Source organism: Oncorhynchus kisutch, linkage group LG7 (genome assembly GCF_002021735.2).
Source record: "Oncorhynchus kisutch isolate 150728-3 linkage group LG7, Okis_V2, whole genome shotgun sequence".
Lineage (NCBI taxonomy): Eukaryota > Metazoa > Chordata > Actinopteri > Salmoniformes > Salmonidae > Oncorhynchus > Oncorhynchus kisutch.
In genome coordinates, this window is record NC_034180.2 from 28,961,065 (window position 1) to 29,028,419 (window position 67,355).

Genomic DNA, 67,355 nt, shown 5'->3' on the forward strand with positions numbered 1-67,355 from the left:
GTATTCACACTACGTAGGAGGATCAAGTCAGCAACCTGCAGCATCTCCAACTGGCGGCGCCCTTTTCACAACACATGTATTATTGATTATAAAGCAATTTTTTCTCCTAAAAATATGAAGCATAAACTTCAATCTCCCCGCCAAAAAAATACATTTCCAAAAGTGCTTCCACCCTGAAAGGCCCAGCAGGATCATCTGAAATGCCAATAGACAACGTGATCAACAGTGCAACAGTGAGGGAAGTGGGTGCGATAGAGAAAGAGGTAAAGAAAAATTCATACGTGTAACTGCAAGGTTGACTGCAAGGTTGAAGGATTCTTAAAAGGTCACCTTACAATAGGAGGCTGGCATGATAGACTGCAACAACTGGCTCTTTGTTATTTGACCCAACACATTTCCACCTGCTGATTTATTCAGACATTCCTCAGAGGACAGAGCAATAGCTTTCTGGTCCAAATATATCCCTCAATGTTCTTGACAATATGGCAGTGTTTTTTAATTAATTTGATATATTGACCAACAGTTTCATTACATAAATTACACACAAGTACATTCAGGATTAGGAATCTAAAACATATTTTGTCTAGTGCTTTTTTCATTATACAGCATTGTGGTAAACAAATTTATGTATAGAAAAATGTCGTAACTTTCAGTAGCCTATGTGCGTAATCACTCCTAGATTTGGACTCAATGCCAAAAATACCCTTAAAGATGGTTGAGTTTCCTCAGTGGTAATCCATCATTAGTGACTGGGTTCTCCTGTGAGGCCTTGGAAACGCTTCTGACTCACCTCTCCCCAGTGACTACTGAAAAGTGAGAGGATGTGTTTTCTGTCACCAGTTTAAAGGGAATGAATTCCCACTAGGTAATTAGCTAGATTAGCATAGTCTGTAACCCTCAGAAAATGTGCAACAGGTTTATGCATATAATATTAGTGGGTTATAATTAGTCTTTGTGTATGTAATATATACAGTACCAGTCAAAGGTTAGGACACACCTACTCATTCAAGGGTTTTTCTTTATTTTTACTATTTTCTACATTGTAGCATAATAGTGAAGACATCACAACTATGAAATAACACACATGGAATCATGTAGTAACCAAAAAAGTGTTAAACAAATCCAAATATATTTTAGATTTTAGATTCTTCAAAGTAGCCAACCTTTGCCTTGATGACAGCTATACACACTCTTGGCATTCTCTCAACCAGCTTCATGAGGAATGCTTTTCCAAAAGTCTTGAAGGTGTTCCCACATATGCTGAGCACTTGTTGGCTACTTTTCCTACACTCTGCAGCCCAACTCATACCAAACCATATTAATTGGGTTGAGGTCGGGTGATAATGGAGGCCAAGTCATCTAATGTAGCCCTCCATCACTCTTCTTCTTGGTCAAATAGACCTTACACAGCCTGGAGGTGTGTTGGGTCATTGTCCTATTGAAAAATAAATGAAAGCCCACTAAGCACAAACCAGATGGGATGGCATATAGCTGCAGGATGCTGTGGTAACCATGCTGCAAAGCACCCCTACACCATCACACCTCTTCCTCCATGCTTCACGGTGGTAACCACACATGCAGAGATTATCCGTTCACCTACTCTGTGTCTCACAAAGACACGGCAGTTGGCACAAAAAAAATGCAATTTTGTACTCATCAGACCAAATGACAGATTTCCATCGCTCTAATGTCCATTGCTCGTGATTCTTGGCCCAAGCAAGTCTCTTCTTATTATTGCTGTCCTTTAGTAGTGGTTTATTTGCAGCAATTCAACCATGAAGGCCTGATTCACACATTCTCCTCTGAACAGTTGGTGTTGAGATGTGTTTGTTACTTGAACTCTGTGAAGCATTTATTTGGGCTGCATTCTGAGGTATGGTTAACTCTAATGAACTTATCCTCCGCAGCAGAGGTAACTCTGGGTCTTCCTTTCCTGTGGCGGTCCTCATGAGAGCCAGTTTCGTCATTGCGCTTGATGGTTTTTATGACTGCACTTGAAGAAACTTTAAAAGTTCTTGAGATTTTCCGGATTGACTGACCTTCATGTTTAATGATGGACTGTAGTTTTTACTTATTTAAGCTGTTCTTGCCATACTATGGACTTGGTCTTTTACCAAATAGGGCTATCTTCTGTATTCTACCCCTACCTTGTCACAGCACAACTGATTGGCTAAAAAAAATTAAGAAGGAAAGAAATTCTACAAATGAACTTTTAAAATGCCACACCTGTTAATTGAAATGCATTCCAGGTGACTACCTAATGAAGCTGGTTGAGAGAATGCCAAGAGTGTGCAAAGCTGTCATCAACACAAACTTTGAAGAATCGCAAATATAAAATATGTTTTGATTTGTTAAACACTATCTTGGTTACTACATGATTCCATATGTGTTATTTCATAGTTTTGATGTCTTCATTATTATTCTACAATGTAGAAAATAGCAAAAAACAAGTTCAAATTAAGTGTCAAGTTCAATGTTTAAAAATCTCAACGTTGGCTTGGGTTTCAAAGTATTTGCGATCAGAGCTGTGCTTAAGAATATTTTAGAAATGAAACCCCTGGGTTTATGTAATTGACTTATAAGGTCATCATGATTGTATTTTATTGATTTTCAATGTAACCAAAAGGCTGTGTTCCTTGCAGAGACAGAATACATTCTCCACGGAAACAGAAATAACCTCATTCCACCTATGGTGTTGAGAAAGATGTGCACTTGCATAGAGTGAATAGAGTGGTAAATGTTGCAGGTAATAAAAATGTCTGTAAATGTCTGGTCTTTCCTTCTAATAAGTTATTTTGTGGTCAAATCCATTCATTTGGACATAACATGATTTAATATTTGTCCCTAAAATAAAGCTATTAGATAAAGATCTGCTCCCTGAAATGTGTCATTGGTGACCAACAAATGAACACTATGGGAGCCAGAATATTTATGTGTTTGTCAGCAATAGTAATTTTTGTGAGCATTCGATAATGTGGATGTGTGCTTTTGGTTGAAGGAAGCCAGAAAATATATGCTCTGAGAGTCAAACCTTAACAGATCAACTTTTTTTGTTAGCCTGATCAGTCAAATAATTGTGTAGCGGAGTGTGTGCAAAAATGATAGTATGGATGTAAATAGTATGTGACTGGATGATACAGGGCTCAATTCAAGTCAACCTGCGATATCTTCCATTTTCTTCTTTATTTCATGGTCAAATAAATTCACAGTAAAAGACTACTAGGGCTGCGTTTACACAGGCAGCCCAATTCAGATCTTTTGCAAATTGTTTGGCATATCTGATACCTATCTGATATTTTACTTAATGCTAAACAGAAAACAAAACACATGGAATCTGACATTTTGACTTCAGATTTATACCACATCCATCTGTGGACCTCATCCCTGCATGTAGGCGAGTGTAGGCACTCTCTGAACTGTTCTCCCCATTGAGACAGCATTTTCTCACAATGGAGTGATCAAGCGGGGCGCGGCTGGACCGGGCTGGACTGGAAAAATATATATCCACTAGGCTGTCTGCGCAAAAAAGTTCTGTGCACCGGTATAATAATAACAGGCATGCCCTTAACCCCTATACAAACATCAAAGACATAGGAACAATATGACTGGGGCTGCAGGTGTGAGCACTGCATTTCAAAACTACTTTCCTCAGAATGCACCTTTCCCTAAGGGATGGGAACGGGGTGGTTCAGCTCCACATTAGTATGCCTGTCTCCAGATTTGGATACTCATGAGGCCAACTTCAATGTTTTTCATGCAAACACTTTATTCGATGCTAATTATTGAAAAAATACTACTACTACAATTCTCTCCGAAAAACTCAATTCAGAGGAAAACGTCCTCCATTGGGTTACTGTTAAAGATAGTCGTTTAGCTGTAGACCCACATAAAGACGAAGTAACCACAGGAGGAAATAGCTCACTAATCAAGTTTCCATCCCACATTTTTATGCCAGTAAAGTGCATGTTGGATAAAACATTTAATGAGCCCCGATGGAAACATAAAATGTTTCGGTAAACATTACAAATATGGGCAACAACAAAAAATACGCTAGACAAGGTGCGATATTTTAGTCGGTCAAATTAATTATACGAGAAATGTCGGTGGAAACGCCTTTATGCGCAAATATTGATATAATAACCCTTATATCGAAGTAAACTTGGAGTCACACAATGACATGTTGTGTGGTCCTCCCACTATAACTGGTTGGGAAAGCATGCAGTTTATTAGGCTATAGATTAAGAAAAGTCATCATGAACTTCACAGGGTGGTGAAAATGCAAGGTGATGAGCTTGATACTCCTTCCAATAAATATCGAGGGTTTTATTCTGGTGACATGATCCTCGATGCTTGTTCGCTGTTTGACAAATAAAAAGAATCTCGCTCTTTTGTCCATAATAATCTCATCATGTAGGATATACATGCGCCAAAACGCTCGAGCGCACGTGCCAATACCAGAGTGGGCACACTCGCCAAATAACTCAACATTTTGTACGAGAAAACCATATGTAGAGTTGAAGATGCTATGGAAACCCATTTACCTTGTATTTTTATGTGCACTACGTCATCAGGCACAGCATTTTATCTAAAACAACTCAATTTGATGGAAACATGTCTCTGATGGGAACATGCCATATTGTTTGGGAACATGCCATATTGTTTTTATGCGGATTTTAGACTATTCGCATGAAAATCTGTCGTCAATTGGATGGAAACCTAGCTATTGAAACACATCACTATAGAATGTTTCTTTACCAAGTTAAAATGATTCGGTTTCCGAGCAATAATCTTTCGACTTCAAAGTCCTTGTCGATTCCTCGAGAAGTGGTATACAATTATCACTACGCGAGGTACGCATCGAGCTCTCCAACGCACCCGCTGCGCCACACTTGCGCGTTGCCTTCATCAGTGAATCATCGCTAGACTGCAACTCCATGAGCTCCAGCTCGTGCTTGGCCGCGGTCTCGAGCACTTTCTGCTTGTTGTAAAAATTGACGAAGTTGTTGATAATGGGGTGAATTGGCAACGCAATGGCTATCACCCCACACAGGAAGCTGATGGCTGCGTTGCACTTGCCTAGAGTGGTTTTGGGGTAAATGTCTCCATAGCCCACGGTGGTCATGGTGATAATAGCCCACCAGAAGGACTGTGGGATGCTACTGAAGAGGGTCTCCGGGTGGCTTTGCTCTATGGTGTAGCCCATTGCTGAGAACACGAATATCCCTATGCCCATGTACATAAGGAGCAACCCCAGCTCTTTGAAACTCCTCTTTAGCGCATAGGTGAAAGTCTGTAGCCCAGAGGAGTGGCGCACCAGTTTGAAGACGCGGGCGATACGCATGATGCGAAGCGCCTGGACCGCTTGCTGGACCTTGGCCAGATCCATCATGGCCGTACCCAGGTAAGTAAGGGTCAACACCACGTAGAAGGGAATGATAGCCATGAAGTCTATTATGTTCATAAAGGATAGGAAAAAGTGCAGTTTGTTTGGGCAGGACACAAAACGCAGCAGGTATTCCACGGTGAACCAGCCTATGCAGGCTGTCTCGATGGCCTCCAGCATCGGGTGCTCCACAAGGTCCCCCTCTTCATCTTCTACTTGGACTTCTGGAATGGTCCCCACGCACATCACCACGGAGGACACAAGGACGAAGAGGAAAGATGCAACGGCGATGCCACGCGCAGGCAAAGAGGACTCCGGTTTCTCCATGAGTTTCCAAAGGAACTTTAGACACCGCGCTGAGCAGTTGACAGAAGGGTCCCCATCTAGATCATCCAAGATAAACTTAACTTTGTTGGCAATCTCTGCCAGCTCTTCCTCTTTTTCAGTCAGGTAACTTTTACAGCACTCGTCCAAATAGCTTTGGTGAATTTTCCAGAACTCCATCTCTTTAATGAAACAAATTGGACATATACCTCGTTTGATGTGAATCTCACCGAAGTAATACACGTCAATGATACATCTGAAAGCGTCAGGATCCCGGTCAAAATAAAACTCTTTTTTACCCGGGTCATAATCATCACAAAGTGAGTAGATAACGTCGTAATTCAGAGTTGAGCAGTTGATCAGTTCTGCAAGTCTACTCTCCGGGTAGCGGTTAAGCACATCGCCGTCTAAAACTAGCCTCACGCCGCCAATGTTCACGGCCATCTCGGCTTCATCCCTTGTATCCAATTTGTTGCAGTTCTTATATCGGGGTTTGGGTATTGTCCACATCTTTCCTGCTGTCGTAGGCTATTTTTGACGCAGTATAATAACTGGAGGAAATGTCGAAAAGCAATAAACAGACCTGTGTTTCATGTAGGTCACATGAAATGTTTAAAGTGCCGGTAGCCTATAGAAAGTAATTTAAAAAAGAAGGAAAGGCATTGTGCAAAACCCCGCTCAGCGCTCTTCCATGACCAAGTGGCAATTAAGTAATCTCTCTCTGTTTTACTCTCACACAAACACACGCACACACTGCTACTGCAGCGCCTGTGAGCTATGTTAGCAAATATCACTTAGTTGCCAACTTTCTGCTTGAAGTTGAATTTACAAAGTTGTCTTGGGCAATTAAAACACAAATATTGCGTATGGTTGAAGTTGAAGTGAGGTGATATGATGTGAGTGAGGTGATTGGATATTGATGTAGAACTTGTTGGTGAGCGCATTGCACAACCATTACATAGGCCTATGTGTCTTGACCACACATGGTGAAATTAAAAACCGACGTCTGGGAAATCAAATCAAATTAAATGTATTTATATAGCCCTTCTTACATCAGCTGATATCTCAAAGTGCTGAACAGAAACCCAGCCTAAAACCCCAAACAGCAAGCAAAATTAATACAAAGTTATAGTCAGGGGGGGCTAGGCTAATGTCAAAGCGTTATCATTGAACGAAATTACACCAGTATCTCAACTCAACTCAACCTTTTGAGGATGTGAGGACCCATGCCAAATATTTTCAGTTTCCAGAGGGGGAATAGTTTTTGTTGTGCCCTCTTCACGACTGTCTTGGTGTGCTTGGACCATGTTAGTTTGTTGGTGATGTGGACACCAAGGAACTTGAAGCTCTCAACCTGCTGTCATGACTGTCCTGATCAGGGCAGGTTACAGGAGACCACAACCCTACAGATTATCTCTCAACCCCAACAGAGGAGGAGAGATCTAGGGGTCTGAAGATGTGTTTTTTTTTATGGCCCCTCACGCCCCTGGTAAATCTCAGGCCACAGACAAATTCCTTTGTCCTGTTACTATGGAGAACCAGCCTCAGAACATTAAACATGAACTAAAGGGACTTTGGAACAATGGTTTTCGTCAGCCACAATGGTGGTCATGACGATAGATGGAATATGAAAATGTATGTCATTTTTGTTCTGTTATTAAAGGTTAATAGATGACGTTATTACGAAAACATTGTAACCTGAAGAGTTTTCCTAGTATATGTTTGATGTTTATACATTGTACGTTGTATGGAAAATATCCAAATCAAAGAGAATGTTTTGGGAAAGATGAAATGTGAAGTTAGTTGTCTAAAATTGGATTTGAGAAAAACTTAGACCTTGCCTCATTAACTTGGTACGCCCAGAGAATTGCCCTAAAAGCGGTTACGCCCACTTCTGACCCAAGGCTATAAAACCTGTGAATATAGAATTTACGACAGGACTATGTGACCCCAGCTGCAGCAAGGTCTAAAAAAAGTAAACGAACCCAGAACGCAACTCAAGTTTGAAGACAAAGAAATCCCTTTCTATCCAAGCTATGGATGAGTAGCTGTGTCTAAGCAGGTGAATTCAAGTCGAACCAGCTAGCCTCCATCTCCCATCGAATCGTGGTATCTAAAGGGTTTCATTCCTATGCTGTGAGCTCTGAGCTACAGAGCTATCTGTCCTCAGAAGACCCCTTCCAGAGAAAAGGGTGAGGGAACAGACTCCTAAGCCAAAAAGGACACTGACATCGGGAGGACGAGCAGGGAGGTGCGCAGGAGAATCAAATCAAATTTATTTATATAGCCCTTCGTACATCAGCTGATATCTCAAAGTGCTGTACAGAAACCCAGCCTAAAACCCAAACAGCAAGCAATGCAGGTGTAGAAGCACGGTGGCTAGGAAAAACTCCCTAGAAAGGCCAAAACCTAGGAAGAAACCTAGAGAGGAACCAGGCTATGTGGGGTGGCCAGTCCTCTTCTGGCTGTGCCGGGTGGAGATTATAACAGAACATGGCCAAGATGTTCAAATGTTCATAAATGACCAGCATGGTCGAATAATAATAAGGCAGAACAGTTGAAACTGGAGCAGCAGCACAGTCAGGTGGAAGTTGAAACTGGAGCAGCAGCATGGCCAGGTGGACTGGGGACAGCAAGGAGTCATCATGTCAGGTAGTCCTGGGGCATGGTCCTAGGGCTCAGGTCAGTTGAAACTGGAACAGCAGCATGGCCAGGTGGACTGGGGACAGCAAGGAGTCATCATGTCAGGTAGTCCTGGGGCATGGTCCTAGGGCTCAGGTCCTCCGAGAGAGAGAAAGAAAGAGAGAAGGAGAGAATTAGAGAACGCACACTTAGATTCACACAGGACACCGAATAGGACAGGAGAAGTACTCCAGATATAACAAACTGACCCCAGCCCCCCGACACATAAACTACTGCAGCATAAATACTGGAGGCTGAGACAGGAAGAAAAGAAGTGCGTCATCGAACAGCGGAACGGTCCACGCAGAGAATCCTCGGAGATCATCCCCACGTAATTACATCATTATATTCTGACCCATAAGAGCGGCAGTTTGGGGCAAGGCTAGGGTTAGAATAGCATAGCTGACAAATTCACCCAAATGTACATTTCTCTTGTGTACTTTCTTTTTTCTCTCTCTTTTGAAATCCTCATTGTGGGTAACACGCACCATAGTGTGTTGGCCCGTTATACTAAGTTCTAATCAATAGCCTATAATGTGTTTTGTCTATGTGTATCTTTTATCATCATTTTAGCTTTTTAGTAAAAAAATATTCAACTAAGATTGGTGTGGTACGAATTCATTAGTGAGACCCGGGTCCGTGCAGATTCACGGGCTATACGACGTTCAGAACGAGATTGGTAGAGGCAACTGGTTAATTAGCGGCTGTTGTAAAATCGATATTCTGATATTCTTTGAGTTCATTTGGGAAATAGAAACTCAATAAAAACTAGTTAGCACCCATGGTGCCCTAGGTTAATGAGTTAATAATTGCTTGATTCAGTTAATCATGCAATTAGAAACATTAATAATTTGATGAACAACAGTCGTCACATTAACTAATACAACGTCACGACACTGCTCCACTGCAGCGCCATCGATGAGAATGGGGGCGTGCCCGGTCCTCTTTTTCCTGTAGTCCACAATCATCTCCTTTGTCTTTTTTGTTGTTGTTTGTTTTTTGTTTTTTAATTTTACCCCTTTTTCTCCCCAATTTTGTGGTATCCAATTGTTTTAGTAGCTACTATCTTGTCTCATCGCTACAACTCCCGTACGGGGCTCGGGAGAGACGAAGGTTGAAAGTTATGCGTCCTCCGATACACAACCCAACCAAGCCGCACTGCTTCTTAACACAGCGCGCATCCAACCCGGAAGCCAGCCGCATCAATGTGTCGGAGGAAACACTGTGCACCTGGCAACCTTGGTTAGCGCACACTGTGCCCGGCCCGCCACAGCAGTCGCTTGTGCGCGATGAGACAAGGACATCCCTACCGGCCAAGCCCTCCCTAACCCGGATGATGCTAGGCCAATTGTGCGTCGCCCCACGGACGTGGCCGGTTACAACAGAGCCTGGGTCTGGGCCAGGTCTCTGACCTGCTCCCTATAGGCTGTTTCATCATTGTCGGTGATGAGGCCTACCACTGCTGTGTCATCGCCAAACTTAATGATGGTGTTTGAGTCATGCCTGGTCGTGTAGTCATGAGTGAACAGGCAGTACAGGATGGGACTGAGCACGTGCCCTGAGTGGCCCCTGTGTTTAGGATCAGCGTGACGGATGTGTTGTTACCTACCATTAACACCTGGGGGCGGCCCATCAGGAAGTCCAGGATCCAGTTGTAGAGGGAGGTGTTTAGTCCCAGGGTCCTTAACTTATTGATGAGCTTTGAAGTCACTATGGTGTTGAACGCTGAGCTCTAGTCAATGAATAGCATTCTCACATAGATGTTCCTTTTGTCCAGGTGGGAAAGGGCAGTGTGGAGTGCAATAGAGATTGCATCATCTGTGGATCTGTTGGGGCGGTATAAAATTGGAGTGGGCCTAGGGTTTCTGGGATAATGGTGTTGATGTGAGCCATGACCAGCCTTTCAAAGCACTTCATAGCTATAGACGTGAGTGCTACGGGTCGGTAGTCGTTAAGGCAGGTTACCTTAGTGTTCTTGGGCACAGGCATATGGTGGTTTGCTTAATACATGTGGGTATCACAGACTCAGACAGGGAGAGGTTGAAAATGTCAGTGAAGACACTTGCCAGTTGGTCAGCGCATGCTCGCAGTACACGTCCTGGTAATCTGTCTGGCCCTGTGGCCTTGTGAATGTTGACCTGTCTAAATGTCTTACTCACATCGGCTGCGGAGAGCGTGATCGCACAGTCTTCCAGAACAGCTAGTGCTCTCATGCATGTTCAAGTGTTATTTGCCTCGCATCAAGCACAGAAGTAGTTTAGCTTGTCTTGTAGGCTTGTGTCACTGGACTGCTCTCGGCTGTGCTTCCCAAATTTCTGACCAATTTGTTTGTCAAAAGCAATTTGCGGGCCAGAAAAAGGAACGCTGTTTTAAAATATACAGGTAAAATATATGTTTAAAATGCGGCCCATCAATCCAAGTCATTTTTTAACTGCAATAAACAAGCTATTTTCTCTGTAGTAATGGTGGAAACATAACGGTCACGAATTTGTGCTGTGTATTCTCTATTGCACTCAGAAGATGTGATACAGCCTATAATCTCAATATTCTCTCTGTGATGTTTTTCTAGGTCGCACAGCTAGATATCTATGAGCAATTTAGAGCAGACTGTAATGGCTTTTGTCAACTTGAGCTAGCTAGCAAATGTTAGCCAGCTATCTAGCTAGGTTAGCTAAGGAAACATGCAGTAATTCAACTTTGGTACCAAGGTACTTTCCCATCAGCTGCTGAAAATATTCTTCCACTTCACAGCCGCTTCAAGAAGATATTTACTAAAATAGTCTGAGCTTCATGTGTCTCACCCGACAGCATGAATCTACAGTAGGCATAAGCTATTACTGTAAAGAAATACAGTATGTTAGAGTCATTTTTACAGGAGGCTTCTGAATTGCAGTTAATAACAGTATTTTAAAAATAGTTTTACCCATAATGTAGTGTAATGTACTGTGCATCCTACAGTGTTTTACTGTTAAAATGACAGAAAAGTCTTACAGTAAACAGGGGAGCGTGATTAGTCCTCTGTTGTTCTCAATCATGATCAGTGATTTTTACTCTCAGGTACAGCCAGATATTGGGAGGTCATTATTTGCAGATGATGGGGCCTTATGGAAGAGGGGAAGAAATGTGCCATACATAGTCAGGAAGGTACAGGAAGCAATTGATGAGGTAGAGTCGTGGGCATTTATGTGGGGATTCAGGTTCTCTGTACAGAAAACTCCGACAGTGTGCTTTACCAGGAGGAAGGTGGGAGATGAGGTATGCATGAGGTTATATGGGAGAAACTTGGAGAAGGTGGGGGCCTTCAGGTTCCTTGGGGTATACTTTGACACTAGACTGACCTGTGCGAACACATTGAGAGAAGGGTGGGAAAGTGTAAGAAGGTGCTAAATGTGATGCGCTGTCTGGCAGGGAAGGAGTGGAGGGCTGGGCGTTCCTCATGGAGGACCATGTATGTTGCATTGATCCGATCTATAATAGACTATGGCAGTATAGCGTATGGTTCGACAGCCCGGACCTCATTGGAAAGGCTAGATGTCATACAGGGGCAAGGACTCAGAATATGTAGTGGGATGTTTCGGACGTCCCCAGTGGCTGAGCTACAGGTGGAGATGGGGGATATGGCATTGAGATTAGGAGACAGCAGCTGGTAATTAATTATTAGGACAACCTACAGGGACATGGGGTGTCTCATCCTGCGAAAGGGATTTTACAAGCATACTGGGAACATTTAGGGAGACAGCACACAAGCTTTGGGTGAGTAATACCCAGGTGAAGGAGGTGGGACTGTATGGAAGGGTTCTTTAGTCCAACGGTAGCTATTCCTGTAAATCCACCATGGCTACTCACACTTCCAGTAGTTGATCTAGAAGTGTTGGAGAGACTACAGAAAGATAAGGAGAGTGTTGATCCATCTGATTTGTTTAAGAGACGTCTGCATACTGTGTATCAGGATTTTGTGGAAGGACAGGATGTACTGGGAGGACAGGATGTACTGGGTCAGCATTTGTAGTGCAGGAATTTGGGGTTGATGTCAGGAAACGTATTACAGATCATCTGGCTGTATATATACAGTGGAGCTGATGGCCATACTGTTGGCCTTGCAGTGGGTGGAGGAAGACAAGCCAGACAGAGTAGTTATTTGCTCTGATTAATGTGCAGTGTTAATGAGTCTCCAGTCCTTTAGCTCATGTAGCAGACAAGACCTGCTTTATGAGGTGCTACAAACCCATGGCAGGATTAGACAGATGGTTATACAGATGAAATTTACTTGGGTCCCGGCCCATGTGGGGGTTAGGGGGAACGAGGCAGTTGATGTACTGGTTAAACAATCACTTAGTAGTGGGGATGTTGATGTTGTAGTTTCAATGAGCAAGGCAGAGACAAAAAGCCTGATATGGACAGTAATGGTGCAGAAAAGGCAGGAGCAGTGGAATAGAGATACTAAGGGCAGGCATTTATTTCAAGTACAGAGGAAAGTTAGGGACAGAAGAGAGGAGGCTATTTTTACAAGATCAATGGTGGGACACAGCCAGTTGATTAAGACCTTAAATGTGACAGGAAAGCATTCAACATGAAAGTGTGATTATTGTCAGGAAACAGAGACTGTGGAGCATGTATTGCTACAGTGTGGGCAGTATCAGAGGGAAAGAGAGAGACTGAGATCTAGTATGAGGGAGAAGGGGATACAGGAAATTAGTTTAAAGAGTATATTGAGAAGAAAGTCATTAGATATAGTCTAGAATATGTTGTTATCTTTTTTTAAGAGCAACAGGGCTGGCAGGATTTAGTTTCTCCCTGTCTCTGGCCCACACTCCAGTACAGTAGATAGCGGTAATGCACCATGACGTTGGATGCCACAAAGCGCCGCTAAACCCCACCGAAGAAAAAGAAGAAGGAACTCCATCTATTGTTTTTGGCTTCCACACGGACCTAAATAGTAAAGACCAACACTTCCTGTTGTTAGTGGCAACGTGGGGCATGCGTTTTTAATATTTAGAACTTACAATTATTGTACATTAGTGTTATGAGTGGAAAGTATATTTGACAGCCTCGACAATGCAGATATCCAGTGTGAATGATGTGAAGATTTATAATTTAAGCCACGGAAAGTCTCTACCAGAGGTAAGACACGTTTTCAAAAGTAGCTAGCTAGCTAACTTTAGCAAGCTAATTTACAATACAATAAGCTAGTTAGCTACTGTTAATATATACTACTTTGATAACCGATTGAATCTCCTAAGTCAAGTCGTTTTTATTATTAGCTACTATAACGTTATTGCTCTCGGTCTTGTCTTGAAGCACAGGCATGCCAAGCAACTAAGTTAACGTTAGCTAGCCAGCTAGCTGCATCCATGGCCAGTAAGCATGGAGGTTTATATTGCTGTGAAATTGGGTATGAGCTCACAAAGTAAACAGTAGCTTGTCATAATAACCAGAGTATGTGATAACACACGTCTCAATATTTGTTTCCCAGTGGCTTTCAGATCGAAAGAAAAGGGCATTGCAAAATAAAGATGTTGGTGAGTATTCATTTTACTAATGTCAATGTCTTATAGGTGTTTGTGTGCTGGCCAAGTTGTCAGACTGTATATTTTCCTGTGCTCACGCGTCACCTCCCTAATGTATTTTTCTCAGACATCCAACGCAGGATCGAGCTCATCCAGGACTTTGAGATGCCCACAGTGTGCACCTCAATCAAAGTGTCAAGGGATGGGCAGTTTATTCTAGCAGCAGGTGAGGATTTGGCTTGCTGTCACTGTCAGATAAATTTGGCATATTAGTAGAGTAGAACAGTAAAGGATTGTAAGTAATTGCAGTGCTTTCCACTAGCGCTGGCTGTCGGCTATGCAGCCAGTTGCACACTCATTTTCAGCGGGAAATTATGCCACCTAAATTAGGATGTGTTTTTACATTTCGCAAGTCAGAAAAAAAGTCTGCCCGGCATGATGTTCCTTCATCGTCTATATGAGCCATTTTGCACGTCCCATATAATGTGGTAATTATGAGTCGAAATCCACTTAGCCTATTTTCTGGCACATTGATTTATTTTCTTTTGCGTGTTTTATGTACAGCCACGCAGTGCTAGTGCATGGGCTTACTGTGATGTGATTGCCGAACAGCAAGCTTGACTAGTTTATAAATGGTGTTGAACTGACTGAGTAAAGTTGATCATATATCCATGGTATCACATATGGACAAGTAAACTAAAGATATCGTTTGTATTTTCGATATGAAGTCCAGCAGGACTTGCCAGACAGTGACGTTATGTGGGTGACTCATCAGTAGGCTACTGAATCGCGTCGGTAAGAGAGCCGTTCATTTGGCTCCTGGTTATCGGCAGATAAATTATGAAAACATTCCATGAAGATGGTGAATCCTCCTCATTGCAGAAACAATATGTAGGCTAGTGGAGTGATAGTCTCACTCTGTTCCAAAATATCATAAAAGATAACAGATTTAATTGTTTTAAAAGCTAATGATACTTACATTGCATTCGGAAAGTATTCAGACCACTTTACTTTTTCTATGTTTTGTTACATTACAGCCATATTCTAAAATGTATAAAATAATTCCCCCCCCTCATCAATCGACACACAATACCCCATAATGACAATGCGAAAACAGGTTTTTGCAATGAGACTCGAAATTGAGCTTATGTGCATCCTGTTTCCAATGATCATCCTTGAGAAGTTTCTACAACTAGATTAGAGTCCACCTGTGGTAAATTCAATTGATTGGACATGATTTGAAAAGGCACACATCTGTTTATATAAGGTCCCACAGTTGCCTGTGCATGTCAGAGCAAAAACCAAGCTGTGAGGTCAAGGGAATTGTCCTTCGATCTCAGAGACAGGATTGTGTTGAGGCACAGATCTGGGCATGGGTAGCAAAACATGTCTCCCATCATTGAAGTTCCCCAAAAACACAGGAACATCCATCATTCTTAAATGGAAGAAGTTTGGAACCACCTAGACTTCCTAGAGCTGGCCACCGGGCCAAACTGACAGACCTGCTCCAGAGCACTAAGGACCTCAGACTGGGAGGAAGGTTCACCTTCCAACAGGACAACGACTCTAAGCACACAGCCAAGTTAATGCAGGAGTGGCTTCGGGACAAGTCTCTGAATATCCTTGAGTGGCCCAGACAGATATCGGACTTGAACCCGATCGAACATCTCTGGAGACCTGAAAATAGCTGTACTGCGACGCTCCCCATCCAACTTGACAGAGCTTGAGGGGATCTGGAGAGAAGAGTGGGAGAAACTCCCCAAATACAGGTGTGCCAAGCTTTTAGTGTCATACCCAAGAAGACTCAAGGCTGTAATCGCTTCAACAAAGTACTCAGTAAAGGGTACTTATGTAAATGTGATTTTTTTTTAAATAAAAACATTTATTGACCGTTTTTCTTAGTCATTATGGGGTATAGTGTGTAGACTGGTGGGGGGGAAACAATTGAAATAATTTTAGAATAAGGCTGTAACATAACAAAATGGGAAAAGTCAAGGGGTCTGAATACTTTCCGAATGCACTGTATATGTTATTTTCAAAGATATTGATATAGGTCTACTGATTTCATCAAAGTGTCTCAGAGACCATGGTTAACACCTGCTTCCTCCTTCGATCATACCTTTATTGCAGATATTTGTGGGTCAGTTGTTAAACAAGTCTTTTTTTTAACTGAATTACATACTGCAATCAAAAAAGAGTTGCAAACAATTTAGCTGATGTCGATCTTCTCTTAACACGTATGGACCCAGAACATAATTAAGCACCTGTTCTGTTATTTTAGAGACCCATTTTTCCATTTGAAATGACCTTTTCTAGGTAATTTGGGCTATTTACTTAATTTTTCTTTTTTAATAAAATACATAATTTGAAGAACAAACAATTGTGGCAATTCATAATTTGCAGTAAAATACTTTAATCTTGAAGACAGGTTAAATGTAAACAAATAAAAATAAATTGGTTTAATGTTCTCATACTTAAATGGTCCTGACCATATAGGCCTAGACGATATCCAAAAAAACGAACATTTCACTGAATCCATGCATTTTCAGTCATTTTAAATTGTAAACACAATACCACAACAACAAATGTTTCCAGTCTGGGAGGTTATCTCAATAAAGTATTCAATAATTTAGCTGTTTATTTCGGATGGAATCCGAATGTACCAGACGCCACCAAAATGGAGATACAAAGAGTTCTTAACTCCAGCCCGGGGGATCTTAGCTGGATCATTGTTCTATTTGGCTGGCTTCTGCATGTGCTTGTGGAAAACACTAATTGCTGTTATATATGAATTTGTCACTTTCTTTTAACATCCTTTCAGGCACATACAAACCCAGGATCCGATGCTATGACACGTATCAGTTGTCCTTGAAATTTGAACGGTGTCTGGATTCGGATGGTAAGTGATAGACCCAGTAGTTATATTGTTACATAATCGTAGGGTGATCGTTCTGCTTCTATGGTCGGCTGGAATTCTGACTTGCTATGGGAATCCCTGCAAGTATCCCTCCCTCCTTTTGTTGTGAAGTGAGTGGCTGGTCCATAGGAAGAGGATCCAGCTGTCTCAGTGATGGTGTCAGCTAGTCCTGACTCCACTAATGAAAGCTCGCAGGCCTGAATCAGTTAATCTGTCCTTAATATTTAACTACGGTGCAGCCAGACGTACACATTTTCAAGCAAACACACACCTGCCTGGGGACCAGTCACTGAATGTCTAAGTACATCGTCTGGAATATGACAGTGTTTGATTCTGGAAAGGTACCTCTCAGGTCCTCTACAAGCCGGAATGTTGAATACAATTATATTTGAACTTAGTCTGTCGGAAAGTAAAATATCCAGAGGAAAGTATTGTTTACCCAACTTTTTAGAGCACTTGTACTGAAGTAGACATTTCTATCACCTGCAAAACCATGTGGACCATGTGTTGGTCCCTTAACCAACCTGCAAGACTTCGGTTAGTATGCGTGGTTTGCGTATTAATTATTTCGACCAACACAATGGACAATTTGCAGATTAATTTGAAATGTGTATATATATATTTTTACATTTGTGACAGACAAGGGACGTTTAGAATTTTTCTATGTATGGCGTTGTCTACATAATTTTAAGACATTGCCATGTTTTGTGACTAACACACCCGACATACACAATTACCATAATGGTCACCAATAAAGAAACCTTTTGCATTGTACAAAATCCTTAACCAGTAGATATGATTTTTTCTTGTAGCTAGTTCTGAAAGTGTGTTTTTTCCCCCTCACAGTTGTGGCCTTTGACATTCTGTCTGATGACTACTCGAAGGTAAGACAGACTTACTGTTACTTGGTTGTTTCCTGCAGTGGGGGTTATCTAAACTTGATCTTCTACAAGCAAATGTGACCTGATATTGTTGTTTGTGTAGTTGGTGTTTCTGCACTGTAACCGGTACGTGGAGTTCCACTCGCAGCATGGACACTACTACAAGACACGCATTCCCAAGTTTGGTAGGGACTTTGCCTACCACTACCCCTCCTGCGACCTCTACTTTGTTGGGGCAAGGTAAGGGTTAAAAGCCAAAGGAGGTGGATCATTCACTGTCTTGATTTCCTATGTATCATTAGACTTGTCTTTAACATCAAATCAACCTTAAAGTGAAATGCTTACTTACGAGCCCTTAACCAACAATGCAGTACAAATAAGAAATAAAAGTAACACGTTATTAAAGAGGAGCAGTAAAATAAAGACAAGTTGAAGTTGTGTTAATGTTGACTGGGCACAGAAAGACTGAATCCTTTTTCAGCTCAGAGATATTCAGACTCAATCTGGAGCAAGGCAGGTTCCTCAACTCCCTTCAGACAGATGCTGTGTAAGTATACATCAACAATACATTATTTATGAAGCCAGCTGTGGCCGATTCCACCACAGCATTGGGTGGAAATATTTTTGGTGTCACAGATTGTTCTGGCAATTCTCACAACTTTATTGTGAGGAAGGGTGTTTAACATGGTTTTCACAATTGTATCACAAACTTTTTTTCGTAAAAAAAAAAAGAAGATATTTCTGAAAGTGACAATTTTAGGACCCTTTTATTCTTATAGATGCCTCCTGTAATACCCTATGATCCATGAACCGTACATGGCACAGACAACATCTTGATGTCATATACTCCTCATATTGTGCTCTAAAATATGGCGTATGTTTATATTCGAAATAGACATTTTCACATTCATTTATTCAACATATATTGAATATTCCAAATATTCGGATTATATAAAAAGTACCTTTTTCTTAAAAGATTTTGCTTATTTTTTAGACATATTGTTTGGAACGATATAATCTTCAAACACATCACATTTCCAGAGTGGCCTCTGGTACTTTTGAATAAAGTATCAATCATATAATGTCAATTTCTATCTATAAAATTGTTAATTTCTTCAAAAGCAGCAGAGAGCCCATTCTGGAATTATGTAAAGTAGTTGAATGAGTGTATATTGTTTAAAACAATATGTCTTTACAAATAAACAAAAATCAAAGGGGGTACTTTTGAGATATTAAAAGTGCATTGTAATTTCCATAATGTTCATAAAATATCCATAATATACCTGCAGTAATAGTGGAATGATAGTGTTTCACAGTATTACTTACACAGTGTTATGAATGGCTGTGATATTCACCTATTGATTTCTCCCGCCAGACTGGCTTCTGTTGTCGAAATGGGAAAGCTGTTTTGCCTTTGTGGCTGTGGAAACAAAGTAGAAATCGTTGTCATTTCTTTGTTGCTAAAAATCTGCACAATTCGTTCAATTTCAGTTTGTGAGAAAACAAGAACTGAATACTGCAGGGAATCATTGTACCATCTAAATCACTGTGAAATACAGTACCAGTCAGAAGTTGACACACCTGCTCATTCAAGGGTTTTTCTTTATGTTGACTGTTTTCTACATTGTAGAATAATGAAATGAAATAACACATATGGAATCAAGAAGTATATTCTTCAAAGCAGCCACACTTTGCCTTGATGACAGCTTTGTACACTCTTGGCATTCTCTCAACTAGCCTAATGAGGAATGCTTTTCCAACAGTCTTGAAGGAGTTCCCACATATGCTAAGCACTTGTTGGCTGCTTTTTCTTCACTCTGCGGTCCAACTCATCCCAAACCATCTCAATTAGGTTGAGGTTGGGTGATTGTGGAGGCAAGGTCATCTGATGCAGCACTCCATCACTCTCCTTCTTGATCAAATAGTCCTTACACAGCCTGGAAGTGTGTTTAGGGTCAATGTCCTGTTGAAAAACAAATGATAGTCCGACTAAGTGCAAACCAGATGGGATGGCATATTGCTGCAGAATGTTGTGGTAGCCATGCTGGCTAAGTGTGCCTTGAATACTAAATATATCACTGACAGTGTCACCAGAAAAGCAGCAACACACCACCACCTCCATGCTTCACGGTGGGAACCACACATGCGGAGATCATCCGTTAACCTACTCTGTGTCTCACAGGCACTGTGGTTGGAACCAAGAATCTCACATTTGGACTCTTCAGACCAAATGACAGATTTCCACCAGTCTAATGTCCATTGCTTGTGTTTCTTGGCTCAAGCAAGTCTCTTCTTCTTATTGCTGTCCTTCAGTTGATGTTGAGATGTGTCTGTTACTTGAACTCTGTGAAGCATTTATTTGGGCTGCAATATGAGGTGCAATTAACTCTAATGAACTTATCCTCTGCAGCAAAGGTAACTCTGGGTCTTCATTTCCTGTAGCGGGAGAACCAGTTTCATCATAGTGCTTGATGGTTTTTGCGACTGCACTTGGAACTTTAAAAGTTCTTGAAATTTTCTAGATTGACTGACCATGTCTTAACGTAATGATGGACTGTCGTTTCTCTTTGCTTATTTGAGCTGTTCTTACCATAATATGGACTTGGTCTTTTACCAAATCTTCTGTATACCACCCTTACCTTGTCACAACACAACTGATTGGCTCAAACACATTCATTAAGAAGGAAAGAAATTCCACAAATTAACTTTTAACAAGGCACACCTGTTAATTTAAATGCATTCCAGGTGACTATCTAATGAAGCTGGTTGAGAGAATGCCAAGAGTGTGCAAAGCTGTCATCAAGGCAACGTGTGGCTACTTTGAAGAATCTCAAATATAAAATATATTTTGATTTAACACTTTTGGTTACTACATGATTCCATATGTTATTTTATAGGTTTTGATGTCTTTACTATTATTATACAATGTATAAAATAGTTTAAAATGTTACAGTGAAATGGGTGCAGGGAAGGGGGATATTTATTTTGAATGCGGCCAGTGTTCTTGCAATTCACCTAGCTTCCACATAGAGGAGAAATTCTGTTTAGTACCTTTTTTAATATTAATAGTTTTAATGTTGAGTAAATTCATGTGTGAAATTGTATTTCAGAATTTAGGGATACTCCCTATTTTAGAGGACACTATGAGTATAATGACAATAAGGTGTTGTCTGTATCATGTACTGTTCGCGGATCATTGGGTCTTGCATCTAAAGGTCTTAAAAAGGGCTGTATATTGGCAACTTTCATCATGAGTTTCCAAAAAATGGTTTGTTACAATTTTTTTAAAGCATATCAAACATCCTTTCTTCCAATTAAGTTTATATGTGAGAGTTGCCAAAACAATCCGAGATACATTTTTTGTTGTTGTTGTGCCATGCTGACACAGAATCCCCCCTGTGCATTACAATACAGTAAATACAGTCACTACAAGACTTGTCAGTATGCATATAGTGTGATCATGTCTCTTTTTGCCATTTCTCTGACTGACAGGGAGCATAATGTGTGTGACATCAATCCTGTCCATCAACTGTTAGCTTCAGGAACAGCCGAGGTGGGTGGAGCCTATGTGCATATAATGAGTGAATGGATCGGACATAACCTGAACCCTATTGACATCATTTTGTGTGTGTGCTTGTGTGTGTCTAACCATGTTCCCTGTGTTGTTGGTGGCTAGGGGAAAGTGGAGTGCTGGGACCCTCGTGTACGAAGTAGGGTGGGGATGCTAGACTGTGCCTTGAGCAGCGTCACAGAGGGAACAGAGTAAGTACAACACTAGAACATGAACAGTTACATGTATTTAGAAAAACGCCATCGTTCAAATCCATGATCTGGATGTGTTTGTCTTTAGAGTGGAGGGCTTGCCATCAGTCAGCGCACTCAAGTTTAATGGCTCTCTCACCATGGCTGTGGGAACGAGCACTGGGCAGGTATGAACTTTTACAATGGCGTCTTGTGTGTCCTAATAGCTGGGATAATGCAGAAAACTGCCTAAATGTTCCCCTCCCCACAAGTTTCCCCATTGACGATCTGTCTGCCTGGTACTGTAGGTCCTAATCTATGACCTGCGCTCTAGCCGCCCACTGCTGGTAAAAGACCATTACTACGGCCTTCCTATCAAGTCTGTCAACTTCCAGGACCACCTAGACCTGGTTCTGACTGCAGACTCCAAGATCATCAAGATCTGGAACAAAGACACGGTAAATGTTTATGAATGTTGAAAAGATATTTGATTCATGTTTTGGGAAACCAGACATCAACCAGGTTTCCATCCAACTTTGAAATTATTATTATTATTTTGAATTACCCCCTTGTTTCTCCACAATTTTGTGAATACAATCTTGTCTCATCGCTGCTACTCCCCAACGGGCTCAGGAGAGGCGGAGGTCGAGTCATATGAAACATGACCCACCCGCTCGCTTAACCCGGAAGCTAGCTGCACCAATGTGTTGGAGGAAACACGTTAATCTGCCTGCCACTAGGAGTCGCTAGAGCACGATGAGCCAAGTAAAGCCCCCCCTGGCCAAACCCTCCCCTAACCCAGATGATGCTGAGCCAATTTTGTGCCACCCTATGGGACTCCCGGTCACGGCCTCGGATCGAACCCCAGGCTGTAGTGACGCCGCAACCCTGCAATGCAGTGCCTTAGATTGCTGCGCCACTCGGCGGGGCGCTGTCCAATTTATTTTTTGAGAGTAAAGTACATGTCGGATAAAAAATGTCATAACAGGCCTAATGGAAACAACAAATTTGTCGGTTACGTTTCCAAATCTCATCAAAACAAAATTCACTAGACAATGTGAGATCTTTTTGTGTCGGTAAAATTAAAGTTAAACTGACAGTGTTTTAGCAACATGACATTTTAAAATCTGTTCATATACACCCCAAGGAAGAATGACAGTTAAACAAAAAAATTATTTTTCTGACAATGTTTGGGAGTGATATATAGTAAGGCATTTGAAAGTTCAATAGCCATAGCCAATCCAAGCTACAGTCGGCCTATATGCAATTAAGCCATTTGCCACACGGGCTTGCCATCATTCACTTTGAACCAGACTGTGTGTTTACAGGCAGTTGAAACAGCGGAACTTTAGATCATTAGAATGCATTCGCCAAAAGCCACAAAATACACCTGCATTTATGTTTTATGTAAATACCACAGTAGTCCTCTTACATTTGGAAACTTCACAGTCCTACTGATATTAACAACCATGAAAGGTAGGCCATCTCTCCCTCAGTTGCCTATACACGTGAACAACAAGTTCAACAACTAATATGTGCCAGAATGAGAATCTAATGAGGGAACATTAGACAACCCCTCTCAAACTTTTTAAGCTAGTTGGCTGTCAGAATTGCACTGAAACGATAGGGAATAGTAGCCTGCTCGTTCTTCTGCAGCTTGCCTGCCAATGCATGCTTTTTCCAACCCACATTTGAACAACTGAATAGGAACTTGCTTGCCAGCCTGCCAAATACGTTTGATTCACATCTAAAAGATATGCTAACTGTGGATCAAATCAAATGTTATTAGTCACATGCGCCGAATACAACAGGTGAAATGCTTACTTACGAGCCCCTAACCGACAGTTAATAGTCGTTCAAGTTCAGCATAGCAAAGCGATTCACATTTCTTGCTAGCTAACCAAATGACACCTGCATCTCTAGCTGTAGCCACCAAAAAACAATATAAGGGGGAAGAGTCGGTCACTCATCCACTCCTCCAATGATATGACATCCTCCCAGCAGCTAGCTAACATTAGGCTCCGTGTTTTTAGCTTGCTAAATAAATAGCTAGTTGCATAAATAGACACGCCTATCCCAGTGAAGTCAAACTCAATCAGCGCATGGGCAATATTGAAAAAACACAATGGATTCACGGGCCAGACATACAAAAAAGTACAACTGCGATCCAAACTGGCCATTGTTTTATTTGAAAAAATATGGCCCTTTATAATGCCCACGTATGTACATAGAATGTTTTTACATATTAGAACAAATAAGAGAGATATATTTGTCCAGCCACTGCTGTTATGATTGCAGATGTGAATAATTCCAAGTAACAAAAATGTAGCTATAGGTTTGTTGTAACATTTAAACTTAAAACATGTTTGACTTTTTTGTTGTTGCTGTAGACTCATTTATACTCTCTTTTGTGTCCTATTCGGGCCGCGGGCCTTGTGATCATTGCCCTTGCTAGTTAGATTTTTTTTTACATTCCCAACCTTAGTTACAGTCCAGCAAACAATGTACCATGCCAGCTCGGATTTACAACCTGATAGCTATATTTTCTTGGACTACCAAGAAATGTATTGGTGAATTACATTAATCATGCATTGAACTGCATCCATCTATTCTGCCAACAATTCCTTAATTAATGTATGTCATGTAATTTTGAGTCAAATAGAACCTATTTTTAAAACCTCTTATGAAGTTGGTTTTGAAGCATAAAATGGGAATTTGATATTTTTTTACTGATTTATAATGATTCTGTTTGTTTCATATCTGCAAAGTAGTTAAACCACTGTCAGTTCCACTTGAATTATGTGAGAAATGGTGGTGTAAACGCCTTTATGCACAAATATTTATATAATAATAATCATATCGATGTAAACTTGGAGTCACGCGATGATATGTTGTGTGGTCCTCCACTACGACTCTAATAAGCATGCTGTTTATTAGGCTACAGATTAACAACATTTTGAACTTCATAGGGTGGTGAAAATGCACGCTTGATGCTTCTTTCCAGTTAACATTGAGTCTTATTCTGGTGACATGATGCTTAGCTGCAGTTTGACTAATCAAAATGATCTATGTTTTTTTGTCCATAATAATGTCATCATGTAGGCTATACCCGCACTGTATCTGAGAGCTGTTGGGTAGAGCGCACATGCCAAGACCACAGTGGGCACATTTGCTATATAACTGACAAAACCGTCAGTAGAGTTGAAAATGCAATGGAAACCCATTTAACTTGTATTTTTTATTCGATACATGGGAATTTAACCACTGAAGTTATTTTTATGTGCACTACGTTATCATGCACACGCTTTTATCTGCAACAAGTCTGTGTTGAAGGAAACACCCCTCTTGTGGGAAAATGCACATATTGCTTTTATGCAAATTTTATAATATATAATAGACTATTTCCGGTATGGCCACAGTGAGGTAGTAAGGTAAAGGTGATCCGCTTGGCATTCCCTTTTTTATAAAAAAAAAAGTGCCTCTTAAATTTGAAAGAACTCGACTCAAAAGTCAAGAAATAACAAACATCATGTTGGCATACTCATTGTTACGGCAAATACTATATCGAGAAATAAAAACAAACACAGCGAAACAATGCGGTCATGGACCAAGTAGCTGATGACTCAACTAAAATGAGTTTAGAGACACTACTAACAGAAAAAGATGAAGTAAATATCAGATCTAAACTGATATGACTGAACTGGGCAAACGAATGGAGGAGGCCGAAACCGGGTTAATTCTAGCGATAATTGCATGAGAGAAACTCTAGAAAACCGTGGATGAACAAAAAACCTTACTGACAACGTAAACGGGATGGACGACTTCAGTCACCTCTCAAATCTTTGTTTGGTAAATTTCCTCGAAAGCTGTGGAACAACCGGAATGGAAGAATTCCAGGAAAATGTAATACCACACAACTACTGGGCCAGGTTGTCGGACCTTTGATGTATGAGGACCAACGGATCTACAGTACATCAACACCAACATGTGCAGAGACCTCTACATGAAGTGCAGAGAAATTGACACCATAAGGAAAAAGATATGGGGAAAAAATAATCCTGTTCCCTTTGATGTACCCTGCACAACTACGGGTCAAATGGAAGGAAAGAAACATCACACTGAAATTAGCTAAATAAGTTACCAGATTTCTGGATAACCTGGACAAGGAGAACGGTGGAAATGGCCGTGATCTATTTGTTTTAAGTAACGAACTGACAAGTGAACAAAACAACTTGGTGATTGCTATGATCTCTAGACAATTATTTTTGAATGATCAAGAGCCAATAGGCTATAAAGGCTTGAGTGGGTGCGAAGAATTGAAATGGCCCATATGTGGAAAAAGCATTTTTTATGTTAAAAATGTCTGTGTCATTGTACACTTGGTTGATGAAAGAGAGACCACTAACTAACTATCACAGTGCTATAACAGATATTCTAACCATATCTTTGGTCTGTTTCACCCCAGGGAAAAGTGTTCTCCTCCATTGAGCCCCAGACGAACATCAACGACGTGTGCATCTATCCTGGTTCTGGTGAGAATCACCTCAGAAAGACTGGTCCATTCTATGAGTAATGAGCCAGATACACTAAACATTGCTTCTGTACCGATTTTAACTTGGAGGGTTGACCTACACTTCAGGCACTCTTATCTGCTTCGTAGTCATTTACCAGGTATGCTCAACTACCACTAGATGGTGACAAGTGACCTCATCAACAAGTCCTAAACACTTCTGCACCAAGGATATGCTTCTTTGTGAGATGGCTTGGACTTTGCTTTTGAAATAAGACTATCCATTGACAGCTTCTCTACCAGCAATTATGCCTAATTACAGCAATGTTTACTGAGCACTTGAGTTAAACTGTTTAAGACGCTCATTCATGATGTAATTGCTGTAATTTCACGTAAATAGCAAATCCGCACAACCATTTGCATGGATGATTTGTTGTCAAAGTTTATAGCAATGCTAACTTCAGTATGGGGAAAAGGATCTGGTTGTTTCGTTAGCTCATCTCACTCATCCACATCTTTTCTTTTTCTCTCCTAACTTCACAGGTATGCTCTTCACTGCCAATGAAGACCCTAAGATGAATACATTCTATATCCCTGTGAGTTCTACCACCCTTGCACTCCCTCAGGCCCATTTGACAGTTTGGTTTAACTGCTAGTTTTACATGCCTCGGTATGCATGATTGGTTTGAAAGGTACATTTTCCCATGAGATAGAGTTACTCCATGGTGTGAATTGAAACCAAACCGACCAAGGCAGTATAGAGAAGGCACGAAAGGACGATCTCTGTTTTGAGGTCTTGCGTTTTCGAGACATTCATTTGTTCAGTTTAGTGTTTACGGCATCCCCATTTGGCTGGTGTTTTATGGTCTGCAAAAAACACTAAAGGGCATTATTCATGGAAAACCTCCCACTGGGTTTTACCTAGAAAGTACCCTTGTTGGAACATGAATGTTCTTCAGCAACAGGTGGCCTTGTGCCTACCCCTATACCAGCTTTTCAGTTCTTATAGGAAAAGTGTTTGTACATTGTTTAAAAAAAAAAGAATATTGAAAAAAAATATTTTTTAAATAGTCTCATTAGGAGGTTAATGTGTGTGTTTCTACGGTAAAGTAGTCTCTCTAGGAAGTTGAGGTGTGTGTACTGTAATGTAATGTAGTCTCTGTATAGAAAGATCATGTGGTAACCCTGACGCGATTAGTTTCTGGTCCCATTCATTAACCACTGATTAGATCATTGTGATGGTGAGATACAGAAAACAAGGTCTTAAATAGCGTGTGTTTGGGGCTACAAAGAGCTTATACTGAACTTAGGAAATATTGCGTTCATCTGTTAACAGCAAACACATTCTATTTTTGGTTATTGGAGTTTTGGAATACTTCTGCAGAAAATGGAAGGCCGATATCAAACATTCACATAGCAGTGCTCAAACTGCTCTGAATAAATAGCTACATTTTTCACTCAGGTATGGTATGAACATCAATGGTAACTTCAAATATAACACAACGTTGTCACCTTGTTTGGTTTACTCATCTAATCTATCATTCATGAATTTCAGGCAGGCATATGATTCCAATTCCAGAGAGCTCCTTTCTCCCTGGTTTTTCAACTGGTGTACAAAGGCCTCCAACACATGCCTCCCTAGATGCCTACATTACAGTAGGGCAAAGTTTGGAAGTTAACATTAGCCATTTGCTCTTCAATGATTACACTGAGGAAGGGGACATTACGTAGACTTTGAACTCTGATTTGATAGGACAGAACTCAGTTTGGATTGAACCCAGTGGCATTAAATTATCTTACGATGATGGGGTGATTTCAATCTGATAACACTCAGTCAATCCTTGTCGACTCATCCTCAGAGCCCTGAGAGGATTGGATAGGTGCAAGCAACATGGCAGAAACTACACCTAGTCAACTGGAATGTTGCCAACACCTACTTCCCTTACCAGCCCACAGCGCAGTGAAAAGAGAGAAATATATTGAATTAGAATTCTTAATGTTCCTTGTTCTTCATTCCTTTTCCCTCCTTCACTACATCCCTTGTTCTTTTCTCTCCTTCCTCCCCTCCATGTTGTCCCTGTGTAGGCACTGGGACCTGCTCCTCGCTGGTGCTCCTTCCTGGACAACCTGACAGAGGAGCTGGAGGAGAGCCCTGAGAGTACTGTCTACGATGACTACAAGTTTGTCACCCGCAAGGACCTGGAGAACCTGGGTGAGAGTAGGGCTGTTAAGTGTAGAGGTTGACCGATTATGAGTTTTCAATGCCGATACCGATTATTGGAGGACCCCAAAAAAAGATGGTACCGATTTAATCTGACGATTAAAAAAGAAATGTATTTGTAATAATGACAATTACAACAATACTGAATGAACACTTATTTTAACTTAATATAATACATCAATAAAATCAATTTAGCCTCAAATAAATAATGAAACATGTTCAATTTGATTTAAATAATGCAAAAACAAAGTGTTGGAGAAGAAAGTAAAAGTGCAGTATGTGCCATGTAAGAAAGCAAACGTTTAAGTTCCTTGCTCAGAACATGAGAACATATGAAAGCTGGTGGTTCTTTTTAACATGAGTCTTCAATATTCCCAGGTAAGAAGTTTTAGGTTGTAGTTGTTATAGGAATTATAGGACTATTTCTCTCTCTACCATTTGTATTTCATATACCTTTTGACTATTGGATATTCTTATAGGCACTTTAGTATTGCCAGTTTAACAGTATGGCTTCCGTCCCTTTCCTCGCCCCTACCTGGGCTCGAACCAGGAACACATCGACAACAGCCACCCTCGAAGCAGCGTTACCCATGCAGAGCAAGGGGAACAACTACTCCAAGTCTCAGAGCGAGTGACGTTTGAAACGCTATTAGCGCGCACCCCGCTAACTAGCTAGCCATTTCACATCGGTTACACCAGCCTAATCTCGGGAGTTGATAGGCTTGAAATCATAAACAGAGCAATGCTTGAAGCATTGCGAAGAGCTGCTGGCAAAATGCACGAAAGTGCTGTTCGAATGAATGCTTACGAGCCTGCTGGTGCCTACCATCGCTCATTCAGACTGCTCTATCAAATCATAGACTTAATTATAACATAATAACACACAGAAATACAAGCCATAAGGTCATTAATATGGTTGAATCCGGAAACTATCATCTCGAAAACAAAACGTTTATTCTTTCAGTGAAATACGGAACCTTTCCGTATTTTATCTAACGGGTGGCATCCGTCATTGAAAATAAGAATGTGTTCTTAACTGACTTGCCTAGTTAAATAAAGGTGTAAAAAAAAAATGGTCGTCCAAAAATACAGATTTCCGATTGTTATGAAAATTTGAAATCAGCCCTAATTAATCGGCCGACCTCTAGTTAAGTGCATAGATTACATGTATTTTCCCCCAGCCCCTGCTTCGAGACTGATGCATGATAATGGTCCATTCTAAATCCAAACAAATTTCACACACATTATTTGGTATATGTAAAGATAAGATCATATCAAGAATAGACTGATGGGTGACAATATTAGATTATCACTTGTGAATAATGCTCAGTTTGTGTGCAGTAAGGCAAGAAACGGCACGTGCCTTTTCCCCCGACTTTAAAAAATAATAATCGCACACCTCATGTAGCCTAGCCCATAGGCCTATATGTTTTGATAAGGTTTGTATCACAACTAAAGTGGCCAAATATCATCTTCAAAATTATGTACATTAATCCGCTTTACCAAGGGGTGTAGAGCCTAATTGGCACACAAACTCAACGAGAGTTTCAAGTTTGGGGAAGATTATTTTCACCATAAAAATGCTTCTTTATAATTAAAGCATTACATGCATAATCACATTTGCAGTCAGTTTTGAGTATGGTGTTTTCCCGCTAATAGATTGCATTTTGGAACATTCACGCTTATAGCCTACTGCCGTATAATGTGAAGAAATAGCCTAATAGTTCACTTTTTAAACTAAACGTATTGATTTGTTGCGTCGGCCCTGTTTTTAGAAGGATTTTGATTCTAGTGGTTGAATTCATTTGGGATCTATCATGTCCCACAACTATCCAAGACTGTTTGAATATTTCTTTCTCACACACAATAGAAAAGTCAACTTTTGTACTATGGGGGATAGTAGATTGACATAAGCTAGTGTTTTTGCTGTTTGTTAGGCCTACTCATCTTGTTGGCTGACGAAAAGTAAATGTGGACAGTTTTTCCAACATCTTCAATATGCCCCTCAGAATTCAATAAGGACGCATGCAGTTGCTTCCCCGATGTGTCTGTCTTCACTTGTAGCCTGTGAGAAGGACCCGATCACGTGATGGATATTGGCTAATAAGAATTGAGATACAGTGTATTCGGGAAGTATTCAGACCCCTTCCCTTTTCCAAATTTTGTTTTGTTACAGCCTTATTCTAAAATAGATTAAAGTTTTTTTCCCCATCAATCTACACACAATACCCAATAACAACAAAGCAATAACAGTAAAAAAAATAAGTAAAGCTATTTTCAGGTCTCTCCAGAGATATTCGATTGGGTTCGGGCTCTGGCTCGGCCACTCAAGTACATTCAGAGACTTGTTCCGAAGCCACCCCTGCATTGTCTTGACTGTGTGCTTAGGGTTGTTGTTCTGTTGGAAGGTTAACCTTTGTCCCAGTTTGAGGTCCTGAGTGCTCTGGAGCAGGTTTTCATCAAGGATCTCTCTGTACTTTGCTTCATTCATCTTTCCCTTGATCCTGACTATTCTCCTAGTCCCTGCCGCTGAAAAACATGCCCACAGCATGACCCTGCCACTACCATGCTTCACTGTAGGGACGATGCCAGGTTTCTTCCAGACGTGATGCTTGGCATTCAGGCCAAAGAGTTCAATCTTGGTTTCATCAGACCAGAGAATCTTGTTTCTCATGGTCTGAGAGTCCTTTAGGTGCCTTTTGGCAAATTCCAAGCGGGCTGTCATGTGCCTTTTACTGTGGGGTGGCTTCCGTCTTGCCAGTTTACCATTTTTAAGGCCTGTTTGTTGGAGTGCTGCAGAGATGATTGTCCCTCTGGAAGGTTCTCCCATCTCCACAGAGGAACTCTGGATCTCTGTCAGAGTGACCATTGGGTTCTTGGTCACCTCCATGACTAAGGCTCTTCTCCCCTGATTGCTCAGTTTGGCCGGGCGGCTAACTCTAGGAAGAGTCTGGGTGATTCCAAACTTCTTCCATTTAAGAATCATGGAGGCCACTGTGTTCTTGGGGACCTTCAATGCTGCAGAATAATTTTTGTACCCTTCCCAAGTTCTTTGCCTCGACACAATCCTGTCTGAGTTCTACGGACAATTCCTTTGACCTCAGTGCATGTCAGAGCAAAACAAGCCATATCAACTGTGGGACCTTATATAGACAGTTGTGTGCCTTTCCAAATCATGTCCAATCAATTGAATTTAGCACAGGTGGACTCCCAAGTTGTAGAAACATCTCAATGGAATCAGGATGCACCTGAGCTCAATTTCGAGTCTCATGAATACTCAATACTTATGTAAATAAGGTATTTCTGTTCTTATTTTTAAAACATTTGCAAACATTTCTAAAAAACATGTTTTGTTTTTATTAGGTATTATGTGTAGATGTATATGAAATATATATATATATTTCATATACAATATATTTTCGAATAAGGCTGTAACATAACAAAATGTGGAAAGAGTTTAGGTGTCCGAATACTTTCTGAATGCACTGTGTCTGAGAGAGCCATGTGAGTGAGAGGTTCTTCGGAGCATGCGGCCTGGAGAAGGGTATTATTATATTCAGCCCACAGGCACAACGACCACTGGCTGTAAAAGGCATGGATTTTTTTAGGGGGTGTTACGGCCACAAAAAGGGGATGCTCCCGGGAAATTTGAGGCATTATCAAGTGCTTGTCAAATTATGAATGAGAAACTGATGAAGTGTGTGCACCCTGCGCAAAAGATAAAGCAGAGCCTTTCATGCGAATTGTTTCAACTCATCATTATTCACATCATGCAGCCTTATAATGTATTAAAAACGTATAGCCTAATGTTTGTATCACAACTAAGATTGCATAAATAACTCTAAATTAAGCATTTAGGAGGACCTGTTTCTTTGTTAACACAGACTACCACATACTAGCTGCATATGCGCACTCCCTCAAATCGTTTGGGTTATTCAGCTGTGTTCAATTGTATTCTTCATACTGTAAAATAATGCGACGGAATTCTAAGCAAATCTTGTCTGCTAAATGAAGTATGGCCCACAGCCATATTGCATAGCCAGATCAGGACCTAACATAAGGACAACTCAAGAGTATGCTATTTTGTTCTTCTGAAATAGACTACATTTTCATCATATCATGTTTCTTTAGACCTGTCTACAATAAATAATGGATTTATTGTGAAGGTGTAGGCTATATTACAGGGATTTATTAGACTTTTTTACATTTAGATTTTAGGCTGTGCATGGATCCAGGATATATTAAATGTGTTTGTTAATTAATGGTCAATTACCGTGAGGCCGGCAGTTATTTTCTTGACAATCACCAGCTGACAAAATGTCACTACCGCCCCAGCCCTAGGTGAGAGGGGGGTAGAGATTTGTTCCTCTAAGATCTCCAGAAATACAAGTGCCTATTGAATCGAGCATTCAAGTTATTTTAGGCCTACAGGTCCTAGGGAAACTTCCAGGGCTGTCTACACTACACTTGCCATTCAGTGGAGACCATTTTGAATTTAGGCATATTGAGGCAACACAAAGGCCCGGTGTACAAGTCCCTCCTAAAAATGAACGGTAGGGGAAACACTGTCGGAATGGAGAGAGAAATTAAGAGATGGAATAAGGGATAGTGAGAGATAAAGGGGTGGCGAACAGAAGGGTTGAAAGAACAGAAGAATGCTTGGGTTAGCACTAAAGAGATCAAATGACAAAGACGAGAAATTCAGTTGGTTGGGGAGGAATAAAAGGAGGGGGAGAGGGAGAGGGGGGGGGGGGGAGAGGGCAGGAGGGAGGGGTGGAGTAGATTAGGGGGGAAGGGGAGTTCAGTTCACTGCAGCTGTGAAATGTCCTTGTTATGTAACAGACAGGCTGCCAGACGGATAGTGAGATTTCTGGGGAAAGGGGGGTTCTATCTTTTTACCACACACACACAGTCCTTGCCAGGGTTGGGGAGTAATTGATTACATGTAATCTGATTACAAAACAGCTAACTGTAATCTGGCCAGTGTAGGCGGTCATTGTAAATAAGAGTTCTTAACTGACTTGCCTAGTTAAATTAAATACGTTCCGTTACCAGCAAAAATATTGTAATTAGATTACAAACACTTTTGAAATATTGATTATTACTTCTTGGATTACTTTTAAATTCTTTCTCAGTGACATTCAATTCAGCATTGAAAATGGGCACAAGATTAAGTTTGTTCCACCTGAGCAAGTCTGACCACAAGTCAGAGAGCACTATGATGACACACCAAATGCGTTTGATGGATGCTTTTTGCCATCTAATGCCTCTTAAAATGAAAGTAATCCAAAAGTAACGGAAATGAATCGGATAACCTTACTGAGTTTGGGTAATCCAAAAGTTACGTTACTGATTACAATTTTGGACAGGTACCTACTAACTGTAACGGATTACACTTACAAAGTAACCTAGCCAACCCTGGTCCTTGCGTGCCTCAACTCCCACACATTCCTGAATTAAAGTGGCCTTCTGGAATGAAACTAAGCAGAGACTAAAAAGCCTCATGGCAGTCACTAACTCAACTTCATTCAGAGCTTAAAGAATTGTGGGTGGAGACGGATGTTACAAAACTTTATCTAAATGCTCTCAAAAGGTGTCTTGCCAAATAGTTGAAAAGGCCAAGTTACCCGAATCTAGCACAAAATGAAACAAGCTTTCATTACAGTCCTGTTGACAAAACAGTTTTTCTTTAGCATACACTTGATTATTAAAGTCTGTAATATGAAGTAAAAGCTTAATGATTGTAAAACTCACTGCTAAGTATATGCCTACCCTATGTTCCCTACTGTCCTGAACGTGTCAGTTTAAATGGGAACAACCAGCCTGTTGAAAGAAGCAGATGTCTGCAGATATCTGTAGTCTTATGCCATTTTCTTACAGCACATTCCAGTAGGCTGCTTCTCAAAGTTAAAGGGATAGTTCACCCAAATTACAAAATTACATTAGTTTCCTTACCCTTTAAGCCAGTGGTATTCAAAATCAGGTACGGTGGGGCCACCAAATTTAAATAAAACTATATTTTTGGGGGGCTGGGGAACCAAAAATGAACCGTACAGATTATTATATGGGACAATATACAAATGTTTTGAAAAAAGATACATTTGCAAAATACAATTTCATTAAGTAAATGTATTTATTGCTTCTCTTAATTTTGATAAGAGATGAATATGTACTGAATTGAAGGTTATTTGTTGATGTGAAAATTTACATTTACAACATTAGATTTGTGGTGGGGTCGACACAATTTCTGGCCAAAAAAATTGTGTCCCCAGTGAAAAAGGTTGAATACCACTGTTGGAAGCGGTCTATGGACAAGGTATGACAGCAATCTATGCTTTGGTTTAGTTTCCCTGGCACTGTTCCTGGTCATAAATCCCATTCATGTCATGGTACCGATATTAGCATTTTACGCGCATCATGTTCAAATCTTCTATAAGTGATGTCGTTGAGCTTCACAATCAATTTTAGATACTTTCAGATGATTTGGACATGATGCGTGAAAAATGCTAATATCGGTACCATGACTTGAAAGGGGCTTTTGCCACAACTGCTAAAACGTTAGCATTTGGAAACGGTGCCAGGGAAATTATAACAAAGGAACTCCCCACACCTGGTTGTCTAAGACTTCATTGAAAGGAAAAAACAAGAACCTGTAGACACTAGGCCCTCCATGGAATGAGTTTGGTTTTCTTACCCTGTAAGCCAGGGATGTCAATGTGTAATTTAGTCGTTTGGGTGAACTATCTCTTTAATTAATACCCCTTACTGGGCTTCGCAATACACGTCACCAATTTGGAAGAGCACCAATATTTTATGTTTCAGGTGACATGTAGCCTGCCTCAGGGAAGTTGAATATAGAGACACTGTAAATAAAATATACACTGCTCAAAAAAATAAAGGGAAATAAAATAACACATTCTAGATCTGAATGAATGAAATATTCTTATTAAATACTTTTTTCTTTACGTAGTTGAATGTGCTGACAACATAATCACACAAAAATGATCAATGGAAATCAAATGTATCAACCCATGGAGGTCTGGATTTGGAGTCACAGTCAAAATTAAAGTGGAAAACCACACTACAGGCTGATCCAACTTTGATGTAATGTCCTTAAAACAAGTCAAAATGAGGCTCAGTAGTGTGTGTGGCCTCCACGTGCCTGTATGACCTCCTTACAATGCCTGGGCATGCTCCTGATGAGGTGGCGGATGGTCTCCTGAGGGATCTCCTTCCAGACCAGGACTAAAGCATCTGCCAACTCCTGGACAGTCTGTGGTGTGGCGTTGGTGGATGGAGCGAGACAAGATGTCCCAGATGTGCTCAATTGGATTCAGGTCTGGGGAACGGGCGGGCCAGTCCATAGCATCAATGCCTTCCTCTTGCAGGAACTGCTGACACACTCCAGCCACATGAGGTCTAGCATTGTCTTGCATTAGGAGGAACCCAGGGCCAACCGCACCAGCATATGGTCTCACAAGGGGTGTCTGAGGATCTCATCTCGGTACTTAATCAGGCTACCTCTGGCGAGCACATGGAGGGCTGTGTGGCCCCCCCAAAGAAATGCCACACCATGACTGACCCACCGCCAAACCGGTCATGCTGGAGGATGTTGCAGGCAGCAGAACGTTCTCCACGGCGTCTCCAGACTCTGTCACGTGCTCAGTGTGAACCTGCTTTCATCTGTGAAGAGCACAGGGCGCCAGTGGTGAATTTGCCAATCTTGGTGTTCTCTGGCAAATGCCAAACGTCCTGCACGGTGTTGGGCTGTAAGGACAACCCCCACCTGTGGACGTTGGGCCCTCATACCACCCTCATGGAGTCTGTTTCTGACCGTTTGAGCAAACACATGCACATTTGGTCATTTTGCAGGGCTCTGGCAGTGCTCTTCCTGCTCCTCCTTGCACAAAGGCGGAGGTAGCGGTCCTGCTGCTGGGTTGTTGCCCTCCTACGTCTCCTGATGTACTGGCCTGTCTCCTGGTAGCGCCTCCATGCTCTGGACACTACGCTGACAGACACAGCAAACCTTCCTGCCACATCTTGCATTGATGTGCCATCCTGGATGAGCTGCACTACCTGAGCCACTTGTGTGGGTTGTAGACTCTGTCTCATGCTACCACTAGAGTGAAAGCCCCGCCAGCATTCAAAAGTGACCAAAACATCAGCCAGGAAGCATAGGAACTGAGAAGTGGTCTTTGGTCACCACCTGCAGAACCACTCCTTTATTGGGGGTGTCTTGCTAATTGCCTATAATTTCCACCTGTTGTCTATTCCATTTGCACAACAGCATGTGGAATTTATTGTCAATCAGTGTTGCTTCCTAAGTGGACAGTTTGAATTCACAGAAGTGTGATTGACTTGGAGTTACATTATGTTGTTTAAGTGTTCCCTTTATTTTTTTGAGCTTTGTTTTCAATCAACAATCATTATACAAATGTATAATGTAGCTGTTTACTCATGTTATGCAAATATGTACATTTCATGTACATATAATGTATAATGTTGTGTTCAACTATAGGTCTGTCTCACCTGGTGGGATCTGCTCTCCTGCGGGCATACATGCACGGCTTCTTCATGGACATCAGACTGTACCACAAGGTAGGTTGTGTAGTTGTGCATATTCTTAGTTGATTGTTGATGTTACAGAGTTATGTGTTTTAAATACATTTTGTGTGATTTGTCCAGGTGAAGACCATGGCCAATCCGTTTGCCTATGAGGAGTACCGCAAGGACAAGATTCGCCAGAAGATAGAAGAGTCCAGGGCCCAGAGAGTACAAATCAAGGTGGGATATCGTACTCTGTCTGACTGTTAAAAACATACATTCAGACAGACTGGATATGGTGACAAATGATGTTTTCTAAGAAGTATATACAGTTGAAGTCGGACGTTTACATACACTTAGGTTGGAGTCATTAAAACTCATTTTTCAACCACTCCACAAATGTCTTGTTAGCAAACTATAGTTTTGGCAAGTCGGTTAGGACATCTACTTTGTGCATGACACAAGTAAATTTTCCAACAATTGTTTACAGACAGATTATTTCACTTATAATTCACAATTCCAGTGGGACAGAAGTTTACATACACTAACACAGAACCCAAACCGTCTGCGCGCATGCGCCATCGTGCATAAATGTATTTTGTCCCCGCACACCAATAGTACGCAAGTATAAACACCATGGGACCACGCAGCCGTCATACCGCTCAGGAAGGAGATGCGTTCTGTCTCCTAGAGATTAAAGTACTTTGGTGTGAAAAGTGCAAATCAATCCCAGAACAATAGCAAAGGACATTGTGAAGATGCTGGAGGAAACAGGTACAAAAGTATCTATATCCACAGTAAAACGAGTCCTATATCGACATAACCTGAAATGCTACTCAGCAAAGAAGAAGCCACTGCTCCAAAACTGCCATAAAAAAGCCAGACTACGGTTTGCAACTGCACATGGGGACAAAGATCGTACTTTTTGGAGAAATGTCCTCTGGTTTGATGAAACAAAAATAGAACTGTTTGGCCATAATGACCATCATTATGTTTGGAGGAAAAAGGGGGAGGCTTGCAAGCCGAAGAACACCATCCCAACCGTGAAGCACGGGGGTGGCAGCATCATGTTGTGGGGGTGCTTTGCTGCAGGAGGAGGGACTGGTGCACTTCACAAAATAGATGGCATCATGAGGAAAGAAATTGATGTGGATATATAGAAGCAACATCTCAAGACATCAAAGCTTGGTCGCAAATTGGTCTTCCAAATGGACAATGACCCTAAGCATACGTCCAAAGTTGTGACAAAATGGCTTAAGGACAACAAAGTCAAGATACTGGAGTGGCCATCACAAAGCCCTGACCTCAATCCTATAGAACATTTGGGGGCAGAACTGAAAAAGCATGTGCGAGCAAGGAGACCTACAAACCTGACTCGGTTACACCAGCTCTGTCAGGAGGAATGGGAGAAAATTTACCCAACTTATTGTGGGAAGCTTGTGGAAGGCTACAAGAAACGTTTGACCCAAGTTAAACAATTTAAAGGCAATGCTACCAAATACTAATTGAGTGTATGTAAACTTCTGACCCACTGGGAATGTGATGAAAGAAATCAAAGTTGATATAATTCATTCTCTTTACTATTATTCTGACATTTCACATTCCTGACCTAAGACAGGAAATTTATACTTGGATTAAATGTCAGGAATTGTGAAAAACTAAGTTTAAATGTATTTGGCTAAGGTGTATGTAAACTTCAACTGTATAGCTAATATATTTTTTGTTGTATGAATGTTCTATGTTGCTGAGACAGAAGCTGCCCAAGGTGAACAAGGAGCTGGCTCTCAAACTGATGGAGGAGGGAGATGATGAGGCAGAACTGTCTGCCAGGAAGAAGAAGGGCAAGGTAGGAGCACATGTACCTGCACACATAGTTCACATACTACTGGTCTGGTCTACAATTGATGAAGACTTCCGAGCTGTAGGCTCGGTTTATATAGTTTTGGTTCTAAGGTAATCTAGAGGAAACTGGTATGTATATCTGCAATATACTCATCTAGCAAATGTCAGCTGCCTAAGCTGTCAATCAAATCCTTTCTCTCCCTCTCTCTCTGCCTCTCTGCCAGGCTCTACCCAGCATCCTTAGTGACGAGCGTTTCCAGGTGATGTTTGAGAACCCAGACTACCAGGTGGAGGAGCAGAGTGAGGAGTTCCGCCTGCTCAACCCCATTGTGTCCAAAGTGGGCCAGAAGAGGAGGAAGAAGCTGCGGCTGCTAGCCAAGCAGGCCACAGACGCCGAAAATGTAACGATGCTAGATAGCTAGCTTACTACCCCTACTGAAGTTTGACACCCACTATGGAATATGACTTTCAGTGTGAACAACCTTTCTACCCTTTCTAATTCTACAATGCCACCCCCTACCTCTTCTTCCTCTGCAGGCGGAGGCAGACCAGGAAGAGGAGGAACCAGAGGGGCGTGGCAGCTCAGACGAGAGTTCTGATGATGATAAAAGCTGGGTGGACGAGGTCAGGGAGCAGCGGCGCCTCATATATGAGGAGGGGAGGGACCGCAGGCGGCAGGAGAGGAAACAGCAGGACCGCAACACCACCCTGCTGGACCAGGACTCCACCCAGAACCATGCCCAGGGCAAGAAACAGGGTCAGCAGCCCCGCTTCTTCCAGATCAAGGCTGGTGAGGAGTTCCGCAGCTTCGGGGATGTGGCGCGCAAGCAGAAATTGCAGAAGTGAGTACAGTTTTTTTTTTCTTCCCCTAAGTGAGCTTCTGGTGATGTTCTCTAGTCTCTACGAACAACCTCTGAACCATAATATTTTGAATAGATGCCACAGAGTACTACAGCTATGGATTTTCCCATTGTTACTGTCATTCAACAGAAATAAATCACCCCTCACATGGACATGGCACATAGAGTATATAATAGGGCTGCACGATATTGGAAACAAATATGTTTTTTAACAAATATTGCGATTTATGATTTGACGTGGGATATAAACTCAGCAAAAAAGAAACATCCCTTTTTCAGGACCCTGTCTTTCAAAGATAAGTCGTAAAAAATAAAATAACTTCACAGATCTTCATTGTAAAGGGTTTAAACACTGTTTCCCATGCTTGTTCATTGAACCATAAACAATTAATGAACATGCACCTGTGGAACGGTCGTTAAGACACTAACAGCTTACAGACGGTATGCAATTAAGGTCACAGTTATGTAAACTTAGGACACTAAAGAGGCCTTTCTACTGACTCTGAAAAACACCAAAAGAAAGATGCCCAGGGTCCCTGCTCATCTGTGTGAACGTGCCTTAGGCATGCTGCAAGGAGGCATGAGGACTGCAGATGAGGCCAAGGCAATCAATTGAAATGTCCGTACAGTGAGACACCTAAGACAGCACCACAGGGAGACAGGACGGACAGCTGATCATCCTTGCAGTGGCAGACCACGTGTAACAACACCTGCACAGGATCGGTAAATCCAAATCACACCCGCGGGACAGGTACAGGATTGCAACAACAACTGCCGAGTTACACCAGGAATGCACAATCCCTCCATCAGTGCTCAGACTGTCCGCAATAGGCTGAGAGAGGCTGCACTGAGGGCTTGTAGGCCTGTTGTAAGGCAGGTCCTCACCAGACATCACCGGAAACAACGTCGCCTATGGGCACAAACCCACCGTCGCTGGACCAGACAGGACTGGCAAAAAGTGCTCTTCACTGAGGAGTCGCGGTTTTGTCTCGCCTGGGGTGATGGTTGGATTTGCATTTATCGTCGAAGGAATGAGTGTTACACAGAGGCCAGTACTCTGGAGCGGGATCGATTTTGGAGGTGGAGGGTCCATCGTGGTCTGGGGTGGTGTGTCACAGCATCATCGGACTGAGCTTGTTGTCATTGCAGGCAATCTCAACGCTGTGCGTTACAGTGAAGACGTCTTCCTCCCTCATGTGGTACCCTTTCTGCAGGCTCATCCTGACATGACCCTCCAGCATGACAATGCCACCAGCCGTACTGCTCGTTCTGTGTGTGATTTCCTGCAAGACAGGAATGTCAGTTCTGCCATGGCCAGCAAAGAGCCCGGATCTCAATCCCATTGAGCACATCTGGGACCTGTTGGACGGGGGGTGAGGCCTAAGGCCATTCCCCTCAGAAATGTCCCGGAACTTGCAGGTGCCTTGGTGGAAGACTGGGGTAATATCAGTGGCGTTGTGTGACACAACTGTACATTTTAAAGTGGCCTTTCATTGTCCCCAGCACAAGATGCATCTGTCTAATGATCATGCTGTTTAATCACCTTCTTATGCCACACCTGTCTTGGTTAATGAGAAATGCTCACTGACAGGGATGTAAACAAATTTGTGCACAACATTTAAGAGAAATAAGCTTTTTGTGCATGTAGAACATTTTTGCCATTTAAAAAAAAAAATCAGCTCATGAAACATGGGACCAAAACATAGTTGTATAGTTTTGTTCAGTGTACATATGACCTCAATTACCTAAACTAACCCGTACCCCCTGTGTATATAGTGTCGTTGTTGTTATATTGTTACTTTTTATTTTATTTTTTACATTAGTTAGAAAATATTATCTTCCTCTGCATTGTTGGTTAAGGGTTTGTAAGTAAGCATTTCACGGTAAGGTCTACTACACCTGTTGTATTTGGTACATGTGACTGACAAATAATACTTGATTTGATCTAACAGCGAGGTGGAGGAACTATGAAAACGGATGTTACATGCGGCTGAGATGTTTCAAAATATTGCATCTACATGGATCTCTTGCGATCTGGATATTGCACATGCCTCTCTTGCGATTTTGATGTGAATTTGATTCATTGTGTAGCCCTAGTTTATAAGTATTTATTTTGCCAGTACAACGATTAGCAGTGAAACGTGTGGGCCTGTGTCTAAGGTGCCTGACTGTACTGAGCTCTCTACAGCAGACAGAAATGTGTGGCCTGGCCTGAGAGTCTGTCACATCCATCACTGTCCTGACAGGTGGACACATGCAGCACGTAGCAAGAAAAATGAGGACACAGGTCAAATATAGGAAGGCTCCAAATACAGGAAGGGTGTCCCAAGGTTTTCTTCAAATTATGTAACACACCCTCTACTTGTGCTTCAAACTCAATTAAAAGCAATTATTTAAGTTGAGTGAAAGAAGACTAAATGTTGAACAATAGAGCAGTTTTTGTAGTGCACCTACTCCCAACACTTAAAACAGACAATGAATTCACTGCAGCATTTTTTAAAAATTGTCTCAAAGTGCCTTTTTTAAATTATAATTTGTTAGTGTTTTTATTTGAAAAGTAACTCCATTGATTTTACTCTGAATACTTTTTAAATTAGCGAAAAATTTAATTAAAGTAACATTAAAATACTTTTACTTGAGTAGGATATTTAAGTACTCTTTTCTCCCCTTTATAGGTACTGCATTTCATCACTATTGTAGTGTGTGTATGCTGGTGATAGACCTGCCCATGTGTCCCGTATTGACATGTTATGTGTCTACTAGAGCATCACTGGAGGAGCGTCTGAAGCTGGAGGAACGTTCTGGAACAGTAAACGTGGCTGACACAGCTGTTGGCAGCAAACAGCTCACCTTCACCCTCAAGAAGGTAAGTCATGATGACACCATTACATAATAAGCCACTGAAAGGGACAACAAATGTCTTTTCAAACTACGGATCTGGATTTCTGCTGATCCTCGAATTCAGTAACAAACAGTTTGTTGTTGTTTTGCTTATCAGTTCGTAGACCATGTGCCATAGAATCAGTACATCAAATCTCTTCCCAACTATTTTGCAATCTATATGGAACAGCAAAACATTTTTTGTTCCTTAAATGAAACACAATTTTCTTTAACCAATTCTGTTTTTTAATGCAGGGCTGACGAACAAATTCCTTTTTTTTGTCTTTTTTTTTCTCTTTCCACTTGCCTCTTCCATTTATAATTTTGTTTTTCTCCTCAATTTCGTGATATCCAATTGGTAGTTAGTCTTGTCCTATCGCTGCAACTCCCTTACAAGCTAAGTTTGGCCAAGGGTCCCTCACATGCAGAGAGACTGAGTCTGTCTGCTGGGTAAATCCCCTGTACTACAGCATGAGCTGGGGGTCAATGTTGATTACAGGTCTGTTAAGAGAAAGCTATAATTGTTTTGCAGAAGATCGTTTAAAGATGCACTATGCAGAAATCGCTCCGCCATTTCTTGGTTGCTAAAATTGTAATAGTTCGCCTAATTTCAGTTTGTGACAAAACAAGCAAGTACAATGTAGAGAATCATTGTACCATCTACAGGTCAGCCAACTTTTGAAGATATCTTGGAGTTAGATTTGCCCCTGGCACAATCTCTAGACAGGGGATTGGGGGTCCTATCCCAGGAAGATTTGACTGTTTTAAAGCTAATTTCCTGCAATTCTGTGTATTTTGACATGGCTTAGGCCTATGACCAGGGTGGAAAATTAGGTGTATTCAGGATGCATTGAACATTAAATGAACACTCAAAATTTGACGAATTTGTTACTTTGAGATTTTGGGGGGATGAAATGTAAAAAAAAAAAAATAGGTCGTTTGACACTTTATTCAGTAATGAAAATTAGATTGGGAGAAAGGCAAATGCTACAAACAGTGGGAAGGTTGGAAACCGGGATTGACCCCTGTTCTCGGGTGTAAAGTTGTATACGACACCTACCGGGGATTGTTACCACTATTAATATTAATGGTTGATGGCAGTGGATAACCAAATTATAGATTGCAGTCTGTCTGTCCAGAGACTGCTTTCAAGGTAAGGACACAAACATTTTATGTTTTGTAATTTGGGTGAGCTCTCTCTTTAAAATAGGACTGAAAGAAAATCTTGCCTGCTCTCCAGGTGGGTTGGCCATCCCCGATCTATGTTTCACAAGTGCTGGGTGTTTTGAAAATGCATTTCTTAAAATCGCCGAACCTTAAAGAAAAATGTAATGAATATCAATATTCAGGTGGTTTATGCCTACTAGTTGAAGGTTCTTGCCATCATCTTAAACACATATTTTGTCTATGGAGAGTATGAGTTGAGTCCCCCTACCATCTCTGCCTAGCATGTGCACAATACTAAAATGTCATTTAATAAGCATTTAATATCCAATGCTTATTTGTATGACTTATTCAAAACGGTCTGTAAATAGCTGCAAAAAACTACATAGCCTCATATAATTCATTTTCAAACACAGAAGTAGGCATATCAGATTTAAAATGTGTTTACAGTGGCAGAATTGTGAAGAAGTAGAATAATAAAATAAGTGTGGGCAATAACAGCAGTGTTCTTGATGAAGCACAGTAATTACCCTATATTTTAGCCCATCGTTAAGAATGACAATTGTTTTACTGATCAGACTAAATGAAATAAATAGCTAATAAAATCTACTGAAGACAAGATTACATAAATCTGCCCCTACACTCTACCCAAATTATTTGTATATATAGAATTAAAAGTTTTCCTTTTGGGTTCAAAATTACTTTAAAAGTTCCAAATCAGGTCACCCTACCAAACTTCCCTGCTAAAACATACTGTAGGCCTGTGTGCTGCCTTGTCATTGTCACAGCCTAAATTCCAATCACCAAACAAGGGGACTAATGCAAGTGTGGATTAAATTGACTTTAGTACATGCTGTCAAGGCTGCATTCTGAAATGGGGACAGGAGTAACAGCAAACAAAAGCGTGCTACCGTGCTTCTCTTTTTACAGTTTTATAAACTCAGGGGAGACTGTTCTCTCTCTCCATTCACCTCCGCTCTAATCTTGAGGGGCGTTTCTTTATACCATGCATCCAAACAATGATATAGATTTCACTTGTGATGTTACATTTCAGGCGCAGATGCTTCAAAACGATTTGGAGCACAGTTGAAAAATGAAATAAGTACTTTTCAATGCATGAGATGTGAGAGCGTGAGAAGTGGGTCAACTGAGTGTCTCACGGCCAATGCGTTAGAGTTGGCAGCTCTGTATCTAAACCGCTGTGAAATATATTTTCCATAACCAGAAATATTGCATTTTCAGCTGTTTGAAAGTGTATAAACCTGAAAGTAAAAGATGCAAAAACAAAACTTAAGATCGGGAAGCATAGAAATAGCGCACATAGAACATATCTACCGCTTCTTAGACTTGCTTTCAATGAGAATGACAGATCTATAACACACATTTATATGTGAATTGGGTCAGGTTGCCCAAACAGTTATATATTGCAACTTAAATCATACTCTAATTAAAAGTATATATTTCTCCTTTCGCTCTCTGCCTCTCCTTTCTCAATTATCTCCTTCAGTCGGAGCAGCAACAGCGGCAGCAGCAGGCGGAGCGTGAACACCACGAGGAGAGGAAGAAGCTGAGGAGGTCCGCTGGACACCTGTCGAGTGAGAGAGGCAGAGGTAGAGGTAGAGGTGGATTTAGAGGGAGGGGCGGAAGTAGAGGCGGATTTAGAGGCAGAGGAGGGAGTAGAGGCAGGGGGCACTACTGAGGTAGAGGCAGTGGTAACTGAACTACTCTCAGGGAAAATACTGAGATTAAGTAGCCCAAAGTCAAAAGAGTAACGTCTTTTCTTACAGCCATTTCCCAACCTAATTTATAATAAAATGAAACTTTTTTACCGTCTGAGAATCAAGAGGTTGTGATACAAAAGTGACCTGACCGATTGTGACCTGCCCTATAACGCCGTTATGTTGGTGGAGCTGCTATGAAAGGATACAATGTGTAATATCTGTTGGGTGCAAAATGGTGTGATTGTGTGGTGTATGCAGTTTGATCTGTGTGCATTCGTATGTCTATGAAAGGCTCCTGACCTTCACCGTGTTTTTGTCACTTCACAATCTTCATTGTTCTCTAGTGCAGACAAAACCATATCTGTATTATGCACTGTGCCTAGCCCATAAACCCTTTCTACCAAACATATCTCCCTGGTCTGTGTTATGTTCTGATAGTAGCCTCATGGTCGATGAAAGTAGCTATCCAAAAATACGTCCAACAATTGGACACACTGAGTCACTGACTCATTCCATTCTCCGAAGAAATGCATGCATCTTTAAATGAATTACAGGTGAAGCCTCAGTTGTATGGGTAAAAAAATTGTTTTAATCAACTGACATAAGGATTAGCACCCAATAATGAATGTCTGTCCACTTGCATGACTAACAACTGAAAGGCTTCACAAACCTCTTTTACTTCCTTGTATAACAACACTTTCTGTGGAAATCAAACTGCCACCATTTCACTCCAGTCCGGACAAATGGGAAGAGAAAACAGAGAAGAAAAGTCCTGGGAACATGGATCCCCAATTCTTGGAAGCACCTTTCTCCGTTTGGCCACCCATCTCCCTTTCACACATGGCTGGGCCCTCTTGTCTCCTTTGATCCTGCCCCTTTTGAAATGTCAGGAGGTGTTGTCCAATTCCCCCCGACCCACTCCGTTAAAACACTGTTGCCTGGGACCTCAAACTAGTTTTGCCCCGCATTCGGTCTTCAACGAGGTCCGCCATCAACAATTGTCCTCTATCCATCGTTTTTAGAATTGCCAATGCTCTCTGACTGTCTAGCTTTCATTTGGGTGATTATTAGCAATCTGACCACAGTAAATATACTGTATGAATGTAGGTCCGTTATCATTTCTCCACAGTTTTGATTTGTTTTTAGTAATTAATAGTATATTGAGTTCATTCCCAGCTTTAGCCATTGTCTGCCTCCCTTGCTCTTCCTTCCCGCCTGTTTGGTGCTTACCTCTCTAACCTGGCTAGTCGCTCTTACAATTGTTATGCTCGTTTGACTTTGCCCAGATCATTGCGAGTGGAGTATGACATACAAATGTAATCCAAACATTATAGGATGTCTGAAGAATGTTGAAGCTGTTCATTCTACTTTCCATTGTTGGTTGCTGCAGAGTGGGATGAATAACAACAGGTGAAACAAAGAAAGGATAACTGTTAATTTACTCAAATGTCCAAGTTATGCAAGCATATCTCAAGATTCAATGGTATGATTCAAAAGGAAGGCCTTGCACCATACAACAAGTTGTGTGTAGTAAAACTGAGCGAAATAGAGGGCAGTCGGAGACTATATGGCAGGGCTCTCCAACCTTGCTCCTGAAGAGCTACTGTCCTGTAGGTTTTCGCCCCAACCCTAATCTAGCACACCCGATTGTAATAATTAGCAGGTTGAGAAGCTGAATCAGGTTGTAGCGAAAACCTACAGGAAGATGGCTCTCCAGGAACCGGGTTAGAGAGACCTGCTATACGGAAATAGTGAGGGATTATGAGTGTCTGAGGGGTTGAGGCTTGTGGTCTTCATACAGTAATGACACAAATTTAAGTTAGTCAGGAACGGGGGACTCTTTCTTCATGGCACAGTTGTGTGGTGGGTAGTGGTGCATGGGGAGTTGGCAGATTATTTATGTATGTTAAGCACTGCTGTGTACTTTCAGGGGTCACATAGCTGATAGCCACAGCCTACTTTTTCCTCATTGTGTTTGGGAAGAAAAGAGGAAAAGAAAGTGAGCGTGAGAGAGTGACTGCGTGTCACCACCAATCATACTTACATAAGAGGCTCATTCAAGCCATCAACTGGGATGCTACAAAGTGAACTTTGGTTGTGTTTGTCATTTGCTAACTTATCCTCAAGACAGCAAACCTACCGACTGATGTGGGAATGGGTAGTCTGTCAAGTCTGGACAGCTGGTGACGCTTGTAGATTTTTTCACAGGGTCTTTTTTGCTCGACAAAACCATCACCATGGATACGCCAGATCTAGGCCACAAGAAGTGGGTCAGGGTAAGTTGGCACTTCCTGTAGCACATCACTCTTTTTCCAAGAAATTACAAAGAAAGGAAAACGTCAGAGTAACCAATAGAATGCATTTCAGTTTAGGCTGTCTACAATCAGCTCTGATCATTGCATTGAATTCCCCATGCTCCAATCAAATCAAATCAAATGTATTTATATAGCCCTTCGTACATCAGCTGATATCTCAAAGTGCTGTACAGAAACCCAGCCTAAAACCCCAAACAGCAAGCAATGCAGGTGTATCCCAATGAATTGAGATGTGTACTAGCTCAAATGCTTTATTATGTAAACTAAGATGACAGTAGCTCCTTGAATAAACCTTTTTAAAAGAGCTTCCAAAAACTTGTGAAAGATTGTTTCACCACAATTCCATCATTAGTTTATTGATTGAGTCCCCAAATCATGGTATGTATTCATCTTGAACTACCACCACAATGACTCATTCACAGCACAAGACAAGCAGTAACTTACTCAGACCAGTCATTAAGAGCTCTCCATTTTGCATTGAGGCAACCCAAATGGGAATTTGGGTTGTCTCAAAGGCCAGGTTTGACCCAGTGTGCACTGCTTCTGCAGGCCACAGCAGCCCAGACAAAAGAAGCCGAGTTGGGGCTGCTTTCATAGTAATCCCCTCCACTGTGTGATTGAATGGGCCGCCCTGAGAAGCAATCACACACACAAGTCACCATCTGAGCACTGACGTGGGGTTAGGGAGGGGGCCATGGTCCATGGCCTTAAATGGGGTAGGGTGAAGAGCAGGGATCAGGGGAGAGAATGTGAATTCTAGGAAAAATAACATTTGACTTCAGACTGCTTTTTGAACCTGGGTAGTTTTTTCACCATCACTTGACCAATCTTTGTCAGTGCTTTTAAAGACCGGTCCTCTGGGGCATATGGAGATTTTAATTGGTTTAATGAGCAATCCAGTGTTCAAATGACAGGGGTGCTCGCTCTGGTGTTGCTTTCTTGGCTTGCAGTAAAACTCAGCCTGTGGCCTAGTAACATATTAGCAGTGACATTGTGTGGGAACGTTGTGACTCCAAATAATTAACCGTGTAGCCTACTTATGCTGATAAAGTACATGTGTGTACAAATCCCAATGGGGTCCGATTCTGACTCAGAAATGTATGCCTTTCCTATGCACGTCTTTCCTACACGCTTCTCCTCAGTATTTGGTATTGAGACTTACCTTAATCAGTCTCAACACGCTCTGCAGGTGTGGCTACCTTACTAGCTCTGAATACATTTCATTCAACGAATGAAAACCCTCCCACTTGCTGGCCAACAGGTTTTCTTGTGGAGTTTTAATTCATTTAAATGTACTGAAAACCTTATCTTAAGCCATCCTTTTAAATATGGTGTACCTTTTTAGTTAGTTTTTTTTTGCGACAGGCTAGAATATATCAAGAAAACAGGTGAAGAATATTAGGGATCAATGAAAGAAAGCCATCTAAATATATGCATATTGTCTCCGTTTCAGCACCAATTGGTAGATGTAAAAATACTCTGATCTTGTAGATTATTTAGGTTTAGGAAAGTATTTATTAATCATAACAGCAGGTTTAGAGAGCCTGTAGACACGAAAGAAAGAACGGTGGTTTGATTCATTATGAAAATTGCCACATTCAGTTCTTCAACCCATGGTAATGTTGGAAGATTAGTGTACATAGAAGTATAATAGGGAGAATATAGTGTACAATAGTAGGCTATATCCGCGTCTATTGCCTGCACTAACTGTGGAACTGTATGATGAGACAGCCAAGTACTGTGCGGTGCGTCGGGTTCAAACTGTTACGTCTTGGTCTGCGCTCCGCTCCATAACGATTTAATTAGCCTACGTGTCTTTTTAAAATGATCAACTGTTGCCATACGGCCATGACCGCATTTACAGAGGAAGCAAATTAAGGTAAGCGAAACACATGGAATGACAATGTAGGCTATACCAACTGAAGGGAACTAACAGTAAATTGGCAGCAGTATATCTATAGACACCTCCGCCACACCTTCATTTATTCGATCTCCACCCAAAACGTACGCTATGTGAGTGCTGCACTCATGCTTAAATTCAAGATCGGAATATGCATAGAGAAAAGTGCATAAAAAGGCAACTACGTTCCATTTACGCAAGCTTAACTTGGGTCGGAATCAGGCTGGCACCATGTGAATGCCTTCCAAGACTTTAAAAACACTTGATTAATCAAGAGAGGAGAAGCTTTCAAATGCTTTTATGGACGAAAACATTTTCCCTTTCTTAATCTCACCTTCTCTCTCTCTCTCCGATCCCTCTTTTGTCTCATCTCCTCCTCCAGAACGATGGATGGAGCGGAATGTTTTGATGCGGATAATTTTCCCCTACTTTCCCACATGGCGTGTGGATGGAGAGAATGATCTCACTGCTTTCTTGGCATCTCTCATACCTCAGCTACTGCCTTCCTCCCTCCAGCACAGCTAGAGGACCCAGACAGCTCGACGTTTATAAACCGTTAACAAGTGATAAAATATATCCCATAAAAAAAAACGCCATTGCTTTATGGCAAAGCTAACGCTGGATGACCCAGACTTGAAAGGCCCAGTGAGAGATGGCTCAAAGATGAAAGCATTGCGACTGTCAACCAGGGCAGGGATAAATGATGAGTTGGCAGAAAAGGCCAACTCATCATCAACTCAGACTGAGTGGCATGGACTGGTAAAGGTTAAATATATCCAGTCAAGTGTCACAAAATCCAACCTGATTGTTTCACTGTGACCTGGTTTTGTGATTCAAGTTTTATTCTGAAAGCAAATTCAAACTTGGTTTAAACAAGGATGAACAACAAAAGAAGTAAAATTTGATTTCAGCTCCCTTCCACTCTTTTAAACAGTAAGATTTAAGCCAGAGGGTATTTCTCACGGTGCATTTCATATATGCATATGTACATTGCAGATGCTATTAAGGTTTGTGTTCTGCCAAAGACTGGCAAGTCAGTGGTGCAGCTCTGTACATTTGAGTATGCATGCAGCATGCTGTTGTTCATCATTGAGCAAATGTGCATTAGTGCACTTTCCAAATGAATGTATTGCAATGAAACTGACAGGTAGTGTGGCTTGAACACTCAACCTTCTGGCCCGAAGCCCAGCGGACCATCGACTGTGCCACAAAAGCATGCTGAAGTGGCAAAGCCGATATCCGCACTTAAAAACACAGGGGCACTACAGTACAGTGCATTCGGAAAGTATTCAGACACCTTAAATGTATCCACATTTTGTTACGTTACTGCCTTATAAAATTAATTTAATTGCTTTTTTTCACTCGTCAATCTACTACACACAATACCCCATAAAAAAATATGACATTTACTTAAGTATTCAGACCCTTCACTCGGTACTTTGAAGCACCTTTGGCAATGATTACAGCCTTGTCTTCTTGAGTATGGCGCTACAAGCTTGGCACACCTGTATTTGGGGAGTTTCTCCCATTCTTTGCAGATCCTCTCAAGCTCTGTCATGTTGGATGGCGAGTGTTGCTGCACAGCTATTTTCCGGTCTCTTGAGATGTTTGATCAGGTTCAAGTCAGGGCTCTGACTGGGCCACTCAAAGACAGAAACTTGTCCCAAAGCCACTCATCCGTTGTCTTGGCTGTGTGTTTAGGTTCGTTGTCCTGTTGGAAAGGGAACCTTCGCCCCAGCCTGAGGCCCTAAGCACCCTGGATCTGGTTTTTTACCAAGGATCTCTCTGTACTTTGCTCCGTTCATTTTCCCTCAATCCTGACTAGTCTCCCAGTCCCTGCCACTGAAAAACATCCCCACAGCATGATGCTGCCACCATCAGAGAAAGAGGGAGGTAGTATGGTAGTGGGAGGACATGGCCTAGATGCCAATACCCTAAAAGGGACTCCTTTCCTCTGCTTAAGGGCCAGTTATGAGTGAGAACTCATGAGAGAACATATGGGATGTGATAGGTGCTTCAGGTTTAGTAGTAGCTAGCAGTGCACTCCAGATGCCTCAAGGAAGGAATTTAGGTAGCAGCACCACCCCCAAACAACACTTCTCACGTTTTGTGTGACTGGGGGTAATTTGTGAACATCCTCCAATCATCTTTGTTCCCTTTCCCAATTAATGAGTAGTTGTAACATCCAACTGACACACTTCCACACTCTCCTTCCCAAATGAATAACACTGGAATTTTACAGAGATTGTTTGGAGCAGGAGGATGGGTTGGGGTTGTCATAATAAATATTTTGGGATTTTGCCAGCAGTGGTTTAATCAGAGACGATGCATGCTCATCATGGGAAGGTTGGGAAATAGTGGGCGTAGACAAAAGTTAATGACGTGTGTCTGCGAAGGAAATACCAAAAAGATGAGGTGTGTGTGGTCTCTGGGATGAAGTCACGCAAGGAAAGACTTCACGCCAAAAAGAGAACTGAACCAGGATCAATTTCATCTGGGCTGAATTTCTACAGCAGATGTTTGTCCAGAGGCATACTCGTTGAGTCGTAATAAAGGATTGTGTTGTCTTTATGGAGGATCATGTTCTAACCCCTACAGTACTAATAAAATGTATATAGGTTTGCACATTCTTTGTACACATGCTGTAATGTGTTTCTGTGTGTGTACCTTTGTGGATGTTTGTGTGTCTGGGTGTGTTTGTGCTTATACGTGGATGTGTGTGTTTGTGCAATTATTTCATGTTTGGTTACGTTGAATGATCCAAAACAGTACAGTGCTGAAGAGGAACATGAAATAAGGAAGCTCAATTCAACTCAACTTTCACCGGTTGAAATTCCAATGTAATATACCAAAACAAACTATGCAAGATTTAGTATACATGGAGTAGGATTCTATTGCGTTGACAGGCACGACTCAGGCCCGTATGTGCACCATAACCAATCAGAGTTGCAGTAAGCCTATTTGAAATAACCATTGCCATATATGGATCAGTGCCGTTCACTTTGAACTGTACTGTGTTTTAGGCTACAGTACGAGTGGTCACAAGTAGATGTGCTTGTTTTGAGATCGAAGTGAGTGCTGCATGTAGCCATGTGTGCACATTTGTTCATATTATTTGCTTGTTAGTGAGTTATTAGCCCAGTTATAGCTACTTTCTAGTCAACAATGGGGGAGTGGTTGCCTCCAACAAGAATGCCAAATGTGTGCATTTCTAGCCACCTTTGAAAAGCCAGTAAAGAGTTTTTTTTTTATGTCTTAAAGGGGAAGTGTATTTTGAGACGGTCTTGAATTAACTAAGTAGCCAATAGGTAGAGCGTAGCAGCATTTGTCTGATTTTCTGTAATAATGGTATGGAATTTAGTTTTATTTTGTGAAGTGGTTTCTTGCATCAAACACAACATTTTCAGTCACCCTCCTTGTCTGAAAGGTTAATGTCAAGCCCTGCATGTTTTTCTTTCAAAGTCTAATGCATTGTAGGCATTGAACACCACACATTGGCTGCTACTGTGGGCTGAATGATATGTCCATGTTAAAATGTTGTCCTCTGCTAAAACTGTGTGGCGTTCACAGTAATCGCACGCCGAAAGTTGCACAACATTTTCACAACATTCATGTTTGCACTCGGCAGACCTGAAATTGGCTCAGTGCCAGGAAAATTGAGGGAACATTACTCACCACCACTGTTGGGTAAGTACCACCTCCCTGCGTCACCCATTGACTCATGCAATGTGAGTGTGTACACACAATGACTCCTGCTCTTCCGGTTGCGTAAGCAATCACATCTTGAAACAGTGGAAAATTGCCGGGTAGAAAATCTGGGTAGACAAAGACATCCCAAGAAGTTTTAGGTCAAAGATTTTATGGTTGAGTGAAATCAGTGTGAACCCCAACCCACACATCACTCTCTCTCTCTCTCTCTTTAAACATTCTCTGGTGTTGAGGTAGAACTGGAGAGACTGAAACATGTTTATTTTCATACCTTTTTTTATTTTATTACTTACCAGAGCAATGGAAACGACCTACAGCCGCAAGCTACCCACCCAGATCTGTTTGTGTGTGAGCGAAAGAGAGAGAAGAAATTATAAAAGCAAGTACCTAACCACACTGCAACTGAGGAAATTATTTAGCAATGGGGAGATTATCCAACACATTTTACAACTAATGCAGGGAAGATAATTGTTGGTCATTTTGTTGGTCACAAATAAAACTACCTTGGCACAGGATAATGGGAACTGAGGACAATGAAGAGATTGTAAAACAGAAAACACAGCTTTTAAGATTTTAAGTAAGTCACTTTGGGTAATATTTCTGCTTTCACTTTTAAAAAATTGTCAGGAGGACACAGCTGGGTAAATAAATCAAACTTAAATTAACTGGCCACTAGTGACGTAGTGTCATAGCTACTATGTTACCAGAGCGTGATGTACACACATGGGGCAGAGGGTTCTTGAGTGCAAAGATAGGATCAGTTGTGTATCAGCGCACACTTAGTGGTTGTCAAACACACCTCATCACTGCCAAATGGTCATTAGGTCAGACTGCATTAATTGGCTCACCTCATAAGATCTCATCTTACCTGTCTTGATTCTAACACATTCTCTGATCAAACCAGGCCAATGCTTCATAACATATAGTAATTTCATAATCAAGCCTAACAATGGCTATCCATGTTGCCTTGCTCTGGCTCTTAAGTTAAGACTTGTGAAAGAGTGCATGCCTCATTTCCATTATAAGTTGATGCTATAGTTGTTGTGACAGCATTCACAGCTCAGACTAATCTTTTTTGGTTTAACAGAGATCTACTACTTAGCAAGAAGAGAGAGAGGGATAGAGAGAGAAAAAATAAGCAAATGTGGATCCGTTTGCTTTGTGACCCCGTATCAGCATGTGACACAAAGCCCACCTGTTTACGTCAGAGATTCACAGGAGATCTCCTTGTCATGGACAAACGCAACCCTAAACATGCGTGCAGAACTCAAGCCATCGTAATTATTCAAAGCACAAGGCACAACAACTGTTTGTGCTTTAACTACTGGTTTGGGTTTACTGTTCATGTGAGATGAGGATGTATTTTGTGAAACTGGGCCAACATTCACAAGTTATTAAGTTAAAGACTCTGTCCACTGAAAATTTCACTTTTTAAAGCTCATATTCTGTTATCTCATACCCAAATAATGTTGTTGACTAGTCTTATACTCATATTTGTGGCCAAAGCATAAACACAAAGAAATCAACTTCAAACTTCTATTTTTTAAACAGACCGGTTAAAAAATGCTTTATTTCCTTCCTGCCTTATTGGCTGAGCTGGCCAATCAGCGGGCAACTCGCGTCAATATTTTTAATTGGGATACGCCCACACCATTCCAACACAGAAAAGCTGCTTTTTAACATACTCAATTACCATATTTTGGAAGGAAAAGTATTTCACTTGTATTGTAATTATAGGTCATATTTCATAGAAATCTGGAAACACTGGACAACTACTTTAACATTCAAAGGCTAAATCCTCTTGAAATCTGTACATGTAGCTGAGGCACAAAATAAGCATTACATATTGTGTAAGGCTTGTCCCATCATACCATGGCAATTCATACCATCATACCGCAAGAATCTGAAAGTATGTGATGCAACAGTGTGTGTCTGTGTCCTGCTGTAAATGAGGTAAGTATTATGTGTTCTGTTCAAGATGTACAGAATCATACATACACACACAAACACCATGTGCAGCTGTGTATCTTGTGGGCTGCCCTTGTGCTAAATCATCACTTTTGTGTAAGGCCTAGCTACAGGGTTGGGCCACGACAAACCACTGAAGCGATAACAGAGACTCTCTATATACCAGGAAGAGAGAGATAGACGGAAAGTAGTCTACAAGAGGAAGGGGAAAACACAACGAGAGAGAACCAGAAGGAGAGAGAAATAAAGAGTGAGGAAGATAAGACGAGGGGACATTCCTTTGCCTAAACTCAGGGTCGCTACGGCTGCACACTCCGTATCCCATGACCCTGCCATTTTAAACAAGCAGATACATGTACAGTGCCTTCAGAAAGTATTCATACCCCTTGAATACCCCACATTTTGTTGTGTTACAGCCTGAATTCAAAATGGATTAATTTTTTTATAACCCATCCACACACAATATCCAATAATGGCAAAGTGAAAACATAAATTCTTTGACATTTTTTGCAAATGTATTGAAAATTAAATACAGAAATACCTCATTTACATAAGTATTCACACCCCTGAGCCAATACTTTTTAGAAGCACCTTTGGCAGCAATTACAGCTGTGAGTCTTTCTGGGTAAGTCTCTAAGAGCTTTCCACACCTGGATTGTTGAAAAAACAACAACATTATTTTCAAAATTCTTTCTAGCTTTGTCAAATTGGTTGTTGATAATTGCTAGACAACCATTTTCAGGTTTTGCCATAGATTTTCAAGTAGACTTAAGTCAAAACTGGAACTCGGCCACTCAGGAACATTCACGGTCTTCTTGGTAAACAAATCCAGCGTAGATTTGGCCTTGTGTTTTAGGTTATTATCCTACTGAAAGGTGAATTAATCTCCCATTATCTGGTGGAAAGCAGACTGAACAAGGGTTTCCTCTAGGATTTTGTCTGTGCTTAGCTCTATTCCGTTTATTTTTTTATGCTGAAAAACTCCCGAGTCCTTAACGATTACAAGTATACCCATAGCATGATGCAGCCACCACTATGCTTGAAAATATGGAGAGTGGTACTCAGTAATGTATTGGATTTGCCCCAAACGTAACACTTTGTATTCAGGGCATAAAGTTAATTGCTTTGCCACATGTTTTGCAGTATTACTTTGGTGCATTGTTGCAAACAGAATACATATTTTGGAATATTTTTATTATGTTCTTTTCACTCTGTTAATTAGGTTACTATTGTGGAGCAACTACAATATTGTTGATCTGTCCTCAGTTTTCTCTTATCACAGCCATTCAACTCTGTAACTGTTTTAGTCACCATTGGCCTCGTGGTGAAATTCCTCTCCGTTAACTGAGTTAAGAAGGACGTCTGTATCTTTGTAGTGACTGGGTGTATTGATACACCATCCAAAGTGTAATTAATAACTTTGCCATGCTCAAAAGGATATTCAATGTCTGCTTTTTTCTTTTACCTTTTACCTATCTACCAATAGGTGCCCTTCTTTGCGAGGCATTGGAAAACCTCCCTGGTCTTTGTGGTTGAATCTGTGTTTGAAATTCGCTGCTCGAATAAGAGGGACTTTACAGATAATTGTATGTGTGGAGTACAGAGATGAGTTAGTCATTCAAAAATCATGTTAAACACGATTTTGCACACCCAATGAGTCCATGCAACTTATTATGTGACGTAAGCACATTATTACTGATTAACTTATTTAGGCTTCGCATACCAAAGGGGTTGAATACTTATTGACTCAAGACATTTCAGATTTAGATTTTTTATTAATTTGTAAAAAATACAATTCCACTTTGACAGTATGGGGAGATCAGTGACAGAAAAATCCATTTTAAATTCAGGCTGTAGCATAACAAAATGTGGAAAAAGGGTGTGAATACTTTCTGAAGGCACTGTATATGTGGTAAACCAAGTAGCCCCTGAGCTGAGGCCTACTTCCTGCTCAGGAGCCATGTGTGCTTCGGGGTGGTGGGCATCATCCGCCAGAACAAAATGAGAAGCAAGGGTAGGGGTGGCAGCAGGGCTTCCCACCAATGAAGGACGTAAAAAGAGCCACAACTGGAGCATAGCAGATTGTTTTGTCTGGTTTGCCCTTGCAGACATTTCTCCATTCCTCCACCCCTTCCTCTTTTCCACTTTTTTATTCCATTGAGAAAAACAGTGAGGTTCTTGGGGTTTCAACGCTAGTTTAAAGAATGACTCCATATGCTAGACAGGCGGTGAATCTGAACGTCTGAATGGAAACCAACTCATGGTCATGAAAAGAGAAGATGCCAATTTGATTGTGGCCCATTTTGATCTGGAGAACCCATTTCACAAAACCGCAGATATGTAGTCTTCATGATGCTTGAGAGGCTTTGAACCGACACCAGCCTCTTAAAAGTGGAATGCCAATGTTTCCAGAAGTGCTATTGGGTCAATAATGACCAAATTCTTAATTTCCCCAAGAATGATGTCTACTCCCAACCCCAAAGTCTCTGAAAGCTCAAATTGGGCTGGTGGCAGCATGGAAAAGTGGTTGATCTGTTATTTTCAGGAATCTCTAGGACTTGAAGACAGATCGGGGTCAAACAATCAGTCTCTTACTGAAGTTTTTACAGTGTTATTCATACAATTCCCTTGACAAATTTAGTTTCTGTTCAAGGAAAAGTTACTAGTACAAATCTACAACATAATGTGATACTTCTAAGCTGAAATAGCAACTAAATCAGTTTTGAACATGTTACACTAAGCTCACGAAGTCAGCATCTTGTGGAAAAAAATTACAATGATAAGATAAGTACTTTTGATTCTGATTGGTCACACTGACCCCTAACACTAAGTGACACCGCGACAAAACCAGTGCAGTAAAGGGTATTTTCAGGGAGAGGGAGAATGGAGAGTTGACGACTCAGTTATTGGGTTAGGCCAGGTTGGTCTCAGTGACCCCTAGACATACTTCCAGAGAGGCCTATCTGGCACAGCAGAGGCACACAGTCAGCAGATACAGTTCTACAGCAGACAGCTGATGCGTTAGTCTGCAGGGCTGCTTTTATATGTCATGTATAACAATACCAAGTCAGTCACTGAATGATTAGATGGATCAATACCAGGGCATTCAGGACTGAGCCAGCATAAGATGCTGCTACTCTGGGCATACTCACCAGGCAGCCTCTATGTATAGTAAGCTATGCTTCAGTGAATTTGCTTTAGAAATGTTTTTCTCTTGGAAAAACCCTGAATTGTTCTTAATAGTACATTGACCAGTATGAGAAACCAGCCCATGTGTCACTTTGACTTCCGATGCTGTCCAGATATGCCAAATCTGACCCACTTTCAAATGAAAGTGTGCAATGACCATCAGGGGTGTGAGGACAAATAGAGGTGATGTCAGAAAATAAGGAATTCCTGAGGGATCAGAAAAAATGTCACCCCTGAATCATGAAAGGTTGGCCAAATGAGTCATTACACTGCCCTAAAAGCAAATGTGAAAAATACTTTTTTTTTTTTTTTTTTTTTACATCTTCAGAACAAGGGAAGCTCAGTTATGGAACTGATGCTGACTGGATCCTGGCAAGCGTTCTTGTTTGCCTGGTGGCTCTCTAGCTCAAGGCACAATAGCAGCCAAGACTAAACCATCTTCAGAATCTGTTTAAAAGTTGTACAATTGAAATACTAAAAACAGCTGTGTTTCAATTATATTAGTCTGCAAAGTAGCTAACAATTTGGTTTAGGCTATACATTTCAAAGGCATTGAGCCAGTAAATGAAGAGATTGCTTTATATGGCCATGGCTGGCGGATGGGTAAATCTTCTGTTAAATTTACGACAAAGGTTGTTTTTTTAATGCATTTTAGCAAACCCTAACTGTTTTCCTAAACTTAACCTAATTCTCATAACCTGCTACGAAAAGTCTAATCACAAAAGCTATAGTCTGAGTACCAGTCTTTTTATCTAACATTCCACTCCTTGTTATTGCCATGAAGGAGCGGCAGGGAGTGGTATGTAAGGTAAAGAGACTGGTACTCAGGCTACAAAAGCAGTATCCCGTCTAGTAAAAACCGGCTTTATCTGCCTCCTCCTACTTCCTCTACGAGCACATGGAGCCGGTGACAAGACTAAACCAGTTCCATCCGACGTTGACTGAGGGCCAGTTTCAGCTGGCGTGTTGTCTTGGAGACGGCACCTCTATAAATACAGCCAGTATCGAGACACAGGCGTGCATTTTTAGTTCAGACGGAGAGTGTTATTCAGTTCTTTGACAGATTCGTCTGACAAGGGAAAACCAAGTAATTTTTTCCAGGATTCTAGTCTAATGGACACACTCTTTGTAAATGCTTTTTAAGGTAAACCTTCATTAATTTATTCTACCTTTTCACAATAACTTCCTAATTTATTATAAACTGGTAAGTTAGGCTACCGGTATTCATTATGAGCTATCCAATTTGGCTTATTCAAATCGTGTCAATATTTTTTAGCTAGCTAGTAAGTTAACGTTAGAGTAATGTTATGGTTATGCCACATTGTACAAGTAGTAACGTTAGCTAGTTTTTTTTTAACGTAGCGCGCTATCTTCTGACGTTAATACATTTTGGTGTTTTTGCTTGATGGAAGTGATGGGTTTGGAGTATGATTTTGGACCTCGGGAATGTCATAAGCTAGCTGCAGTAACGTTCGCTTGGTAAATGTATTTTATGCTGAAATTCATACTGCCAGTAACTACTGATGGTAGTTGGCTACTTCGACAAAGATCGTGTCCTTTTCGTTTTCCACTCGTTATTACAGCCTCATAGCCAATTTTGATATTATCGTAAATTCATGAAAATGCGCTTTTTGGTCGTAATGTGAGGTTGTGGTTCATCATTAGGTTAACAGTATGGTTAGGTTTACAATAACGTTTTAAGAAAGTACATTGAATGAAAAGGCGGGGTTTATGACTTTGGCTGTGGTAACTAGTGACGACCCAGGGTTTCTATCCCGAGACTTCAGGGATTGCTGCGAAATAGGCCAGGGTTTGGAATGTGAGAAATTCCTACATAGTAGTTCATTTTGTCAATCTAACGGCACAACCTAGATTCGAGCCAATTTCTTAAGTAGTTGAATATGTTATTACTCCTACCGCGTGAAAGTCACGCATTGACACGTTTTCATTCAAAGGAGTGCCTTTGACTTGGCGGCTTGCGCACGCGCAGTTCGGCGTGAGACGACCGTTGTGCCCTATGACGTATTTTTGCACACGAGCTAAAGGTAAAAGCGGTCCACATTGCACAGTTTGTGCAACGTATGGTTACGTTTTTTTTCGTTTTGGACTTCAGTAATTTTATTTTTTTCGGTTGTTGGGCACAGGACAACGCAATAAATATGTCGTGCAATTTTACATCTAACTAAAATGTTTATTTTATTTCGAGATAAACATTTGCTTGACAACGAGTGGTTTCTAATTGAATTACAAACACGTCATAGACTACTCTACTGTTGCCCAATTACCGACTTCGGCTTGCCCCAAGAAAAAATGTGCATGTACAACCGAGAATAAAACAACCTAACGAAGACAAATGTCATCATAATATAGGCACGAACTGTTTCGGCAGGGAAGCATTGTGCGCCTTTAGCTAGCCAACTTTACCATGACATCGTCTACAAGTGTGATCGGGGATTTTTATTGGAGAAGCAGTTTCTGCCTGTCTTCATATTGTACTGTCTTTGTTTTATCCCTTTGGGAGGGCCATGGCTAGAAGAGTTCCAGCTTTTGTCAAATTGCTAACTCATTTCTCCTAACCTGCTACGAAAAATAACATATTACGTTTATTTGACAAGCTGGATTATTTCTAGCCATTACTCTTTGAGAGCGGGAGAAAATATTGAGCTAGTAGCACTACTCGAGTCTGCAATTCGGGATCATTGGGAAGTCCCTTTACCCATTGAAATTGACATTTTAAAATGGTTGGGGTAAGGATTGGGGAGGGATGTCCCAAGGATTCCGTATAGCACTACTCAAGGGTGTGCTTGTTCAACATAAAAATCCTTCATCGTGACCAATAATACATTAAAGCAACTTTAAGCAAGTATATTGCCAATTCATCTGGATAAGACTGTTGCTGTTAACAGTAACTGCTCCTCCTATAGTATTATATAAAAATTATAATACGTCTGGTTGACACTGAATGCAGGCAGGAAATAGCCATAAAACTCAACACAGCAAATGACACTGTCCTCTTTATGCTACAAATTGTATTTTACTGTTTGCAGAATAATCGCTTTAGGAAAGCGCAGACTGGCTACTCTGCAGGCCCCGGCCTAGAGTGTTATGTGAAAGGTTTCAACTTCACTGGTGAACCGCCTTGGCTGCTCTGCACCTGATTAAACTACTTTGCCAAATTCCAACTTTCTTGTCCAGGTAAGAGTTGCTTTCCAATCCACTGTCATTTCCAACATGCATGTCATAATATTCTAGAATGGGTGTTAACAGCACATGTCTATGAAATACTGGGGTTGGTTGTAATTGGTGTACTGTAGCTCTGGGAGTAATTATGCTAGTAATTTAGGCACATTCCAGTTCCAGATAATAATGAGCAGTCTTAACTCTGATCTACTTTTTTCACAGTTTTCTTTTGTGACCAATCTAAAAGTTATTCTGCGACCATGAACACTTTCGCTCCTGCCGATTTTGCCTTCCTGGAGGAGGGCTTCTGTGCCCGTGACATTGTTGAGCAGAAGATCAATGAGATGTCCATGTCGGTAAGGAGAACTTCCTGCTGTCCCTGATTTTGTTGCATTTGGTATGAGAAGTGACTTGTTGATGAGGCATTTGTCACTGTAAGATGTATTTCTTATTCTCTTGCATCCGTGTCTTTGCCTCTCCAGGATGATAAGGATGCCTTCTATGTGTGCGACTTGAGTGACGTGCTGAAGAAGCACATGCGATGGGCGCGTGCCATGCCTCGCGTAACGCCCTTCTACGCTGTCAAATGCAATGACAGCCGGACTGTTGTCACGACCTTGGCCTCCTTGGGCGCTGGCTTTGACTGTGCAAGCAAGGTATGTCTCATTCTAAACATCTCCTGGTTTATTGAAATGGCCTTGATCCCCGACCCTGCTGCCCTGTGAATGTGTGTCCTGTTCTGACCCAGTCTGTTTTTGTCCCATCAGACTGAGATCCAGATTGTTCAGTCTCTGGGTGTAGACGCTAGCAGGATCATCTACGCCAACCCTTGCAAGCAGGTATCCCAGATCAAGTATGCCTCTGCCCACGGCGTGCAGATGATGACCTTCGACAGCGACGTGGAGCTCATGAAGGTGGCTCGGTGCCACGACAATGCCAAGTAAGAAACATCTCCACGGCTATTCTTTAGCCACACTGAAAACACTTGGTTTTGTAAGTAACTTATCCGGCTACTCTAGAAAAGTGCACCTCCAACTTTTCTTTCTCCCTGCCCAGACTAGTCCTGCGCATTGCCACAGATGATTCCAAGGCTGTTTGCCAGCTCAGTGTCAAGTTTGGTGCCACCATGAAGGCATGCCGGGGTCTCCTGGAGAGGGCTAAGGAACTGGGCCTGGACGTTATCGGGGTCAGCTTCCACGTGGGGAGTGGCTGCACTGACCCAGAAACCTACAACCAGGCCATCTCTGATGCCCGCTGTGTCTTTGACATGGGGGTGAGTGTCTTTCTGCTTGGAACGTATCACCTACATTTTATAAATGGACCCTTAACCTGCAGTTGGTCCTCAAGTAGGTCTAACCCATCTTTGTTGGTTCTCTTTTCTGCAGGCTGAGGTGGGTTTCAACATGACCCTCCTGGACATTGGTGGCGGTTTTCCTGGGTCTGAGGATACCAAGCTCAAGTTTGAGGAGATCACAGCCGTTATCAACCCAGCACTGGACATGTATTTCCCTGCCGACTCTGGGATCCGGATCATTGCTGAGCCAGGCCGCTACTATGTGGCCTCTGCCTACACCCTAGCTGTTAACGTCATCGCAAAGAAGGTCATCATGAACGAGCAGTCTGCCTCTGACGGTATGAGCAAATTGACTCAATCTGCAAATCTGTTAATGCCTGACGTGCCACATAAAATTGCATCACTCAATCCAAAGTAATAGCGAGCCAAGTTTCATTATAATTTACACAACTCTGCCCCTACAGAGGATGACGATTGGATCAGTGACCGGACTCTGATGTACTATGTGAACGATGGCGTCTATGGCTCCTTCAACTGTATTCTATATGACCATGCTCACCCCTTGCCTACCCTGCACAAGGTAAGTTGATTAACACTCTGTATTTCACTCAACCAAACTAACTCTCACAAAGTTAGCCCATAAAACCAATAAAATAAGTCTGACAATTGTTTGTTAATCCCTGTTTGCATTTTCCATCTACAGAAGCCAAAGCCAGATGAGCGTATGTACCCCTGTAGCATCTGGGGACCAACCTGTGACGGCCTGGATCGCATCGCTGAGGTGTGCACTCTGCCGGATATGCAAGTGGGAGAGTGGCTGCTGTTTGAGAATATGGGGGCCTACACTGTGGCTGCGTCCTCTACCTTCAACGGCTTCCAGAAGCCAGACATCTACTACATCATGTCCCGCACAGCTTGGTAAGTTGTTGGGAATGTAGAGAGAAATAGAATGTGATTGTGGCAACATCTCTCCATACAGAGATATCATCAATTCTCAACCTTCTTTCTGATTTTAAATCCGTTTTGTTTTTCTCTTGTCCCTGTGTAGGCAGTGCATACAGCAGATCTGTGCCCAGGGGATGCCCACTCCCGTTGAGGATGCGTCCTGTGTGACATCCAGCTGTGGTCATGAGAGCAGCCTGGTGCTGCCCACCAAGTCTAGCCAGGCCTGTGTGCTCTAAACACAACACCAACATAATCCCATACATACCCACCACCACACTGCCACTCAACTGGCCCAGTACTCTGTTATTATTAATTTCCTATTTAATGTTTTTTTTTACTCATACCGTTGAAAGGCCAGTTACTTGATGGGAGAATGAGAGGGGCATGTTAGCGCACATTTCTCACTTTTCTGTATGAAAGACTGAGATCTAATCCTGAGCTGAGGCTGAATCTCTCTTAAAACATCACTAAAGGTACATCTCGGAGGGTTGGAGTCATATTGTTACAGGGTTCCGATTGGCTTATGCCTACAAAGGTTGTATGTTCAATTCCAGTAGGGGCCACAAAACACCTTAATTTGCATTGACTGTAAATCGCTTTAGATGAGAGCATTTGCAAAAGGACAATGTAAATGTTACATGAGTGTCATGGGGGATTTTCTCTTGTCAACTCCAATTCCCAGAAGGCTCCCTGTTTCAATTGAATCCACAACCCAATCTCATGACTCTAAAGGGGCTGTTTGAGGGCGACTTACTTCTCCAGGAAATGGCTGCTACAGATATTTAATTTTCCCCAATCTCCTCTTTCATACAGAACCCTTTGTTCAATGCAGGGACTCAACATGCAGACTGTCCCTCTTCTCCTTTTCTGTTTTTTATTTTATTTTTATAATGTCTTTTATTTCTAGGTAGTATGTCAGTTAATGATACAAATAATAATTGTTACTATTGACGATGCATTTTAAAAAGGATACGCAGGAGATGGGATTGCACATTTGTATCACTTTCCTATGGAAACATTTTTTAATTTTCTATATATTTTTTAAAATAAAATGTGTAGGTGCAGAGCTGAATGTTGTGTGGTCCTTTCTGGGGGTATAGTCCGTATCCTTTTGGTAGAGATTGGTGGACACTAAACACCGTGCGGATATTACTACAGTAGTTAAGTGATTCACTCTTATTAATAATATACAGTACCAGTCAAGTTGGGACTCAAGGGTTTTTCATTTTTTTCCTACGTTGTAGAATAATGGTGACGACATCAAAACTATGAAATAACACATGGAATCCTGTATTAACCATCGTAGGATACTCCCAAAGACTAGGGTACAGAGTGTGTCTGTATCTTGCATCCTGGTCCATGAAGCTGTTACTTTGGAAGACGTGGGAGCTGCACCAGAACCTGGCAGATGGAGCCTGTTATAGGCATATTCTTTGTGGAAACCTGGAATAAGAATGTTAACATGACTTCATATTACTCAATTGACAATGCTTCTAATGTCCTGGGGTATACAGTGGGGCATAAAAGTATTTAGTCAGCCACCAATTGTGCAAGTTCTCCCACTTTTAAGATGAGAGGCCTGTAATTTTCATCATAGGTACACTTCAACTATGACAGACAAAATGAGAAGAAAAAAAATCCGGAAAATCACATTGTAGGATTTTTAAAAATGAATTTATTTGCAAATTATGTTGGAAAATACTTATTTGGTCAATAACAAAGGTTTATCTCAATACTTTATTGTATACCCTTTGTTGGCAATGACAGAGGTCAAATGTTTTCTGTAAGTCTTCACAAGGTTTTCACACACTGTTGCTGGTATTTTGGCCCTTTCCTCCATGCACATCTCTAGAGCAGTGATGTTTTGGGGCTGTTGCTGGGCAACACGGGCTTTCAACTCCCTCCAAAGATTTTGTATGGGGTTGAGATCTGGAGACTGGCTAGGCCACTCCAGGACCTTGAAATGCTTCTTACGAAGCCACTCCTTCGTTGCCTGGGCGGTGTGTTTGGGATCATTGTCATGCTGAAAGACCCAGCCACGTTTCATCTTCAATGCCCTTGCTGATGGAAGGAGGTTTTTGCTCAAAATCTCACGATACATGGCCCCATTCATTCTTTCCTTTACACGGATCAGTCGTCCTGGTCCCTTTGCAGAAAAACAGCCCTGAAGCATGATGTTTCCACCCCCATTCTTCACAGTAGGTATGGTGTTCTTTGGATGCAACTCAGCATTCTTTGTCCTCCAAATACGACGAGTTGAGTTTTTACCAAAATGTTATATTTTGGTTTCATCTGACCATATGACATTCTCCCAATCTTCTGGATCATCCAAATGCTCTCTAGCAAACTTCAGACGGGCCTGGACACGTCTGGCACTGCAGGAATTGAGTCCCTGGTGACGTAGTGTGTTACTGATGGTAGGCTTTGTTACTTTGATCCCAGCTCTCTGCAGGTCATTCACTAGGTCCCCCCCCCCCCCCCCCCCCCCTGTGTGGTTCTGGGATTCTTGCTCACCGTTCTTGTGATCATTTTGACCCCACGGGGTGGGATCATGCGTGGAGCCCCAGATTGAGGGAAATTATCAGTGGTCTTGTATGTCTTCCATTTCCTAATAATTGCTCCCACAGTTGATTTCTTCAAACCAAGCTGCTTACCTATTGCAGGTTCAGTCTTCCCAGCCTGGTGCAGGTCTACAATTTTGTTTCTGGTGTCCTTTGACAGCTCTTTGGTCTTGGCCATAGTGGAGTTTGGAGTGTGACTGTTTGAGGTTGTGGACAGGTGTCTTTTATACTTGATGTTCCTCATCTTCCTCGCCGTCACTGCCTAATAAAATCGAGCAGAATAGAAAATTCTAATTTTAAATTCTGATCTGATTTGCACTCCATGACTGTTTTAAAGTCAAACAACAATCATTGCATAACCAATATTTCATATATCTGCAAGCAAAACTATGGTTCAATCAGTGTGCACTTTCACACTTTCACTTGCCATAACTGAGATGCCGTTCCACTTCTTTATCCTCTACACTCTTTTCATCTTCGCATTCGTGGTCTGCAGGGCAGCTGAGAGTTGACAACAACCTCTGATATGTCGACCTTTCTCTGGTTCGTCGTTCTCGTCAATATCAGCTCTGGACTCTACCAGGCTGTCTGGCTGTAGCAAAGAGAAAACATTATAAAACACAGGTAGCTAGGAAACTAGCTAGCTAACTAATTGTAAGTCAGATAAGTAGCTAGCTAGTAGACTTACCAGATCCAATATTTGTGTTTTCTCTGCCTTTTCTGTGACTCTAGAATAAATCATTTAAAACATTTGATTTATATTACATGCAGTGTGAGGGGAGTAACATGATGTATAGCCAGCCAGCTAGCTATAGATCCACACGGTGGAGGTGTCATAATACTCTTAAAACCTAGCGGTCAAACAGTGAAAAGGGCCTCCTGAGTGCCGCAGCGATCTAAGGCACTGCATCGCATTGCTTGAGACATCACTACAGGCCGAGGTTCCATGCTATGTCATAGCCAGCCTTGACCAGGAGACCCATGAGGTGGCGCACATTTGGCCCAGCGGGGTCCAGGTTAGAGGAGGGTTTGGCCGGCCGTGATATCCTTGTCCCATCGTGCTCTAGCGTCTCTTTGTGGCGGGCTGGGTGCCTGCAAGCTGACTTCGTTCGCCAGCT

The 67,355-nt window shown here is 41.5% G+C and overlaps 3 protein-coding genes and 1 long non-coding RNA gene across 4 annotated transcripts; 2 read left to right on the forward strand and 2 right to left on the reverse strand.

Annotated features, from left to right (window-relative positions):
* Nucleotides 1–4,383: 4,383 nt before the first annotated feature.
* On the reverse strand, nucleotides 4,384–6,293 carry kcnf1b (potassium voltage-gated channel, subfamily F, member 1b). Its single transcript, XM_020486932.2, has one exon. The coding sequence runs from the start codon at nucleotides 6,215–6,217 to the stop codon at nucleotides 4,760–4,762; it is 1,458 nt and encodes a 485-aa protein (XP_020342521.1). The 5' UTR covers nucleotides 6,218–6,293; the 3' UTR covers nucleotides 4,384–4,759.
* A 7,017-nt stretch (nucleotides 6,294–13,310) lies between these two features.
* LOC109894403 (nucleolar protein 10) lies at nucleotides 13,311–45,586 on the forward strand. The gene is made up of 21 exons (XM_020487859.2): nucleotides 13,311–13,510; nucleotides 13,863–13,908; nucleotides 14,024–14,122; nucleotides 16,718–16,795; nucleotides 17,660–17,697; nucleotides 17,798–17,934; nucleotides 18,176–18,241; nucleotides 21,187–21,247; nucleotides 21,371–21,456; nucleotides 21,545–21,623; nucleotides 21,744–21,893; nucleotides 25,901–25,967; nucleotides 26,489–26,541; nucleotides 28,031–28,157; nucleotides 36,685–36,764; nucleotides 36,852–36,950; nucleotides 38,464–38,556; nucleotides 38,777–38,953; nucleotides 39,090–39,394; nucleotides 42,176–42,278; nucleotides 44,964–45,586. The coding sequence occupies exons 1-21, from the start codon at nucleotides 13,445–13,447 to the stop codon at nucleotides 45,153–45,155; spliced, it is 2,202 nt and encodes a 733-aa protein (XP_020343448.1). The 5' UTR covers nucleotides 13,311–13,444; the 3' UTR covers nucleotides 45,156–45,586.
* A 57-nt stretch (nucleotides 45,587–45,643) lies between these two features.
* Nucleotides 45,644–50,072, reverse strand: LOC109893905 (uncharacterized). Its single transcript, XR_002255801.2, has 3 exons — nucleotides 49,727–50,072; nucleotides 47,318–47,429; nucleotides 45,644–46,561 (listed from the first exon to the last, which is right to left on the reverse strand). It is a non-coding gene; the product is annotated as an uncharacterized LOC109893905 (long non-coding RNA).
* Nucleotides 50,073–59,123: 9,051 nt separating this feature from the next.
* On the forward strand, nucleotides 59,124–64,748 carry LOC109894402 (ornithine decarboxylase 1). The gene is made up of 10 exons (XM_020487858.2): nucleotides 59,124–59,401; nucleotides 61,305–61,452; nucleotides 61,660–61,793; nucleotides 61,920–62,093; nucleotides 62,205–62,377; nucleotides 62,494–62,710; nucleotides 62,823–63,069; nucleotides 63,196–63,311; nucleotides 63,435–63,649; nucleotides 63,780–64,748. Exons 3-10 carry the CDS (start codon nucleotides 61,698–61,700, stop codon nucleotides 63,910–63,912), a joined length of 1,371 nt encoding a protein of 456 aa, XP_020343447.1. The 5' UTR covers nucleotides 59,124–59,401; nucleotides 61,305–61,452; nucleotides 61,660–61,697; the 3' UTR covers nucleotides 63,913–64,748.
* The last annotated feature ends 2,607 nt before the right edge of the window (nucleotides 64,749–67,355 follow it).

Bases quoted from the DNA above. Each gene is read 5' to 3' on its own strand.
- LOC109894403 (XM_020487859.2), top strand. From the start codon at position 13,445: ATGCAGATATCCAGTGTGAATGATGTGAAGATTTATAATTTAAGCCAC. The intron at 14,123-16,717 runs GTGAGGATTTGG...ACATCCTTTCAG, and splicing joins GCAGTTTATTCTAGCAGCAG to GCACATACAAACCCAGGATC. The intron at 36,765-36,851 runs GTAGGTTGTGTA...TGATTTGTCCAG, and splicing joins ACATCAGACTGTACCACAAG to GTGAAGACCATGGCCAATCC.
- kcnf1b (XM_020486932.2), bottom strand. From the start codon at position 6,217: ATGTGGACAATACCCAAACCCCGATATAAGAACTGCAACAAATTGGAT.
- LOC109894402 (XM_020487858.2), top strand. From the start codon at position 61,698: ATGAACACTTTCGCTCCTGCCGATTTTGCCTTCCTGGAGGAGGGCTTC. The intron at 61,794-61,919 runs GTAAGGAGAACT...TTGCCTCTCCAG, and splicing joins TCAATGAGATGTCCATGTCG to GATGATAAGGATGCCTTCTA. The intron at 62,378-62,493 runs GTAAGAAACATC...CTCCCTGCCCAG, and splicing joins CGGTGCCACGACAATGCCAA to ACTAGTCCTGCGCATTGCCA.